The sequence below is a fragment of the Loxodonta africana genome, chromosome 25 (assembly GCF_030014295.1).
Source record: "Loxodonta africana isolate mLoxAfr1 chromosome 25, mLoxAfr1.hap2, whole genome shotgun sequence".
NCBI lineage: Eukaryota > Metazoa > Chordata > Mammalia > Proboscidea > Elephantidae > Loxodonta > Loxodonta africana.
Window position 1 is genome coordinate 8304592 of NC_087366.1, and position 72089 is coordinate 8376680.

The 72089-nt window shown below is 35.7% G+C and overlaps 1 protein-coding gene across 1 annotated transcript; it reads right to left on the reverse strand.

The window, feature by feature from the left end:
* Nucleotides 1-15072: 15072 nt before the first annotated feature.
* On the reverse strand, nucleotides 15073-45929 carry RGS21 (regulator of G protein signaling 21). The gene is made up of 4 exons (XM_003410833.3): nucleotides 45919-45929; nucleotides 41121-41197; nucleotides 36395-36561; nucleotides 15073-15634 (listed from the first exon to the last, which is right to left on the reverse strand). The coding sequence occupies exons 1-4, from the start codon at nucleotides 45927-45929 to the stop codon at nucleotides 15431-15433; spliced, it is 459 nt and encodes a 152-aa protein (XP_003410881.1). The 3' UTR covers nucleotides 15073-15430.
* Between the last annotated feature and the right edge of the window lie 26160 nt (nucleotides 45930-72089).

A 72089-nucleotide genomic window follows, 5' to 3' on the forward strand; every position in this document is an offset into this window, starting at 1 on the left:
AGGAGCTGCCCACGTAGTCTCATGTGTCTACTTGAGCTAAGAAGCACACTCCTTGTCAGTATCATTTTATGTCTTATAGTCCAGTTTAATCTTTGTCTGCAGAGTTGGCTTCAGGAATGGTTTTAGTTTTGGGCCAAAAGAGAGTCTGTGGGCCACGTGCTCTGGGGTCCCTCCAGTCTCAGTCAGACTATTAAGTCTGGTCTTTTTACTAGAGTTTGAGTTCTGCACCCCACTTTTCTCCTGCTTGACCTGGGACTCCCTGTTGTGTTCCCTGTCAGGGCAGTCGTTGGTGGTAGCCAGGCACCATCTAGTTCTGGTTTCAGGCTGATGGAGTCTCTGGTTTATGTGCCCCTTCTGTCTCTTGGGCTCATATTTTCCTTGTGTCTTTGGTGTTCTTCGTTCTCCTTTGCTCCAGGTGGGTTGGGACCAATTGATGCATCTTAGATGGCTGCTTGCTAGCTTTTAAGACCCCCAGTGCCACTCACCAAAGTGGGATGTAGAAGTAATAATGTCTTTTGTCTTAGATCCAGGAGTTTTGTGTCTTCTGCCAGCTTGCATGAAATTGTAAGGTTAACTTGCCAGCTTGAGTATAGGGTAGCATCTCATACCCTTCACAGTAATTAAGACTAAAGCAAAACCAAACCCATTGCCATTGTGTCAATTCTGACTCATAGCAAGCCCATTTCTAAGGCTGTAATCTTTATGGAGGCTGACTGCTACACCTTTTTCCTGAAGATCACCTTGTGTGTTCGAACTATAGAACTTTTGTTTAGCAGCCAAGTACTTTAACCACTGCACCACTAAAAAAAACTAGGGCTCCTTAAATGAAAATAGTAAGGTATATTATTTTAAGCTTTGTGATACAGAAAGAATTAATTAATGAGTTGGTTTTAACAAATACTTGTCACATATGTTAACAAACCCTTTAATGATGGCTGAGTTGTATGATAAGTTTAGAATAGTGCTTAAAAGAAGTGTCTTATTATGATATGGCATGTGCATTTATTCAGTGTTACAGCAAGGGTAAAATTACATTTGCATAATGTATTGCATAGCTTTTGAAAGCCAAGACACTGCAACTTTTTGAAAGAAGCTGCTACTTTTCTGAGTTTAACATTTTAATGTTGAGAGAAAAGTAATCTTAAATAGCAGTTTTAAAATTTTTTTAAATAAAAAAATTTCAGATACTTTCTACCATACTCAGAAAAACCAAACTCACTGGTGTTGAGTTGATTCTGGCTCATAGCAATGCTACAGGCCAGAGTAGAAGTGCCCCATGGGGTTTCCAAGGCTGTAAATCTTGACAGAAGCAGACTGCTAGGTCTTTCTCCCACAGAGTGACTGGTAGGTTCGAATCACCCACCTTTCAGTTAGCAGCTGAATGCTCAACCACGTTTCTACCATAAAGTTCCTGAATTATTTTCTTATATTTCATATTCCCAAGAAATCATAGTTTCCACAAAACTATGGTTGAAATAATATATGTGAAATAGTCATGCTATTAAAATCTTGATTTTCGTTCACATTCAAATATGGTTGTATATTAAAAGCTTAAGTTGTATATGTTTAACCACTGCTAAATATTATTGTTAAATTCATGTAATGTTATGATTTATTTCTAAGTTTGGGAATTATTCTTTTAAAATCTTTTAGAAGTCTAATTTAAGCCACAGTTTTAAATCTCTTTCAAATATAGTTTCATAACATACATTTGGTAAAACAAAAATTTTCATTAAGGACTTATATAATGATTTAAGTGCCTTTTTATTTCATTTTGTAGATTTCAGTAATTAAGCACATGATTTTGTTATTATATTTAGGATTTTGAATACTTGAAAAATGCAAATGCAGTGAGATGTAACAGTGTTCTTTTTCATTATGCAAATTTAGGTTTTAGTGTTACTCTAGGATATTCAGTGCCTGATAATTATAATGTTGATAGTGATGAATGTTTGAGATTAAGAACTTATATATACTTCAGAGTTTTTTTTTTTTAATACCTTACCTTTCGTGAATTAACTTGGGAGGCTTATTGACAAATTTTTTTTGTGCAGAAATGAAATGAATAGAAAACAACATCAGTTGATTTCCTTATTAAACATTTTATATATCACAGTGTAAATATGAAACTAAAATAAGTTGTTTTAAAAATAGTTCATCAAAACTGTGTGTGTTTGCGTGTGTGTGTGACGAATACAGATTAGAGGGAGCCTGGTGTAATGAAACAAACTAACAGGCAAGACATTTGAAGTTACACTCAAGATCCAACTCTGTGTGTCTTTTTTGAGACTTTGGTCTAATTACCTAACCCTTTTTGCTTCCACTTTCTCTTTTGTACAATTAACAAATTATAACAAATCTTGAATATAAGACAAAGAGAAGGCTGCACATTTTTTCAGTGTCATGCTAGAACACTACGTAAGACTCATTCAAGTATTTATTTATTTATTTTCTAGTACAGGGCTTGAAAATAACCCACAGGTGAAACTGGCCGAAGGTCTGTGTTTGTGAAACCCTTGAGCGAAGAATAAATTTTAAGTTGAAAAAAAAAAAGAAAATACAAAACAGAAAAAACTAAGAAGAATATTTGAGAGAGACTTTATGTGGCCCACAAAGCCTAAAATATTTATTCTCTGTCCCTTTACAGAAAAAGTTAGCCAATCTTGCTCCATGGGACTAAACTATTATTTGATTTATTATTTACTCTTTATTTACTTTCAAGATTCAGACTCAATGAAGGCAGATGATAGCTTACAGACTGAAACACTGTGAATGATTTTTACCATCGGAGAGACAATAGATTTCTGTCTGGTAGAAAAGATAACGCTAAAGGTTATAGCTATATTAGTCTCTAAGACTCAGACCAACTTCTTATATAACCCCATTGCCGTTGAGTCAATTCTGACTCCTAGCGACCTTATAGGACATTATATAATTAATAATATTTCAGCATCTTCAAGTGGCTGTCTTTCTCATTCTCAGTCTTTCTCAGCTTTATTGTTCTGCTGGTTCCCTCGCTAATAAATGAAATAACATTGTTGGCAAGTATTTATTGTATGTTTATATCTGAATCATATTTTTAACTTTCAAAAAGTTAAACTTCGACAATAAACAGACATCTTTCCTCATCCCTATTTAGCTATCAGCTCTTTCAGGGTTTTAATACGACAAGGTATTGGGCAACAGAGTGTGGACTGTCCTTACATTGCTCGTCTGTAACAGCTTTTAAAACTGTTCTAGAACTCCTTTTTTTTTTTTTTTAGAACTCCAGTTACAGGCCTTCCTGGGTTAATCCACTCTCCCTCTTTTTTTTTTAACATATTGTTTGATGATGGTGCAATAGTGAATCCTTGCAAATAGTGCTCATTTGCTCACACCAGCAGAGTTGTATGTTTATCAAGAGATGGTCATGCATTTTTCCCAGACATTTTAGTACAAGTTTTACTTATTGTTGTTATTGTGGAATTTAATTAAATAATACAAAAACAGGTAAGAGTGCAGGAAGAGAGTGGTGTCAGTAAAGGTCAAATTGAATGCTTTGAAAGACTCAGCAAAAGTGAACTGCTAAATAATTGCCAAGAAATTAAGTGCGGGTGAAGCAGTAGCAAAAGATTGGCGTGTTGGGCGATGACCAAGCCCCTGCTTGTTTTGAAAACCCCTATGCTGCATGCAAAGCCTTCTGTTATCTCTGAAAATCTCTCTGCCTTATGGCTCAGCAACAGCTCAAAAGCTTATTTCCTTTGTTACCTTTTATGGATGTGGTAATAAAAGGATAGTTACATTTTCATCTTTGGAGGGGGATTGGAGCTAATTGGGTTTTTCGGGGGTTAAAAAGCTAGTTCACAGAGAGACTGCTCCATTATAACCCATCAGCCCACAGATCCAGAGTGTATTTCGTGAGGTATGTTGAAGGCATGAAAGAACAGATGTACCTTTTGCCCTAAATAGCTGAACGCTTTCCCTTCGCAAAGGTAAGAAAACGTAAGGAGCTACTGTAAGTAGCCTGAATGTTGACCCCACAACTAGGGGTGAGACTGGGCTCCCACATTTGGAAAATAAACCGAAAGAAATTCTTGTACTCAGATAATTTCTTTAAATTCTCCTTCACTTTAAAGGAACTCAAACTCTAAGTTGTAGAATTTTTATTATGATTATGAAGTTAAAAGACAAAAGGACCAAGTGGAAATCAGAAGAACAGATATATACTCAGAGAAAAAGTTCTAGTCCTATATTAAGTTAAAAAAAAGTTCTAAATCATGCATACATATTTATTTATGTTTATAATCCCTTACTTTAACTGCAAGAAAGAAGGATTGCAATCTAACAGGGAGCAAAAAGGTATTAGAGCTGATATTTTGAGGATCTCTTTATTAAACTCAGCTTTTATGACAGTTACACACATAGCTTCTGCCTTAGTGGGAAATTTATATTATTGTCACCTCTCATGGAACAGTTAACAAAATATCGATATGTTCTCATCTGCAAATATGACAAAACCCCCAAAATTGTAACTCCCTCTTGCAATCAGGGAGCCTTCGTGGTGCAGTGGTTAAGAGCTCGGCTGTTAACCAGAAGGTTGGTAGTTCCAATCCACCAGCCACTTCTTGGAAACCATATGGGGCAGTTCTATTCTGTTCTGTAGGGTCGCTCTGAGTCAGAATTGACTCGATGGCAATGGAGTTTTTGGTTCTTGCTATCAGAGATTTGCTCAACAATAAGGTATCTTTAAAATATAAGTGTAGATATTGTTAATGCTAAAGTTTACCTGAGGCCTGCGATACTGGAAAACTGCAATGGTTAAAGAAATCTCCCCAACTTTATGCTCAGGAAAATGGCTTGCTGCAAATAACCACCCCTCCCATATGGCTTAGATCAGACTCATGGATGCCCTGTGTTTACCTCTGACAAGGCCAGGCACAGACTCTCCAAATTCTCATTCTTTGCCTCATAAATGTGTAATTGAATTGCTTGTCCCCACTGAGCAAACAGGAACAAAAGGATTGTTAAACAAAATTGGTTAAGCTTTTCTTCTTCACTCAAGTCCCTGAACTTTGGCCTACCCTCAGCCTGTGGCAACACTTTACCTTTCAAAGGGCCCATCCCAAAAGGAGCTCCAAAGCACCAGCAGGATTGAACCAAGTGATGTTTCAGATGCTGACCTTTTACGCAGAAGGAGCAATGAATAGAAACACTTGTAAGTCATTTAGATAACTACACAATTTTAATATTACTGGAATGTAGGATGGTATATGTAGGGATAGAGGAACAAGGATAGATGAGAAGTGAAGCTGAATAAGTAAGCAGGAGCTGTATTATGAAGGTTTTTATACAGGGATTCAAGCTGTTTTTTTCCTGGTTTGATCCCCTGCTAAGAATTGCTATTTCTACCCCAGGTATACTGAATTAGAATCTTGTTAAAATGTAGATTCTGATTGAGTATACCTGGGGCAGAAACTCAAATTCTCAGCAGGTGGCTGAACCAGAAAGCAGCAGTTGGAAGCCCTGGTATTATATGCCAGACTAAGATGTGTGGAATATATCTTGAGCATAATGAGGGCTCATTTAAGGCTTTAGGCAAGAGAGTGACTTGACAAGTTTTTCAGCTGAGAAAACTCTCTGACAAAATACAAAAGGGGATCAGAGTGTGGTAAGACTGGTGAAGTCAAGGTCAATTAGATGGCTGCTGGAAAGGCGCAAGGAATGATGAGGCTGTGAGATACAGTAGTGACAGTGATGATGGAAATAAGTTGGAGAATCAGTAGCACTTGGCAATTAATTAGACTTGACATTGAAGAAGAAATATTAAGAAAAGCTTACTGATTTTAGGGGACGATGATGATTGAGGGAATACAACAGATTATCAAAAGAGTATCAAAAGGCTGCCTGGGGTTATGATGATCAAGTCTTTTTTTTTTTTTTTTGTGCTCTAAGTGAAAGTTTACAATTCAAGTCAGTTTCTCGTACAAAAACTTACACACACATTGTTATGGGACCCTAGTTTCTCTCCCTACAATGTGACAGCATACTCCTCCTTTCCACCCTGTATTTCCAGTGTCCATTCAACCAGCTCCTATCCCCCTCTGCCCTCTCCTCTTGCCTCCGGACAGGAGCAGACCATTTAGTCTCATGTGTCTACTTGAGCCAAGAAGTACACTCCTCGCCAGTACCATTTTGTCTTATAGTCCAGTCTAATCTTTGTCTGAAGAGTTGGCTTCGGGAACGATCAAGTCATTTTTGAGGACGTAGGATTTGAGGTGTTTGTGTAAAATGCAGGTGATGTCCATTGTCTAAGACTGTTGCCCCTTTTCACTTCCCTCTATCACACGTTCCCTCTTGATTGTGTTGGAGTAGCTGGGTGTGTGTTTGGGATCCGACTGAGGAAAACTGATGATACACTAATTTAGATTTAGGATGAAGTACTTTAGGAGATTTAAATTACATCCCTGCCTAGCTGAGTTATTGCTAGGTCTCCTTGCTCCGGGAAGGCTTTTAGGTACACATCTACTGCCCACTGTGTCTGACTTTACAACGTAAAGGTGCATGGCCAAGTGTCCTAAAGTGCCTGGTAGAGGAAACGCATGGTTAGTGAAGGAGAAACAATATTTGAAATCCATGAAACCACAAGCTGTTCCATGGAAAATTTTCCCAGTCATCCAGCTATATAAAATTATTAGTAGACAATTTGGTTCTTAGCAATGCTTGCTCACAAGAGAAACTCTCTTCTTCCCTGAATACATTCAAAAAGGAAACACACAATTATAAATGCACAATGTATTTCATTTTTTGAAGAGAATTTCAGGAAATGGACTTTATCTGCATTATTGTTTGTAACATACAAGCCTATAACAGTATTACAGCAAGTTCATTTGTCTGAGAAGCTGCACCTTCTTTGCATTCTAAATATCAATAATAAAAAACAAAGCTTGACCAACCATGCTAGAAAACAAAGCCTGATTTATCTTTCTGTTCTCTCTATACTGTTACAAAGTAACCACAGGAATGAAGTAAAGCCTAGAAGTGTGTGGGACAATAAAAACGTTGTGTTGCTTTGCTGCCTTTTGTGATGTTATAGTGTTTGTCAGACTTTTAAAAGTTGTTACTCTCCTTTTACATTTTAAGAATATAGTCATTTTTAAAAAACTAATTTTATACTCAGAATTTTGTATTCCTTCTAAAAAAAAAAAATTTTTTTTTTTTTCTCTTAAATAGGAAATCCTGGTGGCGTAGTGGTTAAGTGCTATGGGTGTTAACCAAAAGGCTGGCAGTTCAAATCCACCAGGTGCTCCTTGGAAACTCTATGGGGCAGTTCTACTTTGTCCTATAGGGTCATTATTTAATGAGTTGGAATCGACTCGACGGCAGTCGGTTTGATTTATTTTTTATTTCCCTCTCTTAAATAGGATCCTCCAGATCGTATAAGTTTCAGGCCCCACAGGCTCTGAATCACTCCGGGTCCAGAATATATACAGTAAAGACTGGGGTGGATCCGTAGGGAGAGTATACTGAGGTGAGATGAGAAGGAGATGAAGAATGGACTCCTAAATTTGGGAAACAAAGGAACAGGCAAGGAAAGAGAGGACCATGACACAGAGAAAAGGAGCAGTTCAAAAATGAAGGCAGTCCCTGGGTGGTGCAAGTGGTTAGCTTGGCTAGCTAAGAAGTTGGAAGTTTGAGTCTACCCAGAGGTCCCTCAAAAGAAAGGCCTGGTGATTTACTTCTGAAAAATTAGCCAATGAAAACCCTCTGTAGTACAGCTTTACTTTGACACATATGGGGTTGCCATGAGTCAAATCCACTTGACAGCAATTGGTGTAGGAAATGAAGACACTATCAGAGTCACAGAGACTGCATGAGGTGGGTGTTAAGAAGGAAGTGGCTACCCACAGAATGATCAGGCGAGAGTACTGAAAATTGGCATTAGATTTGGTCTCAAACAGCCATAGCAGTTTCGGTGAAAAGTGAGGGCAAAAGACAAAAGCCTCACTTGTACTGAGTTAAATAATGAATTTAAAATGACCAGATGAAGACAATGAGCAGAGACAAAATTCAAAGTTTCCATGACACATAGGTTTGAAGAACATAAATAAGGCAGAAACAGAGCAGAGAGTAAGCATGAAGCAGAGCTTTTTTTTGCTCAAAAGTGGGAGAAGATCATTTTTATGTGCCAGCGGAAAAAGTTAAAGTTATACAAGGAAGCGTTTACACTTCTTTCATATTCCATAAAACCACAGACCATACCAAAAAAAAAAGCAAACCCATTCCCATCGAGTCAATTATGACTCATAGTGACCCTATAGGACAGAGTAGAGCTGCCCCATAGGGTTTCCAAGGAGCCTCTGGTGGATTTGAACTGCCAGCTCTTTGGTTAGCAGACCTAGCTTTTAACCACTACACCACCAGAGTTTCCCCATGGAACATAAAGGCAGCTCTAAAACTTGATAAACCGAATTAAACTTGTTGCCCTTAACATGAACTGAACTGAACTCATGACCTCACCTCATGCGACCTTTCTCACAAGAAAATTTCTAATTAGTTTCAATACTACTTTTCCATTCTTCTAGGACCCAAACCTTGGGATCTACCATATTTATTTATTTATTATTTAGCTAATTTCAAATGATGTTTTTCTTGTTTGTAACGTTTCTTTCCTATTCAGTCAGTCCTACTTCTTTTTTCTGCCCCAGACTTGTGTTCTTCCTATGCCTTTCTCTGCTTTGATTATGCTTTCTCCTCTAGAAGACGGCCTATGTATTTTTCATACATTGATTCATAATTTCTCTTTTCTAAGTCTCAGCTGAACCCCATTGTAACCGGCCCATGCCTCTGTATTTCCCACATGGATTATCCTGCAATTGTCATTTATGCTATAGTTAAGTTGTACATTGTACATCAAGGTAAAATTATTTTTTCTCTATGATGGTACTTCAAACTATGAGCTGCTGTACAAAAGCTGGTGTTAATATTACAGTCTTTTCAGCTCATGGAATACTTTTTGAAGATTTTTTTCTTTTTTGTTTTCCACACTGCTTACCTCATTATTAATTCAGTGAGTAATTCTTAAAACTCAACCAGTCAGAAGGTGGTTATTAAACACATACAGTTAAAGTCTCTCAACATTGATGTAAGAAATGTCTGTTCATTTTTCAAGGCTAATGATTGCATTTTAATTAAATTTATTTTCCTTATATTTAGCATCTTTTTCCAAAGTTATTGATTTAGAAAATAGATCATCTGATTTGATTAATGCTTTCTTTTATTTTGTATTTTTCTAAGGCTTTACTCTTATTTGAAATGGAGGCATTATGAAACACAATTAATATAGACTTAAAAATAGCCAGTTGAAATATCATGAACTCTTTCAAAGGGCAGTGCTAAAGAAAGCTTTTTTATTTTTTTTAACCCCAAGATATCCTTAAGTGGAAATATGTGCATGCATGTCTATCCTTAGATAAAACCCAAAATCCAAACCCACTGCCGTCGAGTCGATTCCGACTCATAGCGACCCCATAGGACAGAGTAGAACTGCCCCATAGAGTTTCCAAGGAGCGCCTGGTGGATTCCAACTGCTGACCTCCTGGTTAGCAGCTGTAGCGCTTAACCACCATGCCACCAGGGTTTCCATCCTTAGATTTCTCAAGGGAATTCTGAATTTACTTAAACCACTATGTAATGACAGTTTTTTTACTCTCCGCTGGCTTCTACCACTTAATATAAAAACTCATGTCGTTAGGTGCCACACAGGGTTTCCTGGGCTGTAATATTTAAGAGAGTAGATAGCACCACCAGGTCTTATTAGCATAGAGCTACCAACGTTTGCATAACAGTAGAGCACTTAACCACATGGGGTCGCTATGAGTAGAGAATGGACTTGATAAAAATAAAAGCCATTTTTCCAGTCAATACATCCGGACAATGACTTCAATTTAGTCTAAAACACATTTATGCCTTATGGTCTGAAGTTTCCCATCAGTCTTTAACTTCTTAGGGTTAAGGTTTATTTACTCTTTTTTAAAGGACTTCTAGCAAAAAAAGAAAAACGTACAAAGAAATAAGACTTGAAAGGAAAATTTTGTACATCAATCATAAATTCAACAGTTTAAATCTTCCTTGAAGTGCTCTTGGTTTTTAATAATGGATTATGGTATATTCCTATAAAATATTCATGCTGAGATATTAAACAAACACTGCTTTGGATGATTAATTTTAAAATATTTTTTCCTACCAAATAATAGATATTTCCCCTGTATTTTAGATTTATATGAAGGAAGTAATATCAGCCTTATGATTTTGAATCCATGATCGTCTTTGTGGGAATGTATTTGGGAAGGGAAGCAAAAACAATAATTCAAAGGCACCATGTGCAAAGGTATTTACTTTATAAAGACCTACTCAACATTCTAAAAATAAGATACTGCAATTAAAATCTGTATGAAATAAATGTCAAGAATAATCAATATATCTACATTATGAGACACTGAAATTTTTTCTTAATGTCAGTTTTTTTAGAGTCAGTTCTTTATTATGTTTTCTGTCTGTCATTATCATTTACAGTATTAATGATCTAAATATTAAAACTTATTTTTCTAAATGCACAAAACAATAAAAATATCAGAACAAAGGGTGCACACCATGTTCACAAGGAATTAACAGCTTCAAAAATTCTTATTTGTAAAAATATAAATAAGTGAAGTAATGTTTTACTTGACACATCCAGAAGCAGTTAACTAAAGAGTCATCACCCAAGAAAAATACATGAATTAAATAACAGAGTTTTTGCTCCTCAGAAATAATCATAGCTGACTTTAATCTGGATATAACACAGAGCATACGTATCCAATGGCTAAACAATAACCTGATTAAACTTTTTTTCTCCACTATGCATCTAGTTTTGTTTTGCATCTTAAACAAAAAAATAGGGAGGGGGAAAAAAGACAAAACAAAACAAAAACGTGGTCTCTTAAAAAGTAAAGGAGGTCTTTTTCAAAACTGTTATTTTCTACCATCTGGTATATTTGGAAACACAATGATATCTGTTCATTCATTATTAGACTTAATTATACATTCAAATACAAACTATAAGCAATAATTGTATATAACATAAAAATACCTCTGAAATGACGTAGATAAAGTGAATAGTTAGCATTTAACAGGCATTCCTGATATTTCCCCACTAAAATGCAATAGCAAATCTGACCAAAGAGGAACATCGCCTGAGTAACTCCTTGCTCTTATAATAATTGATTACTGCTGTGACAACATACCACCTTTTTTCATAGTTGTGAAAGGAGTTCACTTTAAATTAATTGGCATCACCATGAAATAAATTACACGAGTGTGTAGCTGGAATGTAAATCAGACCCACGTTTGATATAATTGGGGTAAAACTTATGTAGAGATTGTGTGAGTGAAGGCTAGAGAGAATTTTTGCATAAAAATTAAATGCATGAAGGTTATGATACCAAGACCAAATTGTCTGTTTTTGTTTTTAAAGATATATATATCTTTCAATATGATATATATAGATATATATAAGATATATATGTAGATATATCTCATATATATCTCTATATATGTTAGACATATATATCTTTAGTATATATATTTTTTAGAATAAATCTCTTTAGTTTTCCAACAATGATTCATATTGCTTGATTATTATAACTTAGACTATATGATTGGGACAATTAGCTGATCAGTTTCCATATAGGCAAAACCAAAAAAAGCCATTGCTATCGAGTTGATTCTGACTCATAGTGACCCTAAAGGACGGAGTAGAACTGCCCCATAGAGTTTCCAAGGAGCGCCTGGTGGATTAGAACTGCTGACCTTTTCATTATCAGTAGTAGCTCTTAACCACTATGCCACCAGGGTTTCCATGTATACAAAAGGAAGTAAAATTCAATCTAAATTTCAAATCCAGGGTAATGGAATTGAAGTTTTTTTTTTTTTAATTCCAGGAAAGAAATTTAGACTATTCCCCAAAGTCATACCCAGAATGATACAGCTTAAAAGGCCAAGATGATACTGAACTTCATTAGAAAGTATATTGGAAAAGAAACAGAAAACACTTTTCTCTGCTTTTATCATATAATCATGTCCCCTCATGAATACTGTGGGTACATATTAGATGCCAAACCACAGAGAACCAGAAAAACTCTAGAGAAAAGTAACTAAAACAATGCAATGGAATAGAATAGACTGCGTATATAAGACAGACTACCCACCAAAAAAAAACCCAGTGCCCAAAAAGATTTGAGGAAATAAAGTTTGAGAGTAGCTCATGTTTGTAGTGCCCTAAAGGTTTTAGATTTGTACAACATATTATTAGAAAAAAAAAATCTGTTGGTTATATCTTAAGGCTGAAATAGATCAGTTGTAGAGAAATATAAGAAACTATTTTTGTGTAAATTTATAGGAATCATTATGGTGAAATCATTAATATCTGAAATATAAATAAATTTATGATGAGTTTATATAAATTCATGGACTGTAGCTCTACATTAGATTGTTAAAGAAGCTAAGATTTTTAAAGGAATATGTCATTTAACTTCTTCAGGGCTGATGTAAATACAGTACAAACATAAATTAACTAAAAATATGTCAGAAAATGGTTAACACTGTGCCTGGGAAAACTCCTGTCATAATTTGAAGGTCATTTCTAGTTAATTACCTTGTAATTTAATTAATGTTTTATTGCTTGGTTTAGTTTTTAATGTAAATACTTTATTTCTTCAATCCAATGACAGCATTTTTTAGAAAAATATGACATTCCACAACCGTTAAATATTTAAATAGATTATCAGGAATATTAATGTGGTTATTCATTTTTTGCAAGTTAATCTTTTTTTTTAACCATTCCATCCATTAAATCATTGATCAAGAATAACTGATGAAATAAAATAGTGTATAGAGCAAAAGAGACATAAAAGAACCACACGTGAAAGGCACACATCTGATCTTTTGCTGAAATTCCTTACTACCAAGTATTCCAAAAAAAAAAAAAAAAGTGCAATTGTTTTTTCCTTTCAGTCCTATTAAATCAGAAAACCTAGAATTATAACCTGAGACGGGGAGTGAGTTGAGGAGATGGGGGGAAAGCATTGCTAGTGATGGTCTTTGGCTGGGATTGTATTAGAGGTAATTTGACATCCAATATTTCAAGAAATGGCAACCCTGGTGGCGTACTGGTTAAGTGCTACAGCTGCTAACCAAAGGAATGGCAGTTTGTATCTGACAGGCGCTCCCTGGAAACTCTATGGGGCAGTTCTACTCTGCCCTATAGGGTCGCTGTAAGTCAGAATCGACTCGATGGCACTGGGTTTGGTTTTGGTTTATTTCAAGAAATCGTTTTAACACTCATTGTACTTGCAAGCACTACCAGCATCTACTGCTTCTAGGTGGTGAAGGTTTGGTTTGTGGATTTCTTGGGATCATGAGAAAAAAATCTGAGAGCCAATTGCTGATGAACATGACATCTTGCTCTTGATACCAAGAGAGACAATTGAACACGAAGTCTTGTTCTATGATACTGAGACAGAGGATGCATATTGTCGATAAGGGTACAATTAGAATGTTCAATGAAAGGAATAAAGCCTGGGTACTTGGGAATTAGTAAGACTTTAGATTTCCAGGCCTCAGCGCGATTCTGGACTGGGGACTCCACGCTTCTGTGGAAGCAAGGTACTTGTGTGACACCTTGAGAAAGCAACTGTTCTTCCCAGCTCTGCCACTTACCACCTGTGTGACCTTAGAAGTAATGAGTATTCATTTTTTCTTCATGTCCGAAAGGAGGGATGTAATTTTAATTCCCAAGGTTCCTTCTAGCTTCAAGCCTATTTCATTTCTGGGAATAATTAAAAGATTTCCCATTTAAATAGAGACTAATTAAGGTTGGAAGCCCCAGAAAATGTTAAAAAGTATATAGCTCTTTCCCATGAAGTGAATATACCTTAAGATACACTTAATGCTTCAGAACCAGTTTTGTAGTACGTCTTCTTTAAAGAATTTGCAAATGGACAAGGGATCTTCCATTTGCATGTGTTTAAATGTTTGTTATTCCTGATGAAAGGGAGAAAAATTTTGCCTATCAAATGAATGGTTTGTGGAAACAAAAATCAGGTGTGCTATTATTCCTTCAAATTTTAATGTTCAAATCATCTCTGAAATAGGGATATCAATAAAGATAAATAAATCAGTGCAGATAAAATGGCAACATGGGAGATCTTTAAGTGTTCATAGCTTCTGATAAAAAACTTTTTGACATTAAAATTCATTCTAATCATATGACATTTATATACAAATACATAAAAAACTAGGAACATTTCAAAATAAACACATTTAAAAATTTCTTTGGGTTTTACGAACAATTTTTGTTGATGTCAGGTGCTGTAGAGTCAATTTCGACTCATAATGACCCCATGTGACAGAGTGGAAATGTCTCGCAGGGTTTCATAGGCTGTAAAATCTACAGTGGATTGCCAGGTCTTTCTCCTGCAGAGCCACGGGGTGGGTTCAAACTGCCAACCTTTCAGGTAGCAGCCAAGAGCTTAACCGTTGCACTACCAGGGCTCCCTTTACAAACAATACCAGTGCTTAACGAGTGAATAAAATAGATACTTAACTACGCAATTAATTTGAATAGATAATGTTGCAATATCTTTGATTGTGTGGGAAAGTCACAGCTATGTAATTCATCCTATAAGAGTTTGTTTATGCTCCTTATTCCTCTTTTTTCTTTACATTCTTCTTAATATAATCAAACCCATTATCTCCACCCTCAAGGCCCTTTCTTTACATGCACCTATGTTATGCCATTGAATTGAACTAAGTGATGTATTTTGTCAAACTTTGATTCATGGTGCCGTAAGACATACACATACGTGTGCGTATGTTCTTGTCATTTTTCTTTTTAATCAATGTGAGGCCATAGCAGGTTAGATAACCACCGTTTTATAATGTAGCATATCTTGTTTATAAAGGAATAGTTAAATAAACTGAACGGAGAGTTGTGTTTTGGTTCAGAATTTCTCTTTTCACAGATGTGAGGTTTTGAATAATGCAAATGGTGTTTAAAATCACATATACGATGCTAAACAGTCTCCCACACGGCAGCATGAAAATATATAACTTCTTGAATTTATGAAGTCGTAAGAATATCCACATATGGTTCGAGAGTGTATTATATCTCTACGAACCGTTTCTGTATTCTCCCAGTAGGAGATTTTTAAGTACCTGGAAAAAGGAATAAATTCTAAACAAATTACTTCAAAATTCAGTAAAAAAAAATTCTAAACCCTAGAAAAACTTACATTGTCACTGAATATTTTAAAAAAAAAAAAACTTTGAAATATAATGCTTGAGAACTAATCTCCCCTATTATTTGTTTTCCCCCAAAAATATATCCTGATCATTAGCTTATCATTTACCTTCTTCACAAGAAAGGGAGCCATTTTTTATGATTTCCAACCTGTTGGCTATTTACCAGTTTCTTATAAACCTCTGACTTTAGAAATCGTGGAAAAGAATCCTTGGCCATGAGGCTGTAGATTAATTTCTGAGCCTCATCAAAGGATTTGAGCGTTGGTTCCGCAATATTCTTTGAGATGAGGTCCCTGGTACTGAAGTCAATGTTAATCTGTGGAAAATAAGGTTGCATAGCATAAGATTAGTTTAATCAAAGAATACCCAGTTTATACAGGTGGCAGATGCACATGTTATTTGAATTTTTTTCCAAACGCGAAGCTGATCTGATGCAAAGCAGCAGAAAGGTCATCCATCCACTCACTGTCTGGACTGCAGAACACACACTCAGTTTAATTATTTTTCCTAGGTTGAAAGGAGTCGCGTTGACAGGGAACAGAGTTAAAGCTTTATTTTGAAATAATAATAATAATAAAAGCAAAATGTAAAAAAGCAAACAACATATTCTGTGATTTTTTTTTTTTTCCCTCACCTGCCCTTTATTTTTTCTAGTACTTTGAACCTAATACCTACAGTCTACTTTCCACAGGTGGAACTTTAACTAGAATTTACTAGGTTGGCTTCTAGCCACCCACAGCCACTCTCTATACCTCCCCTCATTGTTTCCCACAACATTGCTTTTCATTTTATTTTGTATTTCTTCTTGTTTGCCAAAATGAGCAATATAACACCCCGCCCCCCACCGGCCCTCATCTGTCCCACAGGTTTTATATACATATGTATGCTTGCTCCTTTACTACTATCATCCCACACAGGTATCCCAGCAAGGTCTAATAGAGATGTGTTACACTGGAACATGCCAAACCCCAAACCCACTGCCATCAAGTCAGTTCTGACTCACAGCAACCCTCCAGGACAGCGCAGGGTTTCCAAGGCTATAAATCTTTACAGAAGCAGACTGCCACATGTATTTCCTGCTGGCTAGATGGCAAGTTCTGTCGACCTTTCAGTTAACAGCTGACCTCTTTAACAACTGCACCCCTGGAGAACCCTTGGAACACTCCATTCTCCCTGTAAATACGTAAAATGCCCCAAACCTTCCTGAGGAGATACTTGCCTAACTCAATACACCTTCTAGCGCGTTTTGAGAAGCAAAAAAGTTCATATGAAGCATATCTATGTTAAACTAAGAATATTTGTAACCTGTAAAAGAGATCTGATTCTTAAAATGCAAAGCTTATCGAAGGCAGGTGCAATATTTGTCTTATACATCATTCTTTTTCCTAGCACTTAGCAGAACACCTAGTATATAATAGGCAGTCAATACTTACTGTTGAATAGAATTAAAAAATCTCTTGGAAAAACTGGTGAGAATGTAAAAAGGTGAGAATTTTGGGGCTGGCAAAAGAACTACCATAAATGACAAGCTCCGCTGCACTGACCCGAGGTTAGAAGATAGGCAGGAAGGTCTGCAAGCAAACCCTTCTTCAGCTACTTGTCGTTTATGTGACTCTAGCAAGTTCTACAATTTCCTTTCATCTTCAACTTCTACCTCATAAAGGAGAATAATAAGAGCCCCTAACTTAACGTGTTGTTGTAAGCGTTAAATGAGGCAGATTTGCTTGCTCTTTTGGCAGTCCATGGTATATTCAACATTCTTTGCCAACACTGCTATTCAAAGGCATCAATTCTTCTTCGGTCTTCCTTATTTATCGTCCAGCTTTCCCATGCAAATGAGGCAGCTGATAATATCATGACTTGGGTCAGGTGTACTTTAGTCTTCAAGGTGACATCTTTGCTTTTCAACACTTTAAAGAGGTCTTTTGCAGCAGATATGCCTAATGCAATGTGTCTTTTGATTTCTTGACTGCTGCTTCCATGGGTATTGATCGTGGATCCAAGTAAAATGAAATTCTTGACAACTTCAATTTTTATTCTATTTATGATGATGTTGCTTTTTGGTTCACTTTGGGATGATTTTTGTTTTCTTTATGATGAGGTGCAATCCATACTGAAGATTATGGTCTTTGATCTTCATCAGTAAGTGCTTCAAGTCCTCCTCACTTTCAGGAAGCAAGTTTGTGTCATCTGCATAACGCAGGTTGTTAATGAGTCTTCCTCCAGTCCTGATACCCTGTTCTTCTCGGATTATTTGCTCAGCATACAGATTGAATAGATATGGTGAAAGGCTACAACCCTGTCACACACCTTTCCTGACTTTAAACCATGCAGTATCCACTTGTTCTGTTCAAACAATTGCCTGTTGATCTATGTACAGGTTCCTCACGAGCACCATTATTTGGGAATTCCCATTCTTCGCAATGTTATCCATAATTTATTATGATCCACACAGTTGAATGCCTTTGCATAGTCAATAAATCATAGGTAAATATTTTTCTGGAAATTAGTTACTTTTATTTCCCTCAAATTCCTTGTTTTTTTTATCATCGGGTGTTCATCTTCTTATGCCATTAGTCTAGCTGAAAGTCACCCCTCATCGCCCAAGTCTTTCATGGTCCTTAAGGCTACACTCAGATAACATCCACCTTGCGAAGTTCATTCATCCATTTTTTTCTTTCCTGACTTCTCAAAGGACTTTGTGCTACATAGATGATATTTGCATTCTGTACATCCCTTACTGTGACTTGTACCCACTAAAAAAAAAAGAAGTTGCTGTGGAATCGATTCCGACTCATAGCAGCCCTATAGGACAGAGTAGAACTACCTGATAGAGTTTCCAAGGAGCGGTTGGTAGATTCGAACTGCCGACCTTTTGGTTAGCAGCCAAATGCTTAACCAATTGGCTACCAGGGAAGAACTCAATAAATACATGTTATACAAAAAAAGTGAGAAATTATTTCTAGATTTAGTAGAAATCAGTTAAAATGTTAAAGATAATTAACTATTCCACTTCAACTTATTAATGACAATTAATATTGTTATTGAAATACAGTAGGCTTATATTTCTGATTTATCCCTCTCATTTTTCTGATGTGCTCAGTTTTCTTATCAAGGAACTGCCAGCATCAGCTATTGATTGCTAAGTGATGAGCAGATATACTGCTCCCGGGAGATAATTAGTAGTCTTATGAAGATGCGTCTTGGCAATTCAGCTCAATGTCAGTGACAAAATATCACACCCACGTGTTTGTATAAATGTCATTATTTTTCTCCATATTGTTCAAGCTCAAACATACGAATCATCTCTGACACCTCTTTTTGTCCTGATCTCTTATCTTGTGTGTATTCTGTTGTCTAATGGCAATTTCATAATGGTCTTTTTCGCTCTGACTCTTCTCTCTTCAGTTTAGGTATTTATTACCTCTTACAAGTACCCATTGCTGCCGGGTTGATCCCGACTCATAGGGACTCTATAGGACAGGTAGAACTGCCACACAGGGTTTCAAAGGCTGTAACCTTTACAGAAGCAGACTACCACGTCTTTCTCCTGCACAGTGGCTGGTAGATTTGAATCATGGACTTTTTGGGTCACAGCCGAGTGCTTAACAACTGTGCCACCAGGGCTCCTTTGAAACCTCTTACCTATACTCTTATCTGGTACCTTTTCTTATACTGTCTTTCCCTTCTAAACTGTGTACATCAGTTTCACCAAAATATCACTTTCATGACGTAAATATTCATTTGAAAATCCATGATTTTCTATAACATAACCTTTAAATATCTTAGCACATATTTGAGATTTCTCATGCCCTGACTTCACTGTGTTGTTTGAAAAGCACTCCTTACTTGTCCCCCCAAACCCAAAACCAAACCCATTGCTGTCGAGTCAATTCTGACTCTTAGTGACCCTGTAGGACAAGGTAAAACTGCCCCACAGAGACTCCAAGGCTGTAATCTTTATGGAAGCCAACTGCCACATCTTTCTCTCACTGAGCGGCTGGTGGGTTCGAACAGCCAACCTTTTGGTTAGCAGCCAACTCCCTTTAACCACTGTACCACCATGGCTCCTGCTTGTCCCCAGAGTCACTCATAAAGCAGATCTACTCTGTTCCCAAGGCAAATCTTGTACCTATAGCCTTTTCGCTGTCTAAAATCCCTCCCAGCTCTACTATGCAGATTTTTTTCGCTTTATAACTTAGTTTTTGTTGCATATTTTCTGAGAAGCCTTCCTTGATCACAGAAGGAAAGTGTAATTGGCTCATCATTATATGTAATTTTGATTTGAAAGTCTTAATGAAATTTGATTTCTGGCTTAAACAAATTTGGACACAAAAGTTTCTGCTTTTGTTAAGTATTCAATGCGATTATCAGAGAAAGAAGGTTTGTCACTACAAAGGCAATTCAAGAGTTCATAACATAAAATTGTGCTGTTGTTAGGTGCTGTCGATTCCAACTCATAGCAACCTCATGTACTGTAGAACAAAACACTGCCCAGTCCTGTACCATGCTTACAATCGTTTTTATACTTGAGCCCATTGCTGCAGCTACTGTGTCAATCCACCTCATTGAGGGTCTTCCTCTTTCTTGCTGGCACTGTGCTTTACCAGCATGATGCTCCTCTCCAGGGACTGATCCCTTCTCATAACATGTCCAAAGTATTTAAGACATAGTCTTGCCATCCTTGCTTCTATGGAGCATTCCGGTTGTACTTCTTCCAAGACAGATTTGTTCATTCTTTTGGTAGTCCATGGTATATTCAGCATTCTTTGCCAACACCACAATTCAAAGGCATCAATTCTTCTTTGGTAGTCCTTATTCACTGTCCAGCTTTCGTATGCACATGATGCGACTGAAAATACCATGGCTTGGGTCAGGTGCACCTTAGTAATCAAGGTGACATCTTTGCTTTTCAACATAAAATTAGCCTGTCTTTTATATACTATCTTTTTCTTATGTCTTTTGTTGTTGTTATTGGGTGCCATCGAGGCAGTTTTGACTCATAGAGACCTTATGGGACAGAGTAGAACTGCCCCACAATGTTTCCTAGGCTGAAATCTTTACATGAGCAGATTTCTGGGTATTTTTCTCCTGAGGAGCTGCTGATGGGTTTGAACTGCTGGTCTTTTGTGGTTAGCTGCTGAGTGCTTAACCATTGTGCCACCAGGGCCCCTTTATTTCTTTTAGCAACTCCTTTTGCTCTACATGTTCCTTCAAAATAAAGGCAAGCCAGATATGCATTCCTCAAGTTCTCTCCCAAGTCTCTTTTTTCCTCATATTTTCTCCTTTGGAAACTTTGTCTTCATCTATGGGAATGTATTTGGAGCAAAGGTATCACCACTAAAATAACCATAAAGATATTTAAAGGCAATTATTTTAACTATAAAGTAATAATACCAGTTGCTCTCAAGTGCATTCCAACCTCAACTGCGCTCTGTAGAGTTTTTGATGACTATTTGTTTTGGAAGTAGATCACCAGCCTTTTCTTCTGAGGCACCTCTGGGTAGACTCAAACCTCCAACCTTCCGTTTAGCAACCAAGAAGGATAACCAGTTACACCACCCAGGGACTCCAAATAATAAGAGTTGATATTTATTGACCGTACCTGATGTACTAAGTCTTTGTGTGGCTACTTTATGCCTATAAAGTAAGTAGTATTACCACCATTTTTCAGAAAAAAAACTAATTTATGTATCTGAGAAAATAGTTATTTTATTTGTAGCCTTTCCTTGTATTTTTTCACATAAAATATTTATGGAGTGGCTGCTGAGGAATTGTACTACGATCTGAAGATATAAGGATGATTAATATGGAAAGTCAACCAGGAAGGCAGATTTTGAAAAAGGAATCCGAAGGAGGGAAAAAGATTTCTGCAAGAAAAACTATCTGAAGGAAATTATATTTTTAAGTTGCTCCTTGAAAGATTATTATGAACGAATACAAAAGATTGATAAGGGGCTTTGACCTAAGAAGTCTGAAAGAATCCCAGGGGGTGTTTGAGGGGAGGAAGAGCAAGCGTCTGCAAAGGCATGAAGGTGCCAGGTTAGGTAGGGCCTTGTAGGTCTTGCTAAGAAATTTTTATTTATGCTGAGAACAATGAGGAGAATTTTAAGCAAGGGACTGATGAAAACACATGCTTAAAAAATATGTAACTGACTGCCATGTGATGAAATGGCCAGATGTGGATAAAAAACACCTAGAAGACCAGAAAATCAGGTAACAAATGATATGGATTAGGCTGGGTAATATCGCAGAGAATTAAGGGAAGTTAACCAATTTCAAAGATATTCAGGGGTAAACAGATGGAACTTGTAATTGGCTAGTTATAAGCTGGGATGACAGAGAGAATCATTAAGAATGGCTGGATTTTAGATATATTCTAAAGAATGAGGTGACAGAAGGTGATGATGGATCGGATGTAGCCTACAAAAGAAAGGAATATCAAGGATGACTGACAATTATTTAGCCAGTGCCATTGGAAGAATGGAATTACAGTTAACTGATATGGAGAGAACTTGGGTAGAAGAAAGTTTGAACAGAATATCAGGACTCAGATGTGGATTTATTAAGTTTGAGATGCTTTGTTAAAGCCATGAGACTGGGTGATATCACAGGAGAGCGAATGTAAGCAGAAAATAAATGAGGACCACCTCCCTTTGTTAGAGTGTATGTTGAGTTGTGAGTTGTTAGTTGCCACTGAGTCGATTCTGACTCATGGCAAATTCATGTTAACAGAGCAGAACTACTCCATAGGGTTTTCTAGGCTGTAATCTTAAGGGAAAGGGCTCACCAGGCCTTTTTTCTTCCTAGGTACCTCCAGTCATCACCCTTTAGGTTAGCAGTCCAGTGCAAACCATTTGCTCACTGGGGGACCTTTGGGTTATAAGTAGGAACAGCAAAAGGAATTGTTAAAAAGCAGCTAGTAAGGAAAAAGGGGCACAGTCCTAGAAGCCAATTGAAACTAATTTTTTTCAATCATTTCAATTAAGAAGGAGTGATCAACCCTCTTAAATGCTCCTGAGAAGTCAATTCAGATGAGGTAAGGAGATATGCTTTCAAGAGTGCCTTGTCTTTTCTTTTAGATTCCCTTGAATTTTCAGTAACAGGGAAAAAGTTAAAAAGTGAAGCCTAATTTATATATTGGTAGATAAATTCATTTAATATAATCGCTCTTGGGAGTATATCTACAAACTGGATTCCAACCTTGGCACTCATCTCAAATTTGATTTTTGGTTGGATTCTACCAGAAGATACTTGTGTAAATTTCTGTCTCAAAGAGTAACCTGAAGGTGGAACCCTGCAGGAGGTGACCTTTTCAATCACATGATCTGGAGGCACTCCTGAGCTGCCTGGGAGCTTCAGGGAAGTTTAGACTTTGTTGAACGTCTCAAACTCTATTTAATTCAAGGACATGGGCTGAACACAGAATCAATTAATTAAATAAGCATCAGTGATATATATGTTATATACTGATATGAATAGTTACTTCTATTTCATTTGTGTGGATATTTTTAGTTTCAGGGACACTGAGAAACACAAGATTTTAATTGCTTCTTTTTTCAAAAGGTCATGAATTATCTTTGATATCACAGACCACAACACTGCCAACCACAAAACAAAAAACAAAAACAAGACATGAGAGTGTGTTTCTTTTGAAATGACAGCTGAGATGTTGAGATGTCATCACAGCCTTTTAGAGGCTTTTATATTCTGTCAGTTCTGAAAAGGGCTTCATAAGGCTGGCACTGACAAAAATCCATTACATTAAAGTGATTGATTCCTGAATTACATCTGTAGTCATTGTTTAAAAACAATCTTCTTATAACACTCTAGACTAGTTAGAGCATGCGCTGCTAACTGCACGGTCTTAGTTCAAACCCATCAGCCGCTCTGCAGGAGAAAGATGTGGCAGTTTGCCTCCCTAAGGATTTACAGCCTTGGAAACCTTAAGGGGCAGTTCTACGCTGTCCTGTGGGGTCTTCAAGAGTTGGAATGTACTCAATGGCTGTGGGTTTGAGCTTGGTTTTGGAGGCTACTTTCATATTCTTGTGATTTTGTTAACTAGAAGTTATGGCAGCCAAATTCCTCTTTTCTTCACCAGCAGTTTTAAATTTTTTTGGCTTTCAACAAACTATTTTAGCAGGAACTATTCATTTTAAAGTGTTGGCTCTCTTGTGAACCTAAACTGTGCTTTATATATTTTTCACATAATTTGAATGAAAAGTTTTTCATTGCGCTCTCACATTCAAACGAGAGAGTCTTTCCTTATTTAGAATGTGTAGTATAGCAGGAGGCTGTCGGTATGCAAAGGGTGTGTGCATGTATATGAAAAACCCTGACTAAAATGGGAGAGGCAGCATCTCAGGGCTCAGGCATAACAGGGCTTAAAAATTACTGTTCAAATAAAAGCCATCAATGTCACCATTTTGGTTACAAAATTCTATTTAATCACCACTAACACTTTAGTATTACTTCATTTTTGGCATCATGAAAGGCAAACAAATATTCTGTAACACGTTTTCAAGGATGGCTATTAAAATTGAGAATAGCAAATTTTGTAACATCTAGAAGAAACCATCCTTGTGCAGGGCTGTATTCTTTTGCTATCATTGACTTTGGAGACAGAAATAGATGACACAAGTTGGGAGTCAGTATTAACACCTCGTATGGGACAAGAAAAATGAAAGATACAGAATTCAAAAGCAGCTTGATTAATTAGACAAGCAGTCGAAGGGAAGATGCAATTGAATAGAAACCAGATGCTCTCTCTAATTTCTGTGGTGGTAAAGGAGATGACACATAAAATCATAACATATACAGATCGCCAAAAATAGATGTAAAAAAGCTAAAGCCATGCTGAAACAGCTGAAAGGGGCTTAGATTGACTGATTTCTGTCACTAACTCCAACATGCTAATGCAAGGCTGTTTTAAAGGGTGCAGGGAGGTGGGGGTTGGAGCTCTGGTGGCACAGTGGTTATGAGCTTTGCTACTAACCAAAATGTTGGCAGTTCGAATCCACCAGCTGCTCCCTGGAAACCCTGTGTGGCAGTTCTACTCTATTCTGTAGGGTTGCTATGAGTCTTAATGGACTTAACAGCAATGGGTTTGGTTTTTTTGTGGGGGGAGGTGGGGAGGAGCCCTGGTGGCACAGTGGTTAAGAGTTCGGGTTGTTAACTAAAAGGTCAGTAGTTTAAACTCACCAGCCACTTCTTGGAAACCCTATGGCACAGTTCTACTCTGTCTGATAGGGTCCCTCTGAGTCAGAATCGACTCAATAGCAATGGGTTTGGGAGGCAGGGAAGTTTAAAGAACATCAGAGCTTCTTGTTTTTGTGTTGAAATGCAGTATTTTTTTCAAAGGGTCAAAATAATACTGTAGATTATTAGAAGAAATAATAGTTTATGAAGTTATGCAAATTGGAGAGAATATGAGAATGGAAGGTGGCACAAGCAATTTGCTCTCATTTTTTTTTTTTTTTACTAACTAGAATATTGGCAGTTTGAACCTACTCTGTGGTGCTACAGAAGAAAGGCCTGGCTATCTGCTTTAGTAAAGATTACAGCCAAGAAAACCCTATGGAGCTCAGTTCTACTCTGTAACACTTGGGGTCACTATGAGTAGGAATCGACTCAACGACAACGGATTTGGTTTTTATGAGAAGAGAAATAAAGATCCGAAAATGGAAGATACACTCTGTGGCAAGATGGCTCTAAGCTTCTTTCTTTAGCATAAACTTCAAGGTTCCCAGGTTGTGTCAGGAACACTTAAAATAAGTAATAGATCAAAGAAAAGGAACACAGATTTTGAAACAAAAGCATGGGCTGAAGACCTTCCTCTCCGTATCTGAATAACAGCATGGCTTATCATTTTATTTCTGAAGCTCAGTCCATTCTTCACCTGTAAAATGTGGGAGGTTGTAATACCCTCCTTAGATAGTGAATGTGATGGTCAAATGAGATAGTCCTATACAGACAGTATCTTTAACTAAGCTTTTCTCTTTCCCTCCTTAATTGCCTCCCACTGTGTCTCTCTCTCTTTCCTTTTCTCTCTTACTCTTTTTTTCACCTCCTTCTCTCTCTTCCTAAAAGATCTCCCCTTTTTAAAAAGGAATAAATAAGTATGTGGAAACCATTAGGATCTACGAGGTACAGTTGTGTAGCAATTTATACTCCAGACACACAGTACTAGGCATCTTTCACTATTGCACTAGTCTACTAGGCATTGGCTGGCCCTTTGTTTGACGATTCTTCCTCTTCCTGTCTTATCATTCCTCCCTCCCATCTTGTCTTGTTTCCCTCTACTCAAATTTCTGGTCAAAACTTAATAATGATATTTTTTGATATCTCCTAGACATCCCTGAGGAGGAGGTAGAGTTGCCTCCTCAAAGTAGAGTTGACTTTAATGACGTGAATGGAGTAAAGCTTTTGGGACCTTCATTTGCTGATGTAGCAGGACTCAAAATAAGCAGAAACAGGGTAAAACATCCATTAATAATTGGAATGTGGAATGTATGAAGTATGAATCTAGTAAAATTGGAAGTCCTCAAAAATGAAATGGAACACACAAAGATCAATATCCTAAGCATTAGTGAGCTGAAATGGACTGGTATTGGCCATTTTGAACCAGATAATCACATGGTCTACTATGCCAAGAAAGAAAAATTGAAGAGGAATGGCATCATGTTCATCATCAAAAAGAACTTTTCAAGATCTACACTGAAGTACAACTCTGTCAGTGATGGGAAAATATCCATACACCTACAAGGAAGACCAGTTAATACCACTATTATTCAAATTTATACAACAATCACTAAGGCCAAAGATGAAGAATTTGAAAGTTTTTACCAACTTCTACAGTATGAAATTCATCAGACTTGCATTCAAGATGCATTGATAACTACTGAGGATTGGAATGTGAAAGCTGGCAACAAAGAAGAAGGATTGGTAGTTGGAAAGTATGGCCTTGGTGATAGAAATAATGCCGGAGATCACATGATAGAATTTTGCAACATTGAGAACTTATTCATTGCAAATACTTTTCTTCATTAACATAAATGGTGACACGGACTTCACCTGAAAGAACACACAGGAATCAAATAGACTACATACAAGAAGAGCTGATGGAGGAGAGATGATGGACAAGATGGGAGGGAGGAATGATAAGACAGGAAGAGGAAGAATTGTCCAGCAAAGTGCCAGCCAGTGCCTAGTAGACTAGCACAATAGTAAAAGATGCCTAGTACTGTGTCTGCAGTATAAATTTTACACAACCGAACCTCCTAGATCCTAATGATTTCCACATACACACACTGATGATACCATCAGTCAGAACAAGGGAAGGGGCCAACTACAGAAAGACCATCGATTGCTCTTATGCAAGTTCAAGTTGAAGCTGAAGTCCATGAGAGCCAAAATACGACCTCAAGTATATCCCACCTGAATTTAAACACTGTCTCAATAATAAATTTGTCACATTGAAAAAGAACGACTGAAAACCAGATGAGTTGTGGGGTGACATTAAGGACATCATACATGAAGAAAGAAAAAGGTTATTAAAAAGATGGGAAAGAAAGAAGAAACTCTGAAACTTGCTCTTGAACACAGAGCAGCTAAAGCAATTGGAAGAAATGTTGAAGAGCCAAACAGAAAATCTCAAAGGGCAGCTCGAGAAGACAAAGTGAAATATTATAATGAAATGTGCAAAGACCTGGAGGTAGAAACCCAAAGGGAAGAACATACTTGGCATTTCTCAAGCTAAAAGGACTGAAGAAAAAAATCTAGCCTGGAGTTGCAATACTGAAGGATTCTATGGGCAAAATATCGAATGACACAGGAAGCATCAAAAGAAGATGGACGGAATACACAGAGTCACAGCACCAAAAAGAATTGGTCGACATTCAACCATTTCAGGAAGTACCTGAAATCATGATCAAGAACCTATGGTATTGAAGGAAGAAGTCCAAGCTGCACTGAAGGCATCGGCAAAAAACAAGGCCCCAGGAATTGACAGAACACCAGTTGAGATGTTTCAACAAATGGATGCAGCTTTGATGGGCTTACTCCTCTATGCCAAGGAATTTGTAAGACAGATACCTATAAAAAACAAAACAAAACAAAACAGTGCCATCGAGTGGATTCCGACTCATAGCGACCCTATGAAATGCCTCATAGGGTTTCCAAGGATATTTGTGCCCATTCCAAAGAAAGGTGTTCCAACAGAATGTGGAAATTATCAAACAATATCATTAACATCACACGCAAGTAAAATTTAGCTGAAGATCATTCAAAAGTGGTTTCAGCAGTACATCAACAGGGAATTGCCAGAAGTTCAAGCCAGGTTCAGAAGAGGATGTGGAACAAGGGATATCATTGCTGATGTCAGATGAATCTCAGCTGAAAGCAGAGAAGACCAGAAAAATGTTTACTTGTGTTTCATTGACTATGCAAGGCATTGGATTGTGTGGATCATAGCAAATGATGGATAATCTTGAGATGAATGTGAATTCCAGAACAGTTAATTATGCTCATGAGGAACTGGTACATAGACCAAGGGGCAGTCGTTCTAGCAGAAAAAGGGGATACTGCATGGTTTAAAATCAGCAAAAGTGTGCATCAGGGTTGGATCCTTTCACCATACTTATTACTCAATGTGTTTGGTGAGCAAGTAGTCTGAGAAGCTGGACTATATGAAGAAGATTGTGGCATCAGAGTTGATGGAAGACTTATTAACAACCTGTGATATGCAGATGACACAACCTTGCTTGCTGAAAGTGAGGAAGGCTAGAAGCATTTACTGATGAAAATCGAATACTATAGCCTTCAGTATGGATTACACCTCAGCACAAGGAGACAAAAATTCTCATGACTTGACCAATAAGCAACATCATGATCAATGGAGAAAATACTGATGTTCTCAAGGATTTCATTTTACCCAGATCCAAACTCAACATTCATGGAAGCAGCAATCAAGAAATCAAACAATGCCATGCGTTGGGCAAATTTGATGCAAAAGACATCTTTGAAGTGTTAAAAAGCAAAGATGTCACTTTGAGGTCTACTGTGTGCCTGAACCAAGCCATTGTAGTTTTAATGGCCTCATATGCATGTGAAAGCTGGACAATGAATAAGGAAGGCTGAAGAAGAATTGAGGCCTTTGAATTACGGTGTTGGCAAAGAATATTGAATACACCGTGGACTGCCAGAAGAATGAACAAATCTGTCTTGGAAGAAGTAGAGCAAGAATGCTCCTTAGAAGTGAGGATGGTGAGACTTTATCTCACATACTTTGTAAATGTTATCGAGGGAGAACTGTCACTGGAGAAGGACATTATGCTTAGTAAAGTGAAGGTCAGCAAAAGAGAGGAAGACCCTCAATAAGACTGATTGACACAATGGCTGTAATGATGGGCTCACACATGGCAACGATTGTGAGGATGGTGTAGGACTGGGCAGTGTTTTGCTCTGCTGTACGTAGGGTTGCTATAAATTGGAATGGATGCCATGGCACCTAACAGCAACAAGGAAGACATTTCTGATCCCCTAGACTTGGGTTTTCCTAACGCAAGCTACCATGTTGTTATTGTCATGTGCCGTAGAGTTAATTCATACTCATGGAGACATCATGTAACAGAATAGCTCCATAGTGTTTTCTAAGCTGTAATCTTTAGGGGAGGAGCTCTGGGGCCCAAATTAAAAGGTAGGCGATCCTAACCCACCAGATGCTCCACAGGCGATAGATATGGCAATTTAATTCCCATAAATCTAAACCTGCTGCTGTCGAGTCGATTCTGACTCATAGCGACCCTATAGGACAGAATAGGACTGCCTCATAGGTATTCCAAGGAGCAGCTGGTGGATTAGAACTGCTGATTTTTTGGTTAGCAGCTGAGCTCTTAATCACTGTGCCACCAGACCTTCCTTCTGTAAAAATTACAGCCTTGGACACCATATGGGGCAGTTCTACTTTGTCCTATTGGGCCACTATGAGTCCGAATTTATTTGAGGGGAACAAATTAATCTCTATGGGAGCAGATCCCCAGGTCTTTCTGCTATGGAGCCACGAGATGGATTTGAAACACCAACTTTTTAGTTAGCAGCTGATCACTTAATTGTTGTGCCACCAGGGCTCCTTAAATGCTATCATAACATCGTACTTCCCTATCATGACACTCACAAAAGTTTAAAATACATTTTTTTTTTTTTACTGGAGTCATCTTACCAAGATGGTTAGCTTTATTTATTCAGGATCCATACTTCTCTTTTTCTTGGCTGCACCATCGTGACATATAGTAGACAGTCAACTATTGATTATTGAATAAAAACTTATGATATTAATAAATAAGCAAATATTATAAAATTCTATACTTAGGGGCATCGTTGTCAAGCAGCACCTTGTGAAGAGGACTACGACTCAAAATAACATCAAAACTTTGGAGAAGTGGCATTTAAAATGCAAAGAGAAAAAATTATGAATAGAAAATTGGCATTATAGCAATAGCAAAAAATGCTTCTAGATGCCTGTTTTCCTGGACTTCTTTCTATCATTAACGCTATTATAAGGAATATATCTATTTCTTCCCTGAAGGCTCAACTTAAAATAACCTTATTTAAAATAAAGGCCTTACTCAATATCCCGTCACAATACTATTTGATCTTTATATCCTTTCAGATATAACGCAAACCCTTTAACCTTTTTTTTTTTTTTACTTAATCATTTGTTGCTTTGCTATTTTTTCTAGTTCTGTAAATTTTACTATTTTATCCAACTATATTTAAATCTTCTTTTGGAGTAAATCATGTTTCCTACATATTTTATTTTCATACAGCCTCTTAATGAGAGTTGTCTAGTAGACACTTAACATATTGTGTTATGCTTATGTGTTTATTATCTGTTCTCTTGCCTAGAAAAGAGCCCTGATGGCACGAATGGTTAAGCTCTTGGCTGCTAACTGAAATGTTGGCAGTTTGTAGCCAACCAGTGGTTCTTGGGAGAAGGACCTGAAGATCGGCTTCCATTAAGATTACAGGCTAGTAAACCCTTGGGGCAGTTCTACTCTGTCACATGGGGTCGCAATGAGTTGGAATTGACTCAACAGCACCTGACAACCTAGCTGCCTAGACGGAGAGTCCCTTCCACCATGGATGTTATCTTATTAGGAGGTAAAGAGTAAGCAGAGAAGTATTTATTGAAGTGAAATAAGAGTTAATAAATAACATTTTACTGCATTAAAAAAAGTATGCAAGAAGTCAGATACAAATATTAAAAAGTGTCTTGCACATTCTTCTCCTTTATGACTTTTTTGCTTTATGAATTATGACGCCCTCACATTTAGTAAGTAAATTTAAGAATTAGATATTTTGTACTAATATTTTTTTGACTTAAGTAACTGCCAATATATTTGTTCCTGGATTGGTAATAATATGAAAGTTGAATTCCTTAAATTTTTAAATGTTGCACTGCAGTATGACTTTGGCATTAATTTTCCAATCTCACAGAGTGACAATTGACATAAACAAATTTCTTTCTAATGATGTATTTCCCATCCTATCATGATTTTTACAGTAGAAGGGAAAAATGATATAAAATGTCTTAAAATGTGTCAATGTGTTAGATAGTTGGATATGAAAATATTATTTAAAAGTTTTAAAGCATTTTATTGATATCACATAATAGTATTTCCTTGAACTTTCCCAAATATTATAAAGTAAGTGGTCAAAGTTGAAGGAAGAATAAATACAAGTTTAAGAATTTTTATTCTTTGCCACTCAAAGGTTCTCATTGTGTAAAAAGTAGAGATGCTTTAAAAACTATATTGCTTGTCTACTAATTTTCTCATTTTCAGCTTAGTCAAAATACCTTTTTCACACACACACACACACACACACACGCACACAGACACATTTCAGCTCTATCTAAGAGATCATTTTCCTTTCTTAGAGTGATCCCCACCCCCTTATTTTTTCCTGCAGTATTTCCTCCTGAACCCATCCAAGTATACTTTGTATAGTTGAGTAGCTCTTTTTGAAATCTGATGATTTGTAATGTGTTCAAGTTCACGCATTTATTAAGTCTCTTAGAGTTGCTGGTCTTCAAATGTTCTTCGAAGTTAAGTAGTGGTAGCCATCAGATTGATTCAGTAACATTTATAGTCACTTGTTTAAAGAAAGAAAGAGATGAAGATTTTTAAAGACCATTTTGCATTATGTATAACTAGACACATTGCATTATGTGTAACTATACTTATCTGTCCTACGTGAATGGTATTACTATGCTAGTTTTATAGGTGAGAAGACTGAGACTCAGAGAGATGAAATAGCTTACTACAAAATTACACAGGTGAGGGGTCAAGATTTGAACTCAGGCCTAGGTGGCTCCAAACTTTGGGTTTTCCACTGCATCTCACTAGTGCCCTGTTAATTTAGGAATCAAAGAGAAGGTAACACTGTTAGGGAAAGTGTATGCCTATTAGGGCACAACATTGACAACCATTAATAATGTCAATTTACAAAAAGAAAACATTTAGTAAGCTTAAGAAAAAGCAAACAAACAAACCTGTTGCTGTTGAGTCAATTCTGACTCATAGTGACCCTATAGGACAGAGTATAACTGCCCCATAGGGTTTCCAAGGAGAGCCTGGTGGATTCGAACTGCAGGCCTTTTGGATAGCAGCCATAGCACTTAACCACTATGCCACCATGGTTTCCTTAGTAAACTTAATATTATTTAATTATAAATTGTCTAATTGCATCAGTCACAAATTAATGTCATGATATCAATTTTACAGCTGAAGGGATAAAGTCACAAGAAATTGAAAAGAAAGTAAATGGGATTTAATAGAGATCTAGATAACATGATTATTATTGTTCTTTATTTTGGGGCTTTCTACAAAGAAAATTGGTTATAATTTTATTTATAAAAGTCAATTACACAACTATTATTGAATATAGAAAAAATGGAGAATATATTCACATAAATCTCATTTTTTAATTAATTTTCTACTTAGGAAAATCATATTTTCCAATCTCCACATCAAATCGATCACCTATCTTATCAACTCAGCCTACTAGATAAATCTAGAACATTTCCTGCCCACTCTTCATCTTCACTACTGCCTGCCTTTCCAACCTCATCCCCTACACCTTCTGCTCACTTTAGCAAGACCCAATAGACAGTAATCTCCTGAAAACCCTAGGGAATTGTGTTCCTCTTTGCTATACCACTGTGACCTCTGTGTGAAATATTCTTCTTTTATTTGCTCTTTTCATAAAATATGACTTATTTTGCAAAACCTATTTCATACATATACCACTCTATGAATCCCAGTTAGACTTAATCATTCTTTCCACTATGCTAACAACAAATTTTAAATGTGGTTTTATCACTCTTCTTATTATGTATTTAACTGTTTTTATTACATGTTAATTTCTTCTTCTAGACTATGACTTCATTGTGGCAAGAGACAGACAAAAAAATCAGCTTAATGAACCAACATAACCCAAAACTCATAGCAACCATATAGGACGGAGTAGAGCTGCCCCATAGAGTTTCCAACAAGTGCGTGGCAGATTCGGACTGCTGACCTTTGGTTAGCAGCTGTATGAATGAATGAACCAACATACTAACAGTTATATATAACATATAACTAATAAACTATAGAGAAATACCTTGAAGACAATGATTCAAAATGTAAAAGGCAAATGCTCTTTAGTAATCTAAATACTAGAAACGATCAATGATAAATAATACGAAAGAGAAAGACTATTTTCAAAATAGATATAATTATTTGTTTTCCATGAATTTTGCCATATCAATAAAAATATTGTTAGAGATACTTCAAGCAGAGAATGTAACTATTACTTTGGAAAACAGTTGTAAACTTAGTTATATTTGATTTAGTCAAAATTAACAAGATTGATAAATTATAAAAAGCTGTAGAAGTTTTATTTCCTAAAATAAAAATTACATTATTTAGGTAAATTATTTCTATAAAAATTGTTTTGGAAAGAAAGGTGTCATGGATTGAATTGTGTCCCTTCCAAAATATGTGTCAACTTGGCTAGGCCATGATTTTTAGTATTGTGTGGTTGTCCACCATTTTATGATCTGATGTAATTATCTTCCATTTTGGGATGTATTGTAAATCCTGACTTCTATATGCTAATGAGGCTAGATCAGTGTGGGGTGTATCTTGAGTCACCATCTTACAAGAGGATGTGACGTGTGTCACACCCTTATTCAAGTCACACCTTTACTTGAGTCAACCTTTTTATCTTACAAGAGAAAAAGGAGAGAGAAACAAGCAGAGAGGAGAGGCACCTGACTACCACCAACAAAGAAAAGCCAGGAGCAGAGTGCATCCTTTAGATCTGGAGTCCTTGCGCTGAAAACCTGCTAAACTCAGGAGAAGATTGATGCCAAGACACATGGAGACTTCTAAGGAATGCCAGGCCCACAGGTGTTGCAAGGAGATGAGGACCTTCCTTCCTTCCCCCAGAGCCAAAAGAGACAGAAAGCCTTCCCCTAGAGCTGATGCCCTGAATTCAGACTTCTAACCTCCTAAACTATGAGAGAATAAGTTTCTGTTTGTTAAAGTCATCCACTAGTGGTATTTCTGTTATAACAGCACTAGATAACTAAGACAAAGGGTTAGAAAATAAACTACTGTTCTGTGAAAATTGACAATTTATCATATATTTGCATTACAACTTTGCATTCTGCTATAATTAAAGATTACATTTCTTATTAGAGGAGTTTTCATACAAAATGTTTGAGAATGTTATCCTAAAGCAACCACAGTTAATTAGAAAAAGAAGAAAAAAAAATCTGGCTTTCATACAAATGTCACAATAAATAGAATCTCTTCAGGGTTGATTTCAAAACCTTTTAGGGAATGATACATTCAATCAATTTGACAAATCTTATATACCATATTTTCAATTTTCTGGAATTATTTATTGATTCTTTGATGGCGACTGGGAAATGTATGTTGAAACAGGTCCACAGGAGTTAAAGTTCTTTTTCCTTTTCCCAATAAATTCCAGGCCACACTTCAGTAGCTCGTGTTTGTAACACTATACTCTAGACCAATAAAAAAAAAAATGCTGCAATAATTAATGTCCACCCAAAGCTTTAAAAAAAAAAAAAATTTTTTTTTTTTAAAGCTTAAACTACTGATATGGCAACTTCATGCTTTAGAGTTTCTGAAAGTGTTTGCATCTCATCCATAAGTATGTTCACTTTTTTCATACCGTGCATCCTTATTTTGGGTCAGAAAATGTGGTTATTTTCACCTGCAAAGTTATAAGTATTTCACCTCTGTTATTTTTTTTATATTTTAGGTTTGGTACTAGTAGTTTCAAGGAGCTCAGGTGGCGCAGTGGTTAAGTGTTGAGCTGCTAACTGAAAGTTTGGTAGTTTGAACCCACCAGCCACTCTATAGGGGAAAGATGCGGCAGTTTGCTTACTTAAAGATTACAGCCTTGGAAACCCTACGAGGCAGTTCTGCTCTGTCTTATAGGGTCACTATGAGTCAGAATTGACTCGAAGGCAATGTTGTCTTTGTTTTTTGTTTTGGTACTAATAGTTTGCAATCCCTGGGTTGTATAAATGACTAATGTACTTGGCTGCTAACTGAAAGGTTGGTTAAGGTTTCTACTAGTAGTTTAATGTAGCTTTTTGTTTGCTACTTATGCATAAAAGCCCTTTGCATATATATTCAGTGAGGACTCCAAAACAGTTTCAAATATAATCTGCTTAAACTTTAAAATTAAACAATAAAGAGGTATGTAGAGATTATTTTGGCTTTGATTCTGGGAATTTAATCAACTATAAATAAGATGTACATACATAAAACACTTTTGGGGGAATATTATAAAAATCATTCTAGGTTTTTCTCTAAGACACTTTCTATTTCCTTTACCTTAAAGCAGTACCAAAGCCAACCAAACCCATTGTCGTGGAGTCGATTCTGACTCATAGCAACCCACAAGGACAGAGTAGAACTGCTTCATAGGGTTTCCAAGGAGCCCCTGGTGGATTTGAACTGCCAGCTTTTTGGCAGCTCTTAACCACTACGCCACCAGGGTTTCCTAAAGCACACAGTTGGGTCCTAATAACCTGAGACCATGTCTCAGGCCTTTGGCTCATTTTCACCATCAAAGAAATAAAGGTAAGCAGAACTCCTTTTGGAAAGTAAGAGATTATTATATGTCATAATTTAGATATCTAGTGTATTAAAAATGAGGTATTTTTACTGTTAGTAATTTTTGTTTTTTTCCCACATATTTATGTTGTTGTTGTTTTTCTAATACATTTTCAAGAATGCCATTCCATGGTGACCTTACTTAACTCCATAGTTTACAAAAGGGAAAAAGAAATGGAACTTTAATCCCAACAGCACATTTAAGTAGAATTTTCTGTGGAGTTGACTTTAGAGTTGTTTAATTTCAGATATTAGACTATTTTTCAAAAGCCTGCATGTCATTCAAAGAAGACGGAAATATTGATCATATCTCGCACATGCTGAATCAATGATAGAAGATTGATCAGTGAATTAGTGATAGAAGATATGAAGATTATCTTGCCAAAAAAAAAAAAGTTGCCATTGAGTAAATTTCAACTCATAGTGACCCTCTAGGACAGAGTAGAACTGCCCTATATGCTTTCCAGGGAGGAGCTGGTGGATTTGAGCTGTTAACCTTTTGGTTAACAGCCAAGCTCTTAACCGCGGTGCCACCAGGGCTTCAGAAGAGTATCACAATGAGCTTCTATTGGAATCTACTGACATTTTCTATTTAAATACAAAATGATGATTTGATTACTATTTAGATGGATTTAACATCTAGAAGGAAACCCTGGTGGTGCAGTGGTTAAGTGCAACGGCTGCTAACCAAAAGGTCAGCTGTTTAAATCCACCAGGCGCTCCTTGGAAACTCTATGGGGCAGTTCTACTCTGTCCTATAGGGTCGCTATGAGTCGGAATCGACTCGACGGCAGTGTGTTTGGGTTTTTTTTGGTTTAATTGGTAGAAGGTATGCTAACGGTTGAATCTTCACTATTTTGCAATAGTTCACTTACCTCTTTAGGGGCATCAGCTTCAATGAATTCAGAATAAATCATCTTGGCTTTGGAAGCAATTTTTTCTGCACTTTCTGTTTTCTTGAAATCTTCACAGGCGAGCCAGAATTCTACATTTTCTTCACTAAACTCTGATCTTAAAAATGTTTTAAAAGCATCTAGACCAGCTATAAAATGTATAAGAAAAACTTTTATATAATATCATACACAAGTTATGTGACCAAAATGAGTACATCACATACAATGAGAATTTATTGAGTATTCAGTGACAAATGTTTATCAGTTCCTCTAAATACAACAAATACTGCATGTTTCAGTTTCTAACCTCAGAAAATCTCATTTCCAATCAGTGATCGTAAATATAAAATATTTATATTTCTGTATGTGTTTACTGCATTGACAAAGAAGACCTTTACTTTTTTCTTCCTTGATCTGAAAAATCCAGGAGTTACATTTAAGAGTAGATCTTAATGGTAGCTACGTCATAGGAAACTCCACGGGCTTTGCTTCTTAGGCCCTTTACACTAAGCTGGGGGCCCTGGTGGTGCAGTGGTTAGGCATTCGGCTGCTAACCTAAAGGTTGGCAGTTCGAATCCACCAGCTGCTCCTTGGAAACCCTGTGGGGGCAGTTCTAATCTGTCTTAGAAGGTCGCTATGAGTCAGAATTCACTTGATGGCACCTTTTTTTTTTTTGTTACACTAAGCCCAGGTCAAGTTAATGATGTGGTAGTAACTTCACGATAGGAATATGTATGTGCTATGATTTGGTGAATAAACACAGTTTGATGCTAAGGAATTAGAAGATGTTGGTTTGGCTTAAAGCAAAGGAATAATGGCTATCATCTATTGCTTTGGATGAATATATTGGCCAATTGTAATCTCAAAGTCATGAAAGTGACTGCTGAAGATATTCAATACAAATACTTCTCTGTTTTGTGTGGTGATAGGCAATTTTAAGTCCAAAAGGCAAATAAGTGGGCTTTTCCCCAATATTGCCTGAAGTAAACCAGTGATTCCTCCCACTCTCCCTTGTGGTTACCTGTTCTTACTTAGCCTGTGCTTGGTGTTTACTTTCTGCTCCCTCCCTCATCTTCTCCTAACCATGCACTTCTCCAGAACCTTTAGACCAGGGACTGCCAAGTGGGGCCCATTTACCTGCAGGCTTGATTACTTGGTTTGACTACTATACACATTTTTTAAAATTTAATACCTGTAGGTAGAGCTTGCACTCTGTGATTCCCATAGGTCCCACCTCTCTCTGTTACCTCACTTTCAGCCAAATTTGTACATTTATTCCTTGCAACTACAGACTTCTGAGTTTGTTATCACCTGTTTAGACATTTCTTTCCCTAATTCCCTCATCAAAATGTGCCCTAAAATATTTTTCATTGATCAACTAGAACTCATTTGAGAAGATAATTCTTGCTAAATATTTTAGGTCTGAGTAAGGTTAAGAGTGCTTCTAGTTATATAACCCGAAACCAAACCCATTGCCATCAAGTCAGTTCTGACTCACAGCAACCCCACAGGATAGAGTAGAACTGCCCCATAGAGTTTCCAAGGAGTGCCTGGTGAATTAGAACTGCCAACCCTTTGGCTAGTAGTCGTAGCACTTAACCACTACAACACCAGGGTTTCCCTAGTTAGATAGGAAGTTAGTAATATCAATCAGATTCCCTTGGTTGAATGGACTGAGTCAATACCTTAGGGTCATGTAATTCAGTTTCGTGGTTGCACTCTTCTGACAGCAGTATCTGCTTATAAGTGAGATTGTGTGTCTCTGAGAAGAAAAACCTATAGCAGCCCTTTTGCAGCCTTGCCTTCCAAAATGTCTGGGTTTTCTCCACCTGCCACGAGGGCCCTGTTTGCATCAGCTCAAAGCAGCTCTTCTCTGACTGTAGGCGCAGAGAGTTAATTCTTCCATTTCCAAAGAAGCAGAAAAATAAGTTTATGGATTATTAGGAGACCAGAAAAAAGTTGACTAGAGAACAATAAAATATAAAAGTTTTTGGAGAAGGAGCCTAAGTTAGTTGATGGAGGGTTGATGTAGGTAGGAAGAAAAAAATGAAATTTAGCAAGGAACCTCTTGGAGCAAGATTAAAGTGTTCAAAAACACTGGATTTAAAATGAATCCAACAATTTTTTTTATTCCAGTTTTTTTGAAATAGAGATAAAATAGAAAGTCATTGCAAAAGATTATCGAGTAACAGCTAAAATTCTCAGGAGAAACATTTGAGAGTGTGGATGTCATTCATTATGTGAGCACTATATATAAACGCAATTATTCACAGTTTTTTTTTTTTTCATTTTAAAAATGCATCCAAGAAGATTCTGTGATATAAATTTAGGTTATAAAAAATCTCCTTTATAACATTAAATTAGAATTTGCCCTGTATTTGGTCCAAATAATGACAAATTTGGCATTCTAAACAGAATTTATGTTAAAAATCTATTGTAGGTACAGAATAAATTATACTTTAATAATACTGAAAAAATATTGTAGATTCATAATTGGCAATATTTTGATGTGTGTTATTAAAGTGTATGAAGTTTTTGAGCCCGTGAGGATTATCTAAATGCATCTCAGAGTGATGGGAAGTTAGAGATTAATAAACAATGATCATTTCTCCCATCCTACAGTTTTAATGAAGGGCTAATTTGAACTGACAATTATCTTCTTCCTCCTTCCTCTTATCACTTGGTTTAGGGCACAATGGAATAGAATAAACAGCTAAAGCCAGAGTTAGTTATCTCTGCTTGGACATAATGTTTTACTGAGCTATTCTTTTATACAATATGGAAGGTCAAAAGAAGCCAAGTGATTTTGGAATAATATCCTACGTACAATGAAAATCACATTATCTGAGGGCAGTCTCTACAGTGCGGAATGGCAGCAGGTTAAATGCAATGAGTCAGCATTTGGTGAAAACTACACTAATGCTCCTGCCCAGTACATGATGCAAGGCATATCCTCAAGTCCACAAAAAAATTAGGCAATTTAGTGAGTTGACTGTCTAGAGCATTAAAAGACATAGTAGTCTTTTCCCTGGTATAATAAAAAGCAAAAGCGAAGAACTGGTTGGATGAATCTATGACTTTTCTATGCTATGTGGGTATGTAATATCAAGTTCCAGGAGGTATGAAGATGGAGCATTTGACTCCATCTTAGCATCCTCCACACTAGCTCTGTGGTGCTGCCATGGAGAACTCCTGGACCCCAGAGCCAGCCAAGTCACAACCTGCAGAGACACTTTCATGAGGCCCTAGCAAATCTGACTGGTCCCAGTAGGTAGACATACACTTAAGAAAAAAAGAGACGCTATTCAAAACTTATATAAAAATGCAATCCCCTATCCTTGATGTCTTCCATACATGTCCTTAAGTGGGTTCTGGGAGTTCTGTGGATTTTTTTATGTCTGTGCTTTAGGAATTAGTCATCTAAAAATCAAACAATCATAGTATTTAATTTCATTTAGTTCAACCTAACTTTACACATAAATAACAACTCTGAAGACTTATTCAGCTTTACGGTGTTTTAAACTTTTCTAATATATGTATATATTTTTTGCTTTGTGAATTAAAATGAAAATGACATTAGTGAAAACAATGAAAAAAAAAATAACCATTGAGTTGATTCTGACTCACGGAGACCCCATGTGTTACAAAGCAGAACTGTTTTGTAGGGTTTTCTTGGCTGTAGTCTTTATGGAAGCAGATTGCTAGGCCTTTCTTCTGCAGTGCTACTAAGTGGGTTCCAACTGCCATCCTTTAGGTTAGTAGCCGAGTGCAAACCATTTGTGCCACCCAGGGACCTTTTTGTTGTGCAAACAATACTACATTTTGAATAACATTTTTTCTGTATATTTCTATGTAATGTCCCCTCCTGCTTCCGCACATGAAATAGAACTGGTGCAAAGTAGGATTATTTATAACATAACAAAAGATCTAGATAAAATTGTAAATGATTATTTATGTATAATTGGGGACCTGAAATGGCTAAATGCTCCCCTACTAGCCAAAAGCTTGGTGATTCAAACCTACCCAGAGATGCCTCAGCAGACAGGCCTGGCAATCTGCTTCCAAAAGGTGACAACCTTGAAAACCCTGTAGAGCAGTTCTGCTTTGCACACATGGGGTTGGTTGCCTTGGATTGGAATTGACTTGATGGCAATTAACAACAACAACATTTGTGTATAATTATTTTGTATAAAATCCTGAGATTTTTATTTATAATTAACCAAAATTCCTTTATTGTGCCATCATTTTAAGTATATATACATAAAAAAGGGTTACATATACATTTTATTTTGTATTCACTAAAATTAAGTTTTACTCAGTTGAAATAAATATTTTAAAAACCCTTTATTTCAGGATACAAGACACGAAACAAGTGATTTATTTAAATTTTCAACTTTTCAATAGTTTATGTTGCTTTCAAATCATACTGAAGTTAGTAATTATATGCATCTAGGAAATGGTAGACTTCTCATCTGATATTTGGAAATTTCTTTTTCTTTTAACGTTTGGAATTTCTATAATTTTGTCTTATTTTAGGCCCAAACTAATTCCATTTAGGCTCTGGGCCTGTATAGATTTATGAGACTACTGGGAATCTTATACTTCAAATATCTGATCAAACTCATACCTTACAATATGCCTACAACTTTTGTAATTTAATTACTAACATTTAACTATTATATTAAACCTATTGTTAGTTGGATCTTACCTTGGTTGGCTAAAAGCGTGTCCATGTTTTCTGACCACGCCATTGCTTCTGAGGATGGTGACCTGTTGAAACAACATCTACCCTTGACAATAGCATTGTGATCTTTTTCTCTTATGATCTATAGTAATAGTTGATCATGTGTTTTTGTTGAATTATATCATTTAAACGAGCTTTGCACTATCAATCAAACCACACAAAGGTCAGCAAAAATTATGTTTTCCTACAGTGGCCAGCTACAGCAACACAGAGTGTGATATAATTCAGATCAGCAACTTGTTTATTAATCTAGCTGACAGTGCTAACGATATTTGAAAAATCTTGAGCACTAATGAAGGGACAAGAGCTATTGATCATTGTTCTTTTGAGCAGTAAGTTTATCTTCTCAACAATGAATATACTATTGTTACTCTATGTGGCATTACTCTATTTTTGCATCTCAAGAAAGCTTGAAAAAAATTGATGAATTTCTAACGTGATGGTTTTGAAAATGTCTGTCCCCAGTATTTTGAGGATTCTTCCCCTACTCTGAGGTAAACTTTATTTCTCTTTAAACTAGTATACTTCTGGTTCTGGGATAATTTATTGAAATTTAGGCATCTGTCAGGGCAGAGTAATATCTTTTACAAAGCAGTCAGAAATTTATAGGCTTAAGTATTCTGAAGAAAGTATACTTTGGGGGTCTTAATGCAGAAATAATAAATCAGGTTTAAGATACGAATTTCTGAGATGCAAATATATCATACATTGTTCCGTGTAACAAAGATTCTGATGAAATTAGCCCCCATTCATAGAAAGCACCTGCTGCCAGGAAACAAACATAGTGGATTATATAGGGGTAGTGTACAACTGTAGAAAAGAATGATCTAATTTAAGGTTGGAGCCCTGGTGGTACAGTAATTTAGCATTCGGCTGCTAACCAAAAGGTCGACAGTTTGAATCTACCAGCTGCTCCTTGGAAACTCTATGGGGGAGTTCTATTCTGTCCTACAGGGCCACTGTGAGTTGGAACTGACTTGACGGCAACTGGTTTAAATTTAAGATTTATTAAAATTTTTGTTAATAAAACAGAATCTAATATCTTCCCTTTTTTAATTTTGTATTTGTATATTAAAGTGATTAACATTAAGTATGCTAGTGTGAAGCAATCTCTAATCTTTCATATCTTCTGACTTTCTGTAATTTGTTGGAGTTCTAGGATTTCTTAAGATGAAGGATTGTGCTCCCTTCTGTTGTTGCAACTTTTGTTGTATTTTCAGATAATAGCGATTGTCCTTGTAGAAGATGCATAGACGTGGCTCTGTGCTGGCAACTCATTTTGCTATGTTCCATCACTTACATTTCTTTCCTATCTCAAATTTCCTTTCTCAGTTTTGGACAGCTGATTTTCCTTTCTCCCTTGATTTACTTAATCTTCGGAACACAAGATTATCTGTAAAACTATTTTGAAATAGGCTTTTTTTTTTTTTTTTGGTTTTTCCAAATGAGCACTTTAAATGATTTGTGTTGTTTAGTTCATGTCTTTCGAATATGGGGGATAGAACCTAACCTGAGATTTAATTTTACATTAAGAGTTTTATGCACTATAAAACATGTTATATGAATAAACTTATGGTGTATTTCATACGATATCAGGTCTAGCAGAAATTCTATCAGAAAATAGTGCTAAAATTATAATATGACCACTTAAAATGTACTTGCTTTACAAATGTCTCTGTTGGTAGATTGCAGTTTGGCCAGTTAGCAGGGTGTTGAAATAAAAAGCTGCAGTGGAAGAGGGACAGTGATTTTCAAGATACTGGCAGATGACAGTGATGAGAGGATTAGAGATGGGTATAGCTGAATGGCATGAGCTTCAAGGTCCTAGGGCGTTTTGGGCCAGGTAGCGTAAAAGTGATTGGAAAACATCAATTGGAAGTGATGGACCATCAACCTCACTCTCAACCCTGAGGTCTGTGAAGTAAAAGAAACGGACAGCATTCATTCTAAAATGCTGTTATGGATTGAATTTTGCTCCACAAAAAATATGTGTTGCAGATCCTAACCCCTATAGTGGTTATAATTCCATTTGGGGAATGACTGTTCTTTGTTATATTAATAAGGCAGTATTATCACAAGATATGTCTGAAGTCAATCCCTTTTGAGATATAAAAGAGCAGAGAAGCAAGCAGAGTTGAAGGAAGATAGATGCCAAGCCACATGAGATCACCAAACAACCAAGAAACGGAAACTAAAAAGAGAAAGGACCTTTCCCTAGAGCCAACAGAGAGAGAAAGGCTTCCTCTAGAGCCAGCGCCCTGAATTCGGACTTCTAGCCTCCTAGACTGTGAAAAAATAAATTTCTGCTTGTTAAAGCCACCAGTTTGTGGTATCTCTGTTATAACAGCACCAGATAACTGGGACAAAGTCTTTAGAACTAGTCATGTCCTTTACAGACAGCCAGGTTTGGGCTAGTGCAAAAGCAGAAGGGTCTGTGTGGACTGGAAGTGTTCAATAAAATGACAGCTATTTATATTTATATTACATTCATTAATGTAGTAAGAGAGTAAAAACAGAAGAAAAAAAAGGAAACCCAAATCTGGGAGGTAGTGTGGAACCAAAGAAAAAAGAAAAATTCCTAATGGCTTGAATTAAAGAGAAATATTAGAATATTATTGATATTCTATAGATATAGATACAATATAAAATATTTTAAATAACAGAATTAGAGATACCAGAATAAAAAAAAATTAGTGTTAATTAAGGTCCACAAAATTCTGACATTGCTGTAAAGGGAAAAAGTTGCCTTTGACTCTCTGATGGAATACCCCAGCCGGTATGTGATAATGCTTGGAGGCTCTCAGGTAACTACTTTCTAACCTATTTGTCACCCAGAAGATTTAATTTTATTTGATATGCTGAAAGGGTTGATAGTAATGCACTATTTGCTTTTCAGAAATGAGTTGAAATGCAAATATTTTAAGGAATAAAACAAAAATGCCAAACCAAACCCAGTGCTGTCAAGTCGATTCCAACTCACAGGGATCCTATAGGACAGAGTAGCACTGCCCCATAGAGTTTCCAAGGAGTGCCTGGAGGATTTGAACTGCTGACCCTTTGGTTAGCAGCCGTAGCACTCAAACCACTATGCCACCAGGGTTTCCAATTTAAGGAATAATGTTTGCTAATTTCCTTCAAAATTTTTCGATTTTGGATTTCTAATGTATTCATAATTCTGTGGGAGTATAAAATTATTACTGGATATGAATAAATTGAAAAAAATGTTTATAATAGCATTACAATGCACAACAATGTATTGAATGGTTCCAGAACATACTACATGTGCTAAGAAGTTCATATACTTTACCTCATTTAATCTTGAAAATGGCAAAATCTGTACTGTTTCCATGATATTAATGAGTAAAGATGCTCAAGTTGCTGATAACTGGTACAATATCACACATATATTAATTGGCAGAGGTAGTATTCAAACATCAGTGTATCTGCTTGTAACTCAAACTCTTTCTATACGTCTTCCTAAAACAGATGAGTCAATATGGATATATTTGTGTTTTATTCATGTTTAGGAATATTTATAGTAAATAATTTAAAGTAAGTTTTCTGTAATTGAGATATATCACACTTTACACAGATAATTCCTCCAAATAAGAGGTAAATTGCAGTAACTGGTTTCTCAATAGAAAGTGTAAGCTTTCAGAAGGCAGAGATCCTTAAATCTTGGATGTTATCAAATAAAAATAGAATATTTCCTATGTTAGCTGTCAGTGAAAATTTGATTTTATATTTAAAAAATATAATTAGAGCACATTTTTTTTTATGTATTAAGAGACAAATCCATTAAATAAAACATGGAAAAAAAGAGGGTGGCTGGTTTGAACTGTATTGAATTGGCTGACATTTACGTACATGTGTTATCTTAAGTAAATGGACAATTTGCTCACTCCATTTCTTGCCCCCCTCCCCTTTTATTTGGATTTCTATTGTAGCTCTAATAAAGAGTTTGTCTGACTTTTCTCATTTTGTAAATTTTTAATTTCCTGTGAAAGTGTTACACATAATCAGTGTAACTTTTTGGGGTGTCTGATTTGCCATGAAAATCCAGCATGTATCTGAAGCCAAAATTGCACTTAGTATTTCACAGGGTTTTGGATGATTTCCATTCTGTTTTCTTCATTAAGCAAGTGCCATCAAGGCCAGCAGTACTGGTATTATGTGTCCAGAGAAGAGCCAGGCCAGATGGGAACTACATGAAAGCCACCGGTTACCTTGCTAATTTGCCAGCTAGAACCAGTTGTATTGCATTAAAAAATGTGGAATCCAACAACTTAGCTGTTCACACTCAATTAGCTGTGTGCTGGAGAAAGGAAAATTCAAGCTAGGAGTCCATGTGCTCAAGGAAGTGACAGCTGCTTTCTGACTTGGCATTTAATATCCGTTTTAAAGTTCCTCAGTAAATATTGTGATAACAAAGAATTTGTGCAAAGATTATATATATCTCATGTATATAACTCACTTAATAATTTTGAAAAGCATCACTTAACGGGTGCCCAGAGATCTTTCACCACTTCATAACCTCTATTCACCTTAGCAAGTACAAACTGTAAGAGGAAACTGAGTATTGCTGACATATTTTAGAAAAGAAGAAGAAATCAACAGAGAAAGGAGAAAAAAATAAATCAGAAAGAAAGACAATTAGTATATTTCTCATAAATGAAGGAAACCAAACATCCAGACTAATGAAGACTCAAGCGCTTCATTTGTACATCTTCTGAAATAAAAATAGCTTTAAACAGCAACTCACTTCACTGGCATTTTTCGTTCCACTGTCTGACTGTCACAGATGATGCGGAATTTCTCTTTCTGACTGATCTTCAAGCTGAAGGTAATGTGACAGCAGGAACATTACAATTAGTATGCAAATACCTGTCCCCTGGGTTACAAATTGGCATTCTTTAAATCATGCTATTCTTGGCCTTTTTCATTTTGTTGTTAACTTTTCATGGTCAAAACACTTCTAAGTAACAACTCTTTGAATAAATGTGACATTTCTCCAAGTTCTATGGCATCACAGAAATAAATCCCATTTGAAAATTTGGTTTCTAAAGTTCATATACATCAGTTTGCAAGACAACTATTGTTCATATGAGGTTAAACCAACTCAGCAAAACTAAATTTAAATCTATCTATAGTATATACATATAAATATAACATAAGCCTACTCCTCTCTTATCAACTAACTCATCTGTAATTTTGCATTTATAACAATAGTAAAAGAAAAACCTACCCAACTATTTTTTGCATTAACGACACGCTGGGACTTGATTCTCTGTGGTTTGGCAGTTACATAATGATGTAATTTGGCAGTTATGTAATGATCCTCCACTTTGTGATCTAATGTGTTCATCCTCCATTTTTGCATAATGCCAACTTTCACATAATGATTTAGTCTTTGGAATCTAACCATGTCAATAGGTGAGAAGTGGGTGTATTTGGGTATATTACATATATACTGTATATGTGCATATACGTGTATGTATATATCAAAAAAACAAACCAAACCCAGTGCTGTTGAGTCGATTCCGACTCATAGTGATCCTATAGGACAGAGTAGAACTACCCCATAGAGTTTCCAGGGAGCGCCTGGCGGATTTGAACTGCCAATCCTTTGGTTAGCAGCAGTAGCACTTAACCACTACGCCACCAGGGTTTCCATATGTGTATACACATATGTATATATACACATATATGTATATATAGTTATATAAATAAATATATATAAACACACACTTTTTAATGTTTACATTAGGTCTTTTATCTGTCTTGGAGATCTTTTTTATTTTTTTCCTTTTGCTCTTTGATTTTCAGAAAATTTGAGGAAGACTTTAATTTTAATACACTTGACTTAAACAACTATATATATGCTTAAGTAATTTTATAATTTTATGTAAGGATTTAAATGTTCCAGAACAAGGCATTTTACATTTATTTTGAAATTATTTTGGTTTTTCATAGTTTAATAACATACTTTTCTTTATTACTTTAAGTCGTGAATCTCCTATCATTTTATGCTATTTTTTATGCAATGCTAATGTTTAAGGTAATGTTAAGGTAATGTTTAAGGTAACGTTTCGGCTGTTAACTGAGAGGCCAGTGGTTCAAACGCACCAGCCGCTCTGTGGGAGAAAGACATGGCAGTCTGCTTCCGTAAAGATTTACAGCCTTGGCAAGCCTGTGAAGCAGTTCTACTCTGTCCTGTGTGGTTGCTGTGAGTCGAAATCTATTCAATGACGGTGGTTTTTTTTTTTTTTTTTTTTTTTAAATATTTAAGGTAATAATGCTTAAATGTATTTTACAATTTAAAGGCCATATACTGGAATTATAATTTGTAACCCATGTTTTGTACAACTAATCCCATGCCTCATCACACTTTTTACCTTAGTATAATAGAGCTCTTTGGTAGTAAAACTCAATTGGTATCTGCCTAAATTAAGCACTCTTGAAAGATAAATAATTTTCAGGGTGGAAAAAGAAAGGAAGCAGAAGAAGGGAGATCTGCCTCATGAAGTTCTCTCTGAACTTAGCAATGAAATATCCCCATTTAGTTCACTATGGAAATGCCTATGGGTTTCTAGGCTGCAAGTGGCCCTGGGCTAATGAGACTGACAGAAGTAGAAGAGTTGACCTAAAAAGTCAAATGTATCACTAAGACGGGATATCATCAATTAGCTTGATTCATTTTGTTAGTTCAAGCTCCATTAAGTAATGTTCTTAAGGTCCGTAAAAACTGTACCATTAAACATATTTTGACTTTTGTTTTGCTGGAGGCTGAAGGGATAATGAAGTAGGAACTTTATAATATCTTGAACATAGTACGGTTTGGAAAATAAAATGTCAAAATTTGAAGATGTTCTTGGTAAAGACCATGCTAACTCTGTAAGCCATATTAACCATGAATATGCTTATTTTTAATTAAGACTTTAAAACAAAAAAAAAAATTTCTATTTTGAGTTCAATGCAATTGCAAGCCTACTACTTCTCACAAACACTTCCAGAACCCTTGGTTGTTATTGGTTTAATGTGCACATTCTGTGCCTTTTCAAGGTTTTTTTTTTCTTTTTTAATTCTTTAGGAGAAACTAGTAGGAATTGTATTTATCAAAATAAATGTTCATAATACAATCAGCAGTTGAGGAAATAAACTGACTTCTTAGGCTGAGTGATTCTTTATTGTGTTCAATACATATTGGCAAAAGATTGCTATATATAGATACTACTAGGGCATCTAAGAATTCTCAGTTCTTAGTTCAAGGATGTATTGGTTCCGTTATCAGAATTCATGTCCAGTATGGTGGGCTAAACAATAGTCCCCCAAAGATATACACATCCTAATCCCTTGAACCTGTGGATATGTTGCTTTGCATGGCTGAGGAGATGTTGATTAGCCTGGATTACCTGAACTGGCCCAATGTAATCACAAGAGTCTTTACAAGAGAGAGGCGAGAAGGTTATAGTCAGTAACAGGAGATGTGAGGACAGCAGCAAGAGGTGGGAGTGATACAAGGATGGGGTCAAGATCCAAGGACTGCAGGTAAAAAGGCAACGAAATAGATTCTTTCCTCAGAGGTTTGAAGGAACTAACTCTGCTGAACTTGATTTTAGCCTAGTGAGACTAAGTTTGTACTTCTGACCTCCAAAACTGTTTAAAAGAAATAAATTTGCATTGTTTTAAACCACTAACCCTGAGTAATTTGTCATCGGAGCAATAGGAAACTAATACTCCCAGAGAACACTAGTCTTTAAAATCTACTTAAAAGAAGATAGGAATGTGATAAAATAGGCATATTTTTTTTAGACCAGAGCACTGAGGTTTATATTCAAGTGTGAGTCCTTCCTGCTGAGCAGTAACCTTGGACAGCAATTCACCTCTCAGAGCCTCTTTCCTACTAAATGGAAATACTACCTTTTTCACAGATTATTGTATGATAATAAAAGGAAGTACACAAAACATCTTACATAGTGCTATTTATAAATGCATGTTTGTTTTATTCCCTTTTCCTTATTTGACATTCACAGATACCATGGTTGAGATAATAGTATGGGGCACCTGACGAACAATTTGACTGTCATGTAACCAGTGAGGGTTTCTGAGCAAGGCTATGAGATTTATGGGTGCATACGTTATATTTTGAGTGCATACATTATGTAAGAAATCATGATGGGTGGTCTAGGAATAAAAACTTTTGATCACACAGGATGAAATTGGTATTTTTGGAAACTATATGTAAAGGGATGTGGGTGTGCAGGATAAACTGCAAGAATGAGAGAATAAAGTAAGGCAGGACAGTTAAAACTATAGCGCAGTGACAGAGACATGAGATGACAAGGGCTTGGGCAGAGGCCACAGCAGAGGGAAGGAAAAGTAAACAGTACCAAGGTGGTGCCTGTTACAGGGGATGTGAGGGCCATGTCAAATGAGCATACTTCAAACCCAAAAGCCCAAAAGAATGGTATTTCCACTGGTGATCACACATATCAAAAGAAAAGCAGGTTTGGAGAAGACAATATGTATCAGAAAATTCAGGGATAAGCATAACGTTTACTGGACAGCTTAACTGACTTTCTTGTGTGAGGAAAGGTCGCAATGTTTTTATAGCCTCCTCAAAGAAAATACAGAGCTTTAAAATCTGAGACTTACCTATTAGCCTGTCTAAAACACTACTGCCTTTTATTTAACACTTCACCACTAAAAGTAGGAGAAGCCATTTAAAAAAGAAAGATTTAGCACTGGTACTTTCATAATGTAATCTGAGGAAAAGCATAACATATTATCTTGGTGTAAAGGCTTATACAATGTCCATATTTTTCAATGTACTTAATTGGTTGTATGACATCATGTTTGGATGTCTAAAGAGTTTTGAAAAAAAGTAGTTAAAATAATTGAGCACTTAAAATGTGTTAGAAACAAGTACTTCTCAAGCATTGTCTTCTTGACCCTTATTCTATAAGACACAGATTATAATACCAGAAAACGAACACTAAAACTCAGAGAGGTTAAATAACTTGCTTAAAGCTATACAAAAGTAAGGATGCAGAGAGGTTGAGCGGTGGGGCTTGGCATTTAAGTAGTAACGATAGTGAAACCTCTTACGTTGTGTTTAACATGGGAAATAACAGAAAAAGAAAGCAGAGACTAATTATTTACTTAAAACTTAACTCTTTAATTTTTTTGAATAATTTTTATTGTGTTTTAAGTGAAAGTTTACAAATCAAGTCAGTCTGTCACATATAAACTTATATACACCTTACTACATACTCCCGTTTTCTCTCCCCCTAATGAGCCAGGCTGCTCCTTCCTTCCAGTCTCCCCTTTCGTGACCATTTTGCCAGTTTCTAACACTCTCTACCCTCCCATCTCCCCTCCAGACAGGAGACGCCAACACAGTCTCAAGTGTCCACCTGATACAAGTAGCCCACTCTTCATCAGCATCTCTCTCCAATCCATTGTCCAGTCCCTTCCATGTCTGATGAGTTGTCTTCGGGAATGGTTCCTGTCCTGGGCCAAAGAAGGTTTGGGGACCATGAGCGCCGGGTTTCTTCTAGTCTCAGTCAGACCATTAAGTCTGGTCTTTTTATGAGAATTTGGGGTCTGCATCCCACTGTTCTCTTGCTTCCTCAGGGGTTCTCTGTTGTGCTCCCTGTCAGGGCAGTCATCGGTTGTGGCTGGGCACCATCTAGTCCTTTTGATCTCGGGATGATGTAAGTCTCTGGTTCATGTGGCCCTTTCTGTCTCTTGGGCTCTTAGTTATCGTGTGAACTTGGTGTTCTTCATTCTCCTTTGATCCAGGTGGGTTGAGACCAATTGATGCATCTTAGATGGCCATTTGTTAGCATTTAAGACCCCAGACGCCACACTTCAAAGTGGGGATGCAGAATGTTTTCTTAATAGAATTTATTTTGCCAATTGACTTAGAAGTCCCCTTAAGCCATAGTCCCCAAACCCCCGCCTTTGCTCCGCTGACCTTCAAATGTTCAGTTTATTCAGGAAACTTCTTTGCTTTTGGTCCAGTCCAGTTGAGCTGACCTTCCCTGTATTGAGTATTGTCCTTCCCTTCACCTAAAGTAGTTCTTATCTACTAACTAATCAGTAAATATCCCTCTCCCACCCTCCCTTCCTGCCCCCTCTCGTAACCACAAAAGTATGTGGTCTTCTCAGTTTATACTATTTCTCAAGATCTTGTAATAGTGGTCTTATACAATATTTGTCCTTTTGCCTCTGACGAATTTCACTCAGCATAAAGCCTTCCAGGTTCCTCCATGTTATGAAATGTTTCAAATTTATCACTGTTCTTTATCGATGCGTAGTATTCCATTGTGTGAATATACCATAATTTATTTAACCATTCATCTATTGATGGACACCTTGGTTGCTTCCAGCTTTTTGCTATTGTAAACAGAGCTGCAATAAACATGGGTGTGCATGTATCTGTTCGTGTAAAGGCTCTTATTTCTCTAGGGTATATTCCGAGGGGTGGGATTTCTGGGTTGTATGGTAGTTCTATTTCTAACTGTTTAAGATAACGCCAGATAGATTTCCAAAGTGGTTGTACCATTTTACATTCCCACCAGCAGTGTATGAGAGTTCCAATCTCTCCACAGCCTCTCCAACATTTATTATTTTGTGTTTTTTGGATTAATGCCAGCCTTGTTGGAGTAAGATGGAATCTCATCGTAGTTTTAATTTGCATTTGTCTAATGGCTAATGATCGAGAGCATTTTCTCATGTATCTGTTACTGCCTGAATATTTTCTTTAGTGAAGTGCGTGTTCATATCCTTTGCCCACTTTTTGATTGGGTTGTTTGTCTTTTTGTGGTTGAGTTTTGACAGAATCATATAGATTTTAGAGATCAGGCGCTGGTCAGAGATGTCATAGCTGAAAATTCTTTCCCAGTCTGTAGGTGGTCTTTTTACTCTTTTGGTGAAGTCTTTAGATGAGCATAGGTGTTTGATTTTTAAGAGCTCCCAGTTATCTGGTTTCTCTTCGTCATTTTTGGTAATGTTTTGTATTCTGTTTATGCCTTGTGTTAGGGCTCCTAAGGTTGTCCCTATTTTTTCTTCCATAATCTTTATTGTTTTAGTCTTTATGTTTAGGTCTTTGATCCACTTGGAGTTAGTTTTTGTGCATGGTGTGAGGTATGGGTCCTGTTTCATTCTTTTGCAAATGGATATCCAGTTATGCCAGCACCATTTGTTAAAAAGACTATGTTTTCCCCAATTAACTGACACTGAGCCTTCGTCAAATATCAGCTGCTCATATGTGGATGGATTTATATCTGGGTTCTCGATTCTGTTGCATTGGTCTATGTGCCTGTTGTTGTACCAGTACCAGGCTGTTTTGACTACTGTGGCTGTATAATATGTTCTAAAATCAGGTAGAGTGAGGCCTCCCACTTTGTTCTTCTTTTTCAGTAATGCTTTACTTGTCCAGGGCGTCTTTCCCTTCCATATGAAGTTGGTGATTTGTTTCTCCATCACATTAAATATTTAACTCTTTAATATTTAAATATTTAGTGCTGAACTTAGAACAATACCTATATTTAAGGAATACAATGGGAAAATCGAACTGGAGGAGACAACACACAATAAGTCAGAGAAAGATTAAGAATATAGAGTGGTGTGGGATTTCCTTTAATAACACTGTTAACAGCACGTGGGAAAAATAGAGGACAATTCAAAGTGTCAGATGACACAGAGAAGTTAAGGAGAATGAAAGCTAATAAAATACTGTGGAATTCGCCAAGGTGGTCACTGGGAAAACCAGAAAGAATGGGATTAGATATGTGGGCCAGTTCACAACAGAAGTCCATTAATCATTAGTCCACATTATATTCCTATTCATTTTATAAGAGGGAAAGGAAGGATTCTTTTTTTTTTTTTTTTAAACAATTATCTTCCTAGATTTATATGATGGAGTTAAATAAGCAGTTTATTTTGGGAACTAAAAAATATAAAACTTGTTTTATAAATAAAAATGATATTTTCTAGATTCTGATTTGCCTCAGGCTACTTCTATGTGCGGTATGATTTATACAGCAATGAGCCTGAGTTTTGTGTGGTTCATAAATTATTTCTGAGAGCAATTCTGAAGAAGTTTCAAATGTTTTGAGCAATAGCAGCACCACTGAAATGCATCTGATCTCCCAAAGTGGCTGCTTGGAAATATAATACTCATTTGGATGTTTTCTGGCTCTTAGTATGCTTGTTGACAAATCAGTTGTGTTACTTGCTAGTCACACCTCAGGAATGCATGCCATAAATGTACTTTCTTTGTGTTTTCTTAGAATACCCAGTCACTGATAACCAAACATCTGCTTCAGTGAAATGAAATATTCAGAAGCTTAGTATGCTTTCTGATATACAGATATCTTTACATATGCTTTAAAAGTTAAATACCAGTGCACATGTTATAGATTCATATGCATAATTTAAGCGCTTAGAATTTAATTTGAATTGTAGGGTAGAAATTAATAATGGTAAGAGCATCATCCAAATCCAAAAGATGAGCTACTATTTTTTCATAAAGAATGCTTAACTCTACATTATAAGGTCATGGTCTTCATAATATTCGTTATTAATTGGTCTCTTGCAATTTTCCTTTAATTTAGCCTATTGCTTGAACACACAGATAAATAATCATTTAATCAATCGCCCCCTCCCCACCCACAATGAAATTTCTGTGCTGCCACAGAATTTCTTCAATTTGTTTCCTCAGCTAACCTGTCTTTTCTTTATTATCTGGTAAAGAGCTCGGTATTCAATGCAAAAATACGTAGGGTAGGGTAGCAGCCATGGGAAATACTGATAAAGCTAAGTAGTATAATTTTTAAAATAAAATTTTAACTGGAATATATGTACATCTTTAGCCAAAAATATTTTTTTAAGGCCCAACAGAACATTTAAGACTTTCTAATACGGAATGCTGTGGAGTAAGCTTTTGACCTATTGATAAGAGTAATTCTCTGTAAATCGTAGTGTTTTTTACGCACAATAAAGAGAAGATGCTTCTTGGAAGCCACTAAAACTGAGAAGGAAAGGAAAACACACACACACACACATTCAGGCTATATATGTTTCAGTAGAAATTCTCTCTTATATCCAAATGCATTTCAAGCATAGAATACAATATATTTTGTTATTTTATAAGAGAATGGGGTCCATTTCTTTTTATTACATATTATAGAGTAAATTCTCTAAGCCATGATATAAATTAAACCTTATTTAATTCCGTTATTTCAGCCACGTTCAGATTTCAACTAAGGATAAATGGTCCCGTTCTGCTTATTAGCTATCCAGAATGGGTAGGGAAAAACAAATAAAATTCTCACCAAGCCAATCACTTTTCTTTCTCAACACATAACAAGATTATTTTCATTTCTTTTCTTCGTAACCAGGTATCTCCCTTGCATGATAATTTTGTTGTCATATCTTTTTTTTTTTTTTTACTTTTAAACTTGTGAAGTTTACTTTTCTAGACTAGAGAAGGAAAAGGGCAACTAAATGTTTTACTGTTAATAGCAAGTACTAGTAAGATATCTGACTAGATACTTAAGGATAGTCAATCCAGTTTTTGGCAGGCTGACGAGTTTCTCTTAATTTGTGGATTATTGCTGGAAGAGCCATCTTTTCAACATTACAGAGAAGGCAGGAAGTCATCAAGGATGTGAGCTGCCATGAACTTAGACAGTAACATCTTTCTTTATTGAATATATCATTCTTTGACTCTTTGAGCCCTTTAATCTTCTGATCAGTGGTGCTTAGGCATGACTTATAGACTGGGTATAGGAAATTCAGAAATGTTAGACATACATTAATTTTCAATCAGGTGATCTGTAGACAATGTGTTTTACACAGAAGGATATTATACACGCTGTTATCCAGATACTGTTACAATGAAAATCCATTCCTGAACAGCAAAGCACAAAATCTTCATTGATGTCCATTGCTTACCAAGACCAAAATCCTTCACACGGCAAGATGCAAACTTTTTCTCTAAAACACAGATTTTTTTTTCCCCTGCAGACACGCTGCCTGATATTCTCTGAAAGTGCCTCTGCTTTCTAAACATTCTTTTCTTCCTGAAACTTCCTCTGCTTGGAATTCCCTGCCCATGATTTTTGTTCTGACATTCTTCCAAGGCTTAGCTTAAAAGTTGCTTCTTCTTACTTTCTCTGAAGATCTATCTTATTAGTAAGCTTCGCAAGGGAGCACTTGATGCTACCAGTCACTTTTATTCTACGCAGTACTCTTTCATCATGTCTTTTTCCGTATCTGAGGCAGATATATACACTTGTACATCTCACACTGTGCAACATAGTACCACTACCTTGAACTATAAGAATACCCAGTGAATATTTGTAAAAAGAATAAAATAAGAAGGATATAGTAGGAAACTCATGTATAAAACTCAGGGACATACTGGAAGGATTAAAGTAATATCGATAATAATGAGGAGGAGGATAATAAAATAATTAATGATAGTGATCGCCGTTAATAAACTGCTTTTGTGTGCCAGATACTGTATAGATGTTTTACATAAAGTATCTAACTTAATGCTTACATAAATTCTAATATTCCCATTTTATGTGTGAGGAAACAAGCTAAGAGAATAAACTCCTTCTTCTCAAAAGTCACTTAGCTTAAAAGCGGCAGAGCAAGGATTCAAACACAGCTTTAACTGATTCTAAAACCCTTGTTCTTTCCATGAATATAATTTCAAATTTCAAATCATGTGCATACTTTTCTGTGAAAGTGTTTGTCATAAGTTTAAGTGAACGAAAGTATTAAGCATTATTCTGACGACCTATAAAATTAATTTCTTTTTTTACAGAAGCCTTATCTCTGTGAGAATAATATAATGGACAGATTTGTTTGGGGTCACACCTTAATACTGTTATTTGTAGGTCTGGATATGGTGACAAACATAAAATTGGAGGAGTACATGAAATACAGCTTAAAATAGGTTTATGCAAACTCATTATGTAGAATTTTTAAGGGAGATGGAGAGTAAGAGACAGAGCACATTCTTTTTTTTTTTTTAACAAATTTATTGTTATAATTTCCCATGCTTTTCCATTATGTGGGGTTATTCTCTTTGTAAGCTATAGATACAGACACTTAAATACCTAGTGTCTGTTCAGAATTTTGCAAATCATGTCTTTATTTCAACATCTTCCCCTTCTTCAGCTTGTCTCTTCCAGATTTTTTTTTTTTTAATTACAGCATAATTCAGGGGTCCCTCGTTCCCTTTATTTGATTAGGTTTCGAATGAGAAATAAGCAAATATTAGGTGGCATGTCATGATACAACCATAAAAGTAAAGTATACTTGCTATGTGAAGCCTTAATTTCTTCCCAACATTGACAACTTCAGCCCTAAAACTAAAATAGATAAATGCTGTTAGATATGACTTCATGGATTGAATTTTATATTGACCATAATGCTATATGATAACTCTTTATTATCTCCACTTTAAAAATGATAAACTGAAGTTCAGAAAGTTCATTACGTTTTTACTCACGGTTACACGACTAGTAAACTAAACGAACAGCTGCTCAGTCGAGGATTAAAGCTCGGGTCTCTCTAAATCCAAACATGATTTCTGCTACACTTCTGATGAAAAGTTCTCTATCTAAAAATATAACCTAGATTAGCAAAGGACGTGAAGACCCAAAGGCAGTGCTATACGTACAGGAAGTCCATCTTTTTATAACTACGATGTGTTTAGGAAGCCATATGTTAAAGTAGTTCATTTTTTTCCACAGGAATAATGACATAATTTTGAATTATATTTTAACCATGAAAAATGTTTTCTTTTACTTTTTTAAAGTTTTTCATAATTATTGATTCATAGAAAGTTGCAAAGATAGTACAAAGAGGTCTCATGTACCCTTTACCCAGTCTTCCCAGTGGTTACATTTTACATAGTTATAGTACAAAATCAAAACCAGGAAAATGACATTCGTACATGTATGTTTAGTTCTTTGTCCTTTTATCACGTGTAGATTCATGTAACCACCATCACAATTAAGATTCGGTACTATTCCATCACCTCAAGGATCTCCCTTATGTTATTTTTTATAGTCACACCCTCCCCCCACTTTCCCTAACCTTCAGCAACCACTACTCTGTTTTCATCTCTGTATTTTTTGTCATTTCAAGAATATTATAAAAATGGAATCATATATATGTGATCTTTTGAGATTGGCTATTTTCATTCAGCATAATGCCTTTGAGATCCATCTCAGTGGCTGCCTGCCAAAATAATTTGTTTCTTTTATTATTGAGTGTATTCCATGGTGTAAGGAGACCTGATGTTGCAACGGTTAAGTGCTTGACTGCTAACCTAAAGGTCAGTATTTCGAACCCACTAGCAGCTCTGCAGGAGAAAAGAACTGGTAATCAGCTTCCATAAAAATTTCAGCCTAGGAAACCCTAGTGACATGGGGTCACTATGGATCAGGATTGACTCCAACGCATACAACAATATGCTAAGTGTATGTTTTTCTTTAAGAAACTTTGAAAGCTTTTCCAGAGAGACTGTATCATTTTACATTTCCATGACAATATATGAGATCCAGATTTTCAGCATCCTTGCCAGCTTTTTGGCTTTGTTACTTTTCTGTTTTTTACTTGTTCTAATAGGTACATAGGAGTCTTTTGGTGGTGTAAGTGGTTACTGCTCTCTGCTGATAACTGAAAGGCTAGAGGTTCAATTCTACTCAGAGGAACGTCGAAAGAAAGGTCTACGGATCTACTTCTGAAAAACCAACCACTGAAAATCCTATGGAGCATAGGTTTACTCTGACATATGTAAGATCTTCAGAATCAACTGGACAGCAACTTTTTTTTTTTTTTAGTATATACAGAGTGGTAATTCATGGTGGCCTTAAGTTTAATATCCTAGGTCCTAGTGGTATGGAACATCTTTTCATATACGTATTTGTTATCTACATATCCTCTTCGGTGAAACGTCTCTTCACGTCTTTTTCTAATTGGACTGTTAGCTGTATTTATAATTGTTGAGTTTTGAGAGCCTTTATATATATATACTAGATATGAGTCCTTTCTCATATGTGTGGCTTACAAATATTTTATAGCCTGTAGCTTGTCTTTTTATCCTTGCAGAGCCAAAGTTTAATTTTGGTGAAGTCCAATTTATAATTTTTTTTTCTTTTATGGATTGTGGTTTTAATGTTATGTCTAAGAACTCCCTAAGTCCTAGGTCCCAAGGGTATTCTCATATGTTATCTTCTGAAATTTATAGAGTTTTATGCCTCATATTTAAATTAGGATCCATTTGGAATTAATTTTTGGATAAAGTGTGAAGTTTAGACCAAGGTTTTTATTTTTCGCCTGTGGATATCCAATTTATTTAAAAGCCTACCCGTTTTTCCTTGAGTTCCTTTTGTATCTTTGTCAATGTATCCATAGGCCTTACTTGTGTAGAGCTATTTCTAGTTTCTCTATAATTTTTCCATTCATTTATAACTATTCTTCCACCAGTATCACCCAGTCTTGGTTACTCTAGTCATAAGTCTTAAAATCATGTAGAATGAATGATTCCTCCCAGATTTTTGTAGTCTTTATCTTGTTTTTGTATCAGACTATTACTGGCTTCATAATGTTAGTTGAGAAGTTTTACCTTCTCTTCTATTTCCTGGAAGAGGTTGTGTATGATAGGTACTAATTTTTCTTTAAACGTTTGATAGAATTGTCCAGTGAAACTATCTTGGCCTGGAAATCATTTTTTGTTGGGGTGAGTTTTGAAGTTACAAATTCAATTTCCTTAATAGTTATAGGAGTAGTCATATGATCTATTTTTTATTGGGTGAATTGTGCTAGTTTTTACTTTTCTAGGAATTAGTTCCTTTCATCTAAGTTGTCTAATTCTAATTTTATGAATACTGTTTTTCATAGTATTCCATCATTATCCTTTTGATATCTGTAAGGTTTGTAATAATACTTCCTGTTTGATTCCTGATGTTAGTAATTGGTGTCTTCACTTTTTTTTCTTTGCCAGTCTTACTAGATGATTATCAATTTTATTGATATTTTCTAAGAACCTGCTTTTTGTTTCATTGCTTTTGACTGTTGCATGTGTGTTTTCAATTTCATTGATTTCTGGTTTTATCTTTATTATTTACCTCCTTTATGGTTTGGGTTTACTTTACTCCTTTTCTACTTTCTTGAGGTAACTGCTTAGATTATTAATTTGAGACTTTTTCTCTTTCCTAATTTAAGTATTCAGTTCTATAGTTTCCTCTCAGACTCTTTAAAACTTCTTCCTAAAATTTTTGATAGGTTGCATTTTCATCTTCCTTCAATTCAATGTATTTTTTGTTTGTTTCTCTTGAAATTTACTCATCGTTACAGGTTATTCGAAAATATGTTGTTTTGTTTCCATGTGTTCATAGATGTTCCTGTTACCATTCTGTTACTGATTTGTACTTTGATACTCTTGTAGTTAGAGAACATACTCTATATGTTTTCAGTTCTTTTAAATTTGTTGAGGTTTACATTATGGTTCGTAATATGATTAGTCTTGGTATATAGTCCATGGACGTTTGAAAAGACTATTATGCTGTTATTGGGTAGAGTGTTTTATAAATGTTCACTAGATCCTGTTGATTGATGCCATCAATATATTTTATCATTGAAAAAAAAAGTTATTGATTTTCCAAATAAAAACATAAATATTTGGCTATTTTTATCCCTTCACTCCTATCCAGATCATCTCTTCAATATTGTTATTCCTTCATTTTCAGTTAAATCAATAAACAGTATCTACATTATTGAGATTATGATTTTTATGGCATAAACAAAGATTAAGTTATGATTAAATTTTTTCTTATAAAATTTTGTTTTTCCTACAATTCCCAATTATTTCTTTATTATATTATTTATTTTCAATGTTTGCCTTTTAATAATCCCAATTTATTTTTTAAAAGCTTTAGCACATCATGAATTCCATGAAAACCTTCCTTCCTTTTTGTTGGAGACACCTCCTTCCCAAACTCATCTGATCTGCAGCTCAAATTTGGGCTTGTTCCTTCACAGTTTGAGGTAGAATTGCATTCTAGGAATTCTCTTGATTGCTTTTTTGGTTCAGACGTCCTAGTTTAGGAATCACATGCAATCCTTTCTTTCTTTTATTTTGTCTGACCTCTAGTTCTGTTGGAGCATATCTTCAGCTCTCAGATGAAAACAAACAAGTGAGGTAATTTTTTCTGAATTCTTACATGTCTGAATTTTTCGTATCTTACAGTTGATACTTTGAAACAGAATTTTATGTTAAAAACCATTTCCCCTTATAATTTTAATATTGTTCCATTGCACACTGTCATTCAATGTGACCCCATTCTCCTTTTTTTTTTTTGTATTTTTGTTGCCGGTGTTATAAAATATGTTTGATGCCATTCCTTGATGTTTTTCATTCATTGAGCTAGGCAGTTGATTGAGTCTTTCAAGATGAAGACTCACATTCTTGGGATCTAAGAACTTTTCTTTCATTATTTTTTCAGTAATTTTCTCTTGTTCACTTTTTTTCTGGACCCTCAATTTATTTGTTAGATATGAATCTTCAATTTATCAACTGAACATTCTGGAATGTTACTTCTGTATTTTGTGCCCTCCCTTCAATGTGAACTCTAAGACACTACTTCATCTGCCCTGCTGCATGATAATTTTTTTACATCAGATTTTTTACTGACTTACTCAAGACCCTTCTTCAAATATCTTCACGATTGTGGATATATGCAATATTTATTCCCTTAATATTATTTCTAAATGGCCTATTGAGAGAAAAGAGATAAATGCATTTTCAATTTGCTATTTTTATCCAAAAGTAGAGACTCATTTGTATACAGATTTTAAAATCTTTTTTAAAATGTTAAATACTATTAGATGTTATTTTGGTTATTTTTATATTATTACTTTTTTTCTAAGCCACGATTTTAATGATTTTGTGGTATTTTACCAACTACTTGTACCTTAAATTTTAATGATCACTCTCACCATGGCACTTATTAGGTATATAAGTATTTCAAATTTTCTAACAATATGTTTTAAAATCAACTTTAATTATATACATCCACATTCATTTAAAATAATAAAATCAAGTCACCTAGTTATTTTTGATCCAGGAACAAAGTAGAAAGTAAATTGCATAAAATTTACGCTATTAGATACAACCAAACCTAAGTAAGAATGCAGAGCTCCTGTCTACCCAGGGCTTAGGTGCTCTGAGATGATCTTTCTTAAGGTAACCTAGATGGGCATAGCCAAGCTATGTACATTGACCACAAGTATGATCTTCATACACATAAATTTAATCTAATCTATCATAATCACCCAATTAATTACCAAAAGCAGCATCAATAACACATTCCCAGCTTCTGTACACCTCCATCTGGCTATTCCTCAACTCATCAAATTCAATATGTTTAAAATTGAATTCTAGTTTTCCGTCTTATCTTTCATTCCTCATTTTTGTTTATGACTAAACTATGCTTGTTTGGGTTTTTATACTCACGTCACTCAGGTGTGAAACCACAGAGTTTTTATTACGTTACTTCACACAAAAGTAATACATTGTCAGTCTAATTTAGAAATCTCTCACGTTTTCCTATAACTCCCAAGGTCCATCATAATCACCTAAGTCCATGCCCTCTTCTTGGTGATACCAATGTGTCTGTCTAATGTGTTGCCTTAACTGACTGTGGTGTCTTCAGATTCTTCTCTACCTCTGAGTCTTACTAAAAATGGATCTGATCTCATTATTTTCTGCCTTAACATCTTAAGTGTCTCTGTTACTTATAAAAAAAAAAAAAAAAAGTCAATTTGACTTTCAATATCTTCCACAATCTGGTTCCAACCTAATTTTCCAGATATTCTTCCAAAGTTTATTGTCTCACCGTAGCTTGTCCTTTCGTGTTCTCATTTAACTTGAATTTATCCACTCTCTACCATTATTCATACTCCCTCTAGAATTACTTTAACCCCACCAGCTTTAATTGTTGAATTTTTACCTATGAATCAAAATTTAGATTGCATACTTTTTCATCTCTGACTCACAGAGATGGAAGTGATCTCTGATTCCCTAGAACTCACAAAACATCTATAGGATACATGTTAATTTTTAACTCAGGTACTTATATTATGTGTCCACATTTTGTCTTTCCTTTTAGATTTCTTATTCCATGAGCATAAGTTAGAGCTTTAGACAAGTTCGAATTCCTTCTCAGCACCTAGCACATTGCCTCATATATAACAATAATATGGGTTGACATATAATATTAATAATCAAACCAAACCAAACCCATTGCCGTCAGGTCGATTCCTTCTCAGAGGGACCCTAAAGGACAGAGTAGAACTGCCCTCTAGAATTTCCAAGGAGGGCCTGGTGGATTTGAATTGCTGACCTTTTGGTTAGCAGCCTTAGTTCTAACCATTATGCCACCAAGGTTTCCATAATATTAATAGTCACATGTAAAAATATAATTAAATAGAACGGATTAAAAAAAATCATTATTTTTCTTCCTCCTTCAACAGCTGGGGAGTTCTTCAGGACAATATGACTTTAACTTTCCACGAACACATCTGCAGCATGGTATTTATCAGCGAGTTAAGATACCTCTGTTTAAATAAATATATTCCTATACCTAGGCTTGTTTCCAAAGTAGAAAAGGCAGAGAATGTCTATTCTGTGCATGTAAATTTTGGGGGTTTGGGCATAATTCATTTTGTTTTTACTCTTTCTGTTTTTATGCTGACCTCCTTTCCTCATTTGTATTATTGCCTAGGGCAGTAAGATTATAGCACAAAGATTTGACTACAGTTTTGTATTAATTGCATGACACACCTGGGTCCCCTTGACTCATTTGAGAAACATCCCTCTCAATAGTCTATGAAATTACTTTAATTCCTCAGATACACATCTTTCTTCATGTCTGAGTAACAGGTGGTTATACAATTTTATTTTTCTTATGTAAGCTGCAGCCTACATAGATGTTCTTTTTTTCTCTTAATAATAATAAGTAGATAAAAGATCCTTCCATATTTTACTTTTTTTCAGAAATAGGCACTGCAGAATCCTAGTAAAAATATTGCTTTGGGAGGCAGGAGACTTTGTTAATCTCAGAGTAATGTCCTTGAGAAGCAGATTTAACAATGGAATTATTTATATTTATATTTGGAAGTATAAGATCCTATTAACAACCACCTCTAATCTCTCTATATCAATATATGTTCTTCTTGACTTGATGGGTTGGCACATTCAGATGATACTTCTAAAGGCTGGGGGGTGGTGGTATTTCATTTGAAAATCAGTTGTTGTTTATATTATAAATAGAAATTGAGTTAAAGCATATAACATATTAAATTAGTGTTAATTTCAACAGGGCTACTCCATTGTATATGCCTTCATTTTCTAAAATTCAGAATATTGTGGTTCATTTCACCTACAGGGAATAGTTTGTCTTGCTAGTTTCTTGGATTTTACTCATCAAAGTGAAAGACAACCTTCTTGGCTTTCACTTTGGTTGGAGAATAGGACTTAAAAATAATAATTGCACATGCGTGTATATTTAATACTTTCGAATTTATAAAATTCTTTCTCTTGTATCATTTATTAGATATATCAATAGGGTAAATATTACCTATATTTTTTCACATATGGAAATTGATTCACATAGGTATAAAACTGGCAAGCTTTAAAGTTAAAATTGGAACACAAGTTTGTTTAACAATTTTGGGGGAGTCTGATTTAGCCTCTTCCTTTCTCTATCCAATTTAATAATCATGGATATGACAACATTATTTATCCTACAACTGTGTTAATGTATTTTAAAACAGCTTTTGTGCCATCAGGTGGTAAAATGTAAAAAGGAGTATCATTATTTTAAAGTCATGCCTAACATTTTTCCAAACCCAGCCCCGCAAAGGTTACTCAGAGCTAGTCAGTCTATACAGAAAGCAGTACTACCAGATTACTGGCACTTAAGTTGTAATATTTGCATAATCTATAATTTTGGCTATTAAATATCTCAGAAAATCCACATCTTATCTCCATTATATAACCATTACGTACAACATTTTATTCAGAGTATCACTCCTTTTTTACAAAATAATTAAAAAAATCTCCATGTTCTTTCTGCAGGATCTGCTTCCAGTTGATCAAATAAAAATTCTTTGTAGTATTGCAGTCAGTTTACAACTAGAACAGTATGATATTAAAGCTAGATCAGCCTCATTTCAGGGATAGTGTAAATTAAAGACGTAAAAAAGAGGTCAAAATTGATACCTGTCATCAACAAATGGTTTTTCGTAGCGTAAAAGGCTCACTTTCCCATTTTGGTCTCAGACAGACTGTAGTCCCTATTATTTCATTTCAGCTTCTGAACGATTTACTTGTAACTAAGACATTTGTTGGTATGGGATGGACTTTGTAGGGCAATCTTTGGGGGAATTCAGTATAACTTATCCTTCACTATTAAGGCTAGAAAATATAAATAAATATTAGATAAATAAAGATTGAGCCAACATAATTTTTTTCTATGGTTGGAGATTTTTGAATGTTCAAATTTTCCAAATATATATATATGTTTCTCTGTGCATACTTTTGGTTTCTTATTGTAGATATCCACCTGCAACATATCATTATTTCCATTTTCCTGATGTGAAATTCACATTAAGGTGAAATAATATTTCTAAATAATATTTCTATAATATTAGCAAGTAGTAATAGCTCTGTCCTTGACTCTCAGTTCAATTCCATAAACCATGCAACACAAAATCTCTGTTAAGCCATATTGACATCTTATTCTTCTGTAAAATAGATCTCTTTCAGAAAGAAACCTAAACAAGAGAAATATTATACCCAAATGTAAGCTGATAACCAAACTGAAGAGAAAACTCTCTTAGGGGGAAAACTAGCTAAGTACCTTGTAGAATTTTCATCATCCCAGGACTTTACCAACCTATTTTAACCCCAAATGTGAGTATAGATATTGTTGGTCACAAGACATGATGATTGTTTAATATTAAAGAAAATATTCAATACTTATTTTTTAAAAATTATGTGCATAGAGAAATACACAGTTAATAACTATTATATGTATATATGTATATATACTTACATGTGTATATATAAAACAAAACAACCGAGTGCTATCGAGTCCTCTTTATTGTGGGATTTCTTAGTGACGAACAGTGAATCAAATATGATATAAACATTTATATTAGTTTTTAGCAGTCACTTTTTTTTTTTTTACCTACAAGCTACTTTTTTAGAAGAATTCCTTAGCATAAGGCTATGAATCTCTCTAGTAAATAACCTGACTAATAATCTTAGGGCTCTCCATATTTGTGGTTTGGAACTTTACTTTTTTCCACTCTGAATCTTTATTTTCTATTTGGGTCACTTCAGTCATTATCTGGGTAATCTTCAACACTAAATTCATCCATTTTACTTTAAGACATAACTCTCACATCTTTATATGCAGCTCAGACTCTCTCCTGAGCTCCTTATCTTACATTTCTACTTAGAATTTCTGCAGACATAAGCATCCCCACACTCATCATCTTTACCCTCTATCCAAATGGCTCCTTCCTTTGTAGTTTCTTTCTCAGTCAGTTTTTCCATCATCCACTCAGCGACCTGAGCAAAAAATCTGACAGTTATTTTTAACTTTTCCCTCTCTGTTATCGCATCCAATCTAGTTTCTTATTATCTCTCGATTCATTCATTTCACTTTCTTTTAATGCCCACCAATCTAGTTCAGTTTTGCCTGAGCAGCAGCCCCTTAACTGCTCACCTGGCGTCCTGTCTTGACTTCCTAAGTCCGCACCCCATAATGCAGCAAGATTCACCTTTCTGAAAAGCAAATCTGATTATGTCATTGCCTGACTAGATGCCACGCAGATAAATACAATTTCCTTCACAGCCAACCTTTATGCAAAGGCAGAAAGAGGCAGCTGCCTCCTGAAGTGAGGAGTGACTAAAGTTTCTTCATGTCAAACTTTCCTCTTTGTAGCACTACTAAATTCCAACTTCTTTGTTCTTCATGTTAATAAAATGAAGTCCCTTTTTAAAATAAAACAATTAGTTTTTTAAATACGCTACTGATTTTAGAATAATTTTAGACTTACAGAGAATCTGCAAAGATCACACAGGCCTCCCGTTCCCCCCTCATCCATTTTCCTTCCATGACATCCTTTCATTATCCTGGTTTGCTTGTCAAAACCAGGTAACCAACATTTGTGCATTTCAGTCAACTAAACTCCAGGGTTTATGAAGATTTTAATTGGTTTTTCACTAATTTTCTTAATTTGTTCCAAGATCCAATCCAGGATGCCTTGGTGTATTTAGATAATATTTATTTTGTTAGAGAATATTACTTTCAGTCATTAAAAACTAGTTTGACAATTTACTAGATTAACTAGGTAAGCATCCTTTATAAGCTGAGGAAATGAGCTCAGGGTTAGAAGGGTGACCATAGGATAAAGGATAGGCAACATTTAGAGACAGAAGGTGAGGACTTTGAGTGGTGTACTCTAGTGTGTGATTCTGGCCTGGAAGAGGGTAAGCCTTGATGGAAGACCCTGGGGAATCAGACAGCACTCTGAGGACACTTAATTTAAGAGAAGCAAAAAGGGGAGGAGTGGATAAAGGGCACAATGGGTCACTACAGACAAACATTTCAGTTACAATTATGTTTGAGAACAATGATTACTGATTACATAGACAGTGATTGAATCATGATGAGTTCAACTCCAGAATGAGAAAATAATTGGTGGAAAAAAGGTTAAAGGCATAGGTACTACTGACTGACTAAAAAAAAAAAAAAACTGTAAATTTACAAATTCCTTTCTAAGAGACCCTATACGCGGCATTTAAGGGGATGTTGTCAGGAAATGGGAAAAGATATTCTGAGGTTTGAAGTAATTAGTTTGATTACTGCCTTGCTGAGGTTGGGTATTCTTCAGCTGAGACAAAATTTATGAGCGACTTTAAGTATTTGAATGCCATGCTTTTGTATTCAAATGAATCTTCTCAGGTTCTAAAGGGGGAAAAATACATATTTCCTGCTAAGTCATCTGCATAGGGACCTGAGGGTAAAGTCTGAGTAGTTGTCAACTTCCCTGGAAGTATCAGCGGTAGACCCCTGCAGAGGGCAGGATATTGGATTAGTCGTTCCACTTTTAATTTCCTGGGAACATGTTGTGCGGTTACAAGAACTGCATAAGAAAAATCTGCATTGATTTTTTTTTTTAATGTTGATAACAAAAGATTTATTTGTTTCAATGTGTGCGTTTGGATGTGCATTTGTGTTTTTGGCTATTTCTTTTGGAGTTAAATTCCCCATTCTAATATAATGTGTTACTCAAAATGAATGATTTGTTTAAGTGTTGAAAATGAAAAGTTCACTCATATTCAAAAAGCTTATTATCCTCAGAATAGTGCTTTTTGTGTGTTATTATATCAAAGTGTATGTATGTAGAACTAACGAGAAAATATTTTGAATTGTATTAATTGTATAGCCACATAGTACATCTTTTAATTTTCCATCATGCTCATATTATATAAAACCCAGTGCTATGTAGGAATATGCAAATAAAATAATTCATCATAAAGCAATAAAAAAGCATACAAATAAGATCAATAAGAATTTCTCCTTTCTATAAAATGTCAATTTCTTCCTTTTCTTCTTTTTTTTAGTGTTTACCACCTGAAGTCATAATTATAAAACAGCAAGGATCATGATTTTATATTGGAGTTGGATTTCATTAATATACCTGGGAATTAGAAGGCTCTAACTTGTAAAACTTTCCTCTAGTTCCAATGAAAATTCAGCCCTAATGTCAAGTCATTATAAGCTTATTAGGCACTTGTCATAACAACACTAATTATAAATTAGATCATTTTATATTTTTCAGAATTAGAAAAGTAATTATATTGGTGGTTTCATCAGTTGATGTGCAGTTTTAAAGAGTTTATTTCCTTTAGAAAATCAAGGTATATTGTTCTCTCATTTTCTAAATAAGTGCTAGGAAGAAAAATGGGTCTACTTACAAATCTAATTCTAACAGAATAAAATAATTTTGTTATGAACGTTGATTTGATTTTATTAATAAACTTTAACACATACTGTTTAAAGTAGTGAAGCTTTTACATTAGAATTTAAATATTAGGATTTTTTCATTAGTATGAACTTTGATTTTAAAATAGATATTTGATTAGATAAATTAAACAGAGTCATGATAATATTACCTGTTGTACAGTCTATTTTTTTTGAAATATACTAATTGCAGCGTTTATAAATGACACGGAGATTAAAATCTTTGTAAATCCTTAAGCAGTATAATTAGCTTTTATTATTTTCTTTGCTAGTCAGACTTAAAAGCATACAAATGGTTCATTTAATGTCAGCCAAGCTGAAAATGAATTTTTCAATATTTTTAGTTAGTTAGCTAATTTTAAATTTGCTTTATTTCCTCTCACGTTATTTCCTATTCTCACTTCTTTTCTGAAACTGCTAATGGAAAAGTAGAAAATTAAATTAATAACAACGTATCATAAAAGTCATGTCCCAGTGAGGTTTTAACCTGTCATTGGTAGCCCTGCTTTAGATTGCAGGTGCTTTTCTTACCAAGAGCCTGAAGAGCATATTACAACATAGGTACACACACATAACGCACACTTTCTTTTATATTTTTTTAAGGTCTCACCTAGAGGAAATTAGCTATTTTTAAGTTCCTACTATATGCTTTGCTTAATTACATTACCTGTTGCCACTGAGTCAATTCTGACTCAGAGTTACCCTATAGGACAGAGTAGAACTGCCCCATAGTTTACAGAGTCTTGGTGGGAAAGTGGTTAAACATTTGGCTGCTAACCGAAAGATAGGCAGTTCAAATCCACCACCACTCCCTGGAAACCCTATGTGGTAGCTCTGCTCTGTTCTATAGCATTGCTATGAATTGGATGCCAATGGGTTTGGTTTGGTTTTTAGTTACATTACATGCATTAGAATCTCATAACAGCACCAAAAATTAAGTTTCATTGTTCTCGTTTTAACCCATGAGTAAACTGGGACCCAGAGTCTCCACTTGCTAAGTTCAAAAGCTCAAATCCAATTCCTGTCTACAGTACCACGATGAACATGTGAGACAGTTTCTCAAAAAGTTGCTAGAGTTTCTACTTGTACTGCAAAAGAGAACATGGATTTCTTTCTTTCTAGTACTCTTAGGAAGAAAATCAACACACCAATATCTGTTTCAGACTTTTCCGTGCATTTCTAGGTATGAGTGGCTACTGTGCTATTTTTCTAAATGACAGAGTCATGACTCTTTCGAAGGCCTTGGAAATCATTTAGTCCAATCCTTTATATCACAGTCAAGGTAACTGAAAATTCTAGAAGTGAAAAGACTTGCCCAGGTAACCACATTCAAACTAGGACTAGATCCCAGGGCCCTGACTTCCAGTTGAGTGTTTTTCGTACTCTCTACTTCACATATTAGGATATACAACCCGTCTGGCATTTAGCCTGTGCCAGACACTGATCCAAATTACTTTTTACTCATTTAATCTTTATAACCAGGTTGGTGTGAAAACTTCTTTAATTTGGTTATTTTAAAAACATTTTTTCTCATTATTTTACTCACTGCCTTTTAATCTTAATCCTTGATTTTCATCCTTCCATGCAACCATTGTAATATGAATCATCTTGTGTGCATATGTTCTTGTGAAATGTGTTGCTATTTAGTAGACAGATATTTTAATTCAAATAAATAATGTTGTGTTATGTATTTCATTGTTTCTTAATACTGTTCATCTAGTATTCTGTCTTTTTTTCTAAAGATCCATCCATGTTGCTATGTGTCCTTTGCTTTTAATTGCTGTAGAATACTTCATTATGTATGTCCACCTTCTTTACCCTGGGCCCAAATGCTTCCACCTCCCAGTAACCACAAGTAAGGCTCAATGAACATGCTCCATCAGCTCCCTTTATCACCGCTTTTTAGATGAGGAAATCGAGGTATGTAGAATTGAGTAATCTCTGCACTGCTGCAGTTAAAACCCTAGCAGCCCTCTTTCTGGTTCCACCACGTGTCTTGACTCCTACATTACTCTGTCTCTCAGGAGCAGTCTGGGCAGTGAACTGCTCTTGCATATTATATGATTAATGGTTGTCTTCACGAAGACTACCTGAGGCTCAACTTTTAATTTAGTGCCTAGCTTAACCAGAACAATTCAGTGACTGATACATGGATCTAAACTCCATTAGCCTTATAATAAGACACATAGTGTATACCAAACCAAAAAACCAAACCCAGTGCTGTCGAGTTGATTCTGACTCATAGTGATCCTATAGGACAGAGTGGAACTGCCCCACAGAGTTTCCAAGGAGCACCTGGTGAATTCGAACTGCCAACCCTTTGGTTAGCAGCCGTAGCACTTAACCACTATGCCACCAAGGTCTCCAATAATGGGCTAAAAATTCTTTCTTGTATAACACATTGCCAGGTAGAGTTGATACTGACTCATAGTGACCCTATAGGACAGACTAGAACTGTCTCATAGGGTTTCTGAGGCTGTCATCTTTAAGGAAGCAGACAGCCACATCTTTCTCCTGTTGAGAGCCTTGTGGGTTTGAACCGCCAACCTTTCGGTTAGCAACCGACCTCTTTACTTCATCACCATGACGCCTTCTTTTTTGGTGTAGCTCTGGTCAAAGTTGAAGTGGAAAGCAATTATAGTGAAATCTGTGAGAGCCAGAACTCAATGAGACCACCTTGTTTTCTCAGGTCTAGCACGTTTTCTGCCTATGACAGGATGCAATCACCACTTTTCTATAGCTCCCTATTTCATGGAAAATATTTAAGTTTTCCTTCTCTGACAGGTTTCTGCCTTATACAAGTTCTGGTTTCTCAGGTATAAATGTCTACTCTGTGTCAGGCATTGTAACAGCTTGATATCTAATAATGAACTTAATTTGCTCAGGTACTCTATGAAGTAGATAAAATGACTCCCTTCTCACAAAAAAGAAAAGTAGCTTGAATTTTCATAACTAGTAACTAGAATTTTACCCAATATTTGTCAGCTTCTGAGGTATATGCTTTTCTTACTAAACTATGATGTCTCATTATAATGAATCTATTCTGAAGAAGGTGAAGACGACAGCAAGATTACTTGATTACCAAAGTGTTTATTTCATTTTGTCAAATTGAATATATCGTCAGCTTTAGCAAGGGTTTGTGCAAATTTCTTTCAAAATATCAAAATCTGTCTGCTTATTTGTTTTTCTATGTTTTAAATAATCTGCGAAAACCAGCAAAAGTAGAAAAGTTATGTTTCAAATATTAATTGGAGGGCTTGTTTTTTGTAGAAAACAAATATTTTCAAACTAAATTAATTTGAAAAAAAAATAAGTTGTAGTGGTTTCATGTTAAAAGCTCATTGAAGCCTTAAACTGTTTTGATCCCTGACCTCTTTTTTGTTTGCTGGCCTGTAGATGGATACCATGGGTACATAAAACATCATTTCTGTCTTCCATTTACCTCTAAATGAAAATGACCAACAGGTCTTTGCAATGGTTTTGTGGCATGATAGTTACTGGGTAGGTTGCTTTAAAAAAAAAAAAAAAATTCAACACTTCCTTATTTTTTTAATAGAGAATTTTCCTCCTAAGCTTGAGCAGTGATGAGTATGCTCAGTGATGAATCAATGTTAATTTAGGTACTAGAATGTGTCCTGGATGATAGTACCTATCAATGAAGACAGAAGTAACTTAGAGAAAATTGGGAAGTAAAGTACGTTTGGTACAGGTGTGTCTCTTTTAAATTTACCTTCCTCCTCCAGTGTCTGCTGAAAGATCCAACTTGGGTGAGGACAACAGTGCAGACGGGCCAGAACAG

Coding starts and splice junctions, on each gene's coding strand:
- RGS21 (XM_003410833.3), bottom strand. Junction 36,562..41,120: donor CACGCTTTTAGCCAACCAAG/GTAAGATCCAAC, acceptor TACATTTTATAG/CTGGTCTAGATGCTTTTAAA. Junction 15,635..36,394: donor AAGCTGATGCCCCTAAAGAG/GTAAGTGAACTA, acceptor TATTTTCCACAG/ATTAACATTGACTTCAGTAC.